At 38.3% G+C, this 72,089-nt stretch overlaps 3 protein-coding genes across 4 annotated transcripts; all 3 read left to right on the top strand.

Annotated features, from left to right (window-relative positions):
- The first annotated feature begins 22,037 nt into the window (after positions 1 to 22,037).
- Positions 22,038 to 22,733, top strand: LOC127802127 (uncharacterized). Its single transcript, XM_052337821.1, has one exon. It carries the CDS (start codon positions 22,038 to 22,040, stop codon positions 22,731 to 22,733), a length of 696 nt encoding a protein of 231 aa, XP_052193781.1.
- Positions 22,734 to 22,919: 186 nt separating this feature from the next.
- Positions 22,920 to 23,684, top strand: LOC127802126 (uncharacterized). Its single transcript, XM_052337820.1, has one exon. The coding sequence runs from the start codon at positions 22,920 to 22,922 to the stop codon at positions 23,682 to 23,684; it is 765 nt and encodes a 254-aa protein (XP_052193780.1).
- Positions 23,685 to 41,390: 17,706 nt separating this feature from the next.
- Positions 41,391 to 46,904, top strand: LOC127802688 (lupeol synthase-like). 2 transcript variants are annotated; one of them, XM_052338645.1, is made up of 14 exons: positions 41,391 to 41,455; positions 41,656 to 41,859; positions 42,446 to 42,631; positions 43,175 to 43,264; positions 43,362 to 43,802; positions 43,883 to 44,185; positions 44,288 to 44,530; positions 44,651 to 44,749; positions 44,833 to 44,889; positions 45,015 to 45,061; positions 45,149 to 45,470; positions 45,805 to 45,885; positions 46,054 to 46,137; positions 46,362 to 46,904. In XM_052338645.1, exons 2-14 carry the CDS (start codon positions 41,665 to 41,667, stop codon positions 46,476 to 46,478), a joined length of 2,265 nt encoding a protein of 754 aa, XP_052194605.1. In that variant the 5' UTR covers positions 41,391 to 41,455; positions 41,656 to 41,664; the 3' UTR covers positions 46,479 to 46,904. The 2 variants fall into 2 exon arrangements, with proteins under 2 accessions (XP_052194605.1, XP_052194606.1); XM_052338646.1 differs by having other exon boundaries at positions 41,397 to 41,455; positions 42,519 to 42,631.
- Positions 46,905 to 72,089: the final 25,185 nt, after the last annotated feature.

Below are 72,089 nucleotides of genomic sequence, written 5' to 3'. Positions count from 1 at the left end.
TAAAATTAAAATAAAAACATAATTTTTCACTGCTAATATAATAATTATAAAGTTTTATTTGAATTAATAATGAAATAAAATTAAAATTAATTAAAATTAATATAAGTCCCTTTACTAACATTAATATTAAAATTAATATTATTAAATAAATTTAAGAAATTTTGGTGTATAAATATAATTCTGAAATATTTGAAAGAAAATAGTATAAATATATTTTATGTATAACAATAAACAAGAAGGCTTCCAGATCAGCTGGCTCGCGCGCGAAACTTGATTATGAGAGGTTGGGGGTTCGAATCCGATAGAAAACTTGAGAATAATAGCTGAGGGAGTAATATCCAGCGTTGCCACGTGGCGCACAGAGGCGAAGTCAAGGCCTGGCGTGTGTTGAATTTTGGGATTGAATTTAGCGACGGAATTAGCAACGGGTCAGTCCTGTCACTAAAAAATAAAAAAATTTAAATTTAACGACGGGCTCACACTCGTCACTAAAAAATAAAAAAATAAAAAATTTAAATTTAGCGACAAGCTAAACTCCATCGCTAAAAAATAAAAAAAATTAAATAAAAAATTAAAATTTAGCAACGGGCTCAACCCTGTCGCTAAAAAATAAAAAAAATTAAATAAAATAATTCAAATTTAGCGACGGGTCAACCCCGTCGCTAAAACCATCGCTAATCAGCGACGGGTACAACCCCAGTCACTGATTCCGTCACTAAATAATATCCCTCACTAATCCCGTTGCTAAGTTTCAGCGACACCACTTTTAGCAACGGAAAGGTACCCATCACTAAATCTATCACTAAAAAATTTAGCGACGGATTTTGATGTTTTAGCGACGAAATTTTTCGTCGCTAAAACGCTGATTTTTTGTAGTGCTAGTATGTAGCAGGGTACCATTCCGGTCACCTCTTCTCGTGCTAGACATAGAGGATCTTTGTATCACCGGGGTCTATGTCTCAAAATTATATGCATAACATTTCCACGTATAATTTCAATGATATTTTCAGAAGAAGATAGCAGCGTGTGTGTGAGGGAGAGTGAGAGAAAAAAGAGAGACAGAGAAAAGGTAAAGGCCTTGCCTTTGCCTTATTTAAACCATTTTCTCTCCCCTTCTCTTTTTTTTTTCTTCTCCCTATTTGATTTCTTCTCACGTCTGCCACCCCACTATCCCCATAATTCAATTCAATCAACCAATTTTACTATGCACTATGCACTATTCACTATTACCATACACTATCTACTATGCATTGTTACTATGCACTACGCACTATTGGCAGGAGGGCCAAGGGTCAACTATTGACCAACCATTTCCAGAGACATTTTGGCCACACGATGTTGATACCAAACCCAACACTATATGGTGTGTGACTTTCTAGCTTTACTACTTGCCAAAAATCAGATAATACCGAAACCCTTTTCGATATCGATCAACCCCTTAACCCATCACCAAAACTTCTCCAAATCCAAATGATATTCTGAGAGTTCCTGAATAGCTCCTAATAATGGATCAAGATAGTATCGATGGAAATGAAGTCTCACTTCAAGTAAATCTGTTACAGTTGACGATTATTGTGTGTTATAATTCTTCCATCGCCTAACCTCTCGACAGAGTGAAAGCCATAGAGCGACAAACTCATAAACTCAATAACTATGTGTTAGACCTCATTAATGTGACTAGATGACACCTTAGAAAATAATTTTCCTAACTTCCAATTTTCCGTGGCCAAGGACTATCCCATAATTTCAATAGTAGATCACATAAGACGTTCACCCCATCAATTACCAATGAGGGCAGCAAAATCTATTCCCAACACTTGTCTCCATATACCAATAATACATGTAAGGCCCCTACCCTAGTCCCCAAAGAACCAGAGCGGGTGCCCTACAAAAGCAAAGACAACCTGGATCTTGGGTGAACCTGACATGCATGCACTGATAATCACAGAATAACCTGTTAACAAAAACATGCCTACCTGGCATGAACAACAAGTACACAGACTGCTAAACAACACCGAACTCTAGGCATACATAGCCCGGCATGCAAAACATACAGTACTGGCATACAAGCCATAACAATACATCAATCCATACAAACCCGAGGGAAACTAAGGAAAGTACACGCTGGAAGCGACAAAATACAAAAGAACTCCCAGGCTGATGATTTTAGGTTTGCATGGCCCTGTACACCACCTACCTTAGATGTCGGGAACCACTAGACTTGCCCATAACTGGATCCTCGCTTTTACTTGGAATGAAGAGGAAACAAGATGAGTCTAAGCGACTCAGCAAGCCCATAACGAAAGAAAAGGACAGATAAATGAGGCTCTAAGAGTAAACCTACACCTTAAGTGCATAATAAAACGAACTCATGTATAACATGCCATGTAATCACGTAAACTGCTACAAGTACCAATAGCATAAATAACAATGCACATATACAGGATCTTGGGGCCCAAATAAGAGAATACATTGACACCTAAGTCCTTATAACAAACCTACTACTGCCCTGAAGGTAAACTGTACCTGTACTATGAGCCGAAGCTCTCTAGCCCGAAGACAATCTGGACCCGAAGGCTAACTGTAGCTAATAAAACTACAGTTGAAGCTCACTGGCCCGAAGGCAAACTGGACCCGAAGGCCAATTGTAACTCAAAGACTGGCGCCGAGACTCATGCATATGCAACAGATAAGGGTGGTGTAGTAGACCAGACAAGATACAAGGCCCCCATAAGCCAAGCATCCCGCCAAGCCTCTCCCAAGTAGTAAAACACACACCAAATGCAAATGCTCGTGTCTGCTAACAATAAGTAACTATATCATGAACGTGTGACAAGCACTCAAGACCAAATGTGAACCACACGAATGCATAACCCGTCCCGGGTGTATGCTTAGCACTTTGACGTGTTGTATGAGTTTAATTGGTTGGAACACGAAAAGCAGTGTTACAAGACAAACACCCGTTCTCTAGGGGTATTAGCTAACACCTAACCCGAATATACCTATCTTCATTCCATTTAAAAGGTAGAGAGTGAACAAAATCTCTGGAGTTACAATCAAGATACGCTGGATTCATTTACCGCTTCTATTGACTTGTTAAACTTTACCTTTACATTATAAGAACTCAATGAGCTATTACTAACAATAGACACCTATTAGTAACATATTATAATACCTTAATTAATTAGGACTTATAATACATATTATTTACCAATATTGTTACTAAGAGAGAGATAATAAAATAATAACCATACATATATTTATATCTTTTAATAACAAACCATAATAATATTCATATACATACCTTATTAAATATATATAAATTTATTATTCATATGCATACAACTTCTAAAGTTTAATTAAATTATACTTTTATCATGCAATGAATATAGCTTAATATATTAGTTCAACATGTTCATCTCACGAGGGGAGCCTTAACCATTTATACATATATAATTATGTGAGCGTGTTATAAGGCATCTGGCAGGTAATTTATCAACAAATGAGAGATAACTAAAGTGAATTCCAATCACTTCTTAGACGTGCACACGGACCCACAAGAGGCTTCCCAGACACCAACCCAACCTCCATTGGGAACAGTTATCCAAGAGTGTATATACAACTTGATGTATAATTATAAATATATATATATATATATATATATACTCACGAACATTGGAGGAGCAACAAGGAAGGAATAAGGGACCTGCTTACTCTCAGCCAAAGACCTCCGTTTTGGCTTTGAACACACTGTACACACACACACAGCACTGCACTCACGGCCCAAATGCCAAATACACACACTCACGGCGTACTCACTGTGCTCAATATATATATATATATATATATCACTATCTACACGGCCATGGCAGCCACTCAAACCTACCAAAACTTCCATTCCCAACCTTTAAACACCTCAGTACCCCTCACGATCACATGCAAGAAGGACGTAAAAATCGGATATGCATACAAATATGGCCACCGGAACCCACTGCCACTTCATATATATATATATATATATCCCCATTACCAGGGGTGGATGTAGGGGGGGCTGGCACGGGCTGAAGCCCGTGCCAGCCCCAAGTAAATAGTAATATATATTCTATATATATATATATATATGTAAAAGTCTAGGCAGAACCCTAACTAATTATTTATATAGCCCAGCCCCAGAACTCCCCCTACATCCGCCCTTACCCGTTACATATATAAACAGACCGTAACCCACTTGGACTGCTCAAAGCACACACTCACAATCAGACATTCGAGACCCAAGGAGAAGAAAAGAGAGAAGTGAAGCTTACCTGAGAAAGCTCGCTGGAATCAACAAGCAGCCGCGATTCCCCTGCTTTTCCTTCTTCTTCTTTACTGCTGCAACTTCCTCTGCTTCCTCTATTCTTCGCTGGCTCCTTCTTCTACACAATGGCCGAGCTCTAATCTCTCTCTCTCTCTCTCTTCCCACTCAAACCTCCACTAACCCACCGCCTCAATCGGCTTCACGAAGTGGCTTGGGAACTTGGAGGCAAATGATGCATTCGGCCACGTTTGGGAGCTTTGGACATACACACACGAGCTCTCTGCCTCTTATTTAAAGCTCTTACACATAATACATAATAATAATAATAATAATAATAATAATAATAATAATAATAATAGCAATTTAAATATTAACAGCAGCAAGGTTAATAATAATATTAACAATAATAATAGGAACAATAATAGTATGCATATAAAACTTAAATAAAAACCCACTAACCCATGATAAATTTTCAAGTAATAACGCTAACACATCAAATTATCAAAGTATGATCAACGAATTAAAAATGATAATTTTGGGCTATTACAATACAGAACCACATAGCTGAATGTTCTCACCTCCCAATTTGATGGTTTAGCTCCTTAGTAAATCTTGCACACCAATATACAAAACAATCGTGTCAATTCAAGTATAAGGATCAACACACCATCGCAATCTGATGACTCGACCATTAGCCACCATTCTATGTGGTCACTCATCAGTGTTACATTCGGCTAATCATTCCCCAACAACCACCCAAAGATTTATTAGCGACATCTCATGTCATATGACATGTAACACACCATCCTCCCATTTGTATTCCCATACCGAACAATGTACTAATCCATGTGCTAGTCCATACTCGATTAATCGGAGTCTCCATCCAAAGAATCTAAGAACTAGAAATAGTTTAAGAAGTTATGTTACTAGAGAATCCTATCACACAGTCTCAACATCTTAAAAATAAGATTCTCACATAAAATATCTAGGGACTCATTCATATAAATGATTGGAGAAAATATAAATGAAGAAAACCTTGAATTTTATAGATTTATACAAAAATACAATAAATTCATTAAAACAATCCCATTAGATGTCATCCAAATCTAACATAAGGACACACAACACTAACAGTTATCACCAACATGTTAGAAAGCTCGTGGGGATTTCTTGCCTGCGATGACCCTCCGATGCTTAAGTCAAATCGAATGTAGATAATTCAAGATGAATAACAGTAGGAATGCAATAAGTGTCTTGATTTTACTAAAATGTCGAAGTCCTTTTGTAACGCCCCACTTTCCTGAAACACGCGTTAACTCGAAATTTCGGGGACACATTTTTTTTCCTCAACAAATCCAACATACGCTTAGCCTAAATTAAACCCCGACAATCTCGATCCACTATCTTAGCATATTAACTTAAGAATAAGCTAAGACTAGTCATAACATCACATCAGCGGAATCAGAATCGAAACCTCAAAATTACATAACCGAATTCACTTCATTTATAATATAGAATTGTTTGATAAGACATTTCAAAACAAAATACATCGAGTCTCATCTCTCAACAATAACTACTAACACCTTGAGCATAGACTAAATATATGATAACGATTACTGACAGAGCCAACGACTACATCTCGAGAACCCCCTTTCCTTTAGCGCCACTGCTTTCACCTGGAACGTTTGAATATTCCAGGGACATAGTTCAAATTAGATGCTGAATTATCTAAGTAAGAGTTCAAAAATATTTTCATGAATATATACAAACCATGAAACAAAATCGACATATCCCAACATGCACTAGCCCAAGAGAATCCCACATAGCACTTAACCCTTAACCAGGGAAAATGCGATCTCTCTAAAGGCAACACAACCTCATCGACACATTGGCATAACACAATCCTACTTAAGAGGGACAACCTTAACACATGAACTCGGGTATCACCCCCATATCATGTCTAAGCATTACTCTCACACTCAAAAACATCCAGATCCCAACACAACCCTAGCCACAAAATGATTAACTCTATCCTTGGGAATCCATGTCTATCTCGGGAACAATACTACCTCTCAGTGGTCCCGGGGTGGTGTCCACTCGCAGCCCCACCACTTGTCGACTCGCAAGGGTGAAGTCCGGTCTTAACCCCAGTCACAATGGGTATTTTCCCTTAGCTCGCTTCCCTAGTGCTATCACTCAAGTACCTCACACAAGTTAACAACACACATCCCAAATGGACCTCACACAAACATGCCAATGCCAATATCATCAACTATGCAATTTTGGAAACTAGAATTACCTTAAATATAAGTTGTACATTTATATAGTAAGGGAGGTGGCTAGAGCAAGTGGTTGAGTGTGCGTGTGTGTAGGTGGGGGGCGGGGGTCCGAGCCTTGGCTGGAGAAAAGGAAACAAATTGGAATTTTTATTCCCAGCAAGCCAGGCGCTAATGACTCCGTTTCAAGGTGCCCGCGCGTGGCCCTGCGAGGGCCCATAAGCAAGCAGGAGTGTGGCCACATGACTTGCATGCGAGCGGCTACATAGGGCCCTGCGTGGCCCTTCCACGCTGCTGGTACTCCCAACCACTCGTCCAACCCCTTTTGCCACCAAAAAAATTGATTTTTTTATGCACCCACTAACCCCTACATTGTTCCTTCCTCTTGGATTATAAATAAGTTGTGGCATTTGAGGGAGATGGGGGTTTGGGAAGGTTTTGGGGAAAATTAGGGAGAATTTTGGAGAAATTAAGAGAAATTCTGGTTGTGTGAGATTGGGCTGTGACATACGCAACCCTGGTTCATAATAAAGGTTAAAAAATAGTATCTAAGGCAAGTTATCTTCCTATTGTTTGCAAGTTTCTTTCTCTTATTCTTGTTAATGCAAGTTATCTTATCTCCTTAATTTATTTTGGGGGCAAGCCTTTAAACATAAATACAAGTTCTTATTTCTTAATTGCGAGCCCCTATTGCTTAATTTCCTAAATTGCAAGTTTAAACTGCCATTTTAGCAAGTCATTTTGCAAGTTATTCCTCTTTTCTAGTAAATTATTTTATGGTTCTCATTATACGTCCTAAATCTCAAATAGAGCTTTGAATCACCCTATCTTTCTTTGAAAATGATGCTTTATTGAGGACATGCAAGTGTTTGATGTTGTCTTGCATGAATGTTGCCCCATTGTGTATGTTCTTTCAAAAAGTAATGTTAAATATGCATGTTATGATGATGCATGAAGCATGTGCATGAAAAGAGTTTTAAAATGTTAAAGGCTTCCTGATGCGTGCAGTGGACAAGTCCGCAGGATATATCCGTAGAGAAAACTTCAGCTCAGAGATAGACTTCGGTCCCATGTTTATGATGTGGACTTCAGTCCCAAGATTTCGGACTTCGGTCCCATGGTTTTGGACTTTGGTCCCATGATTATGATTACATATGAGCTTGGATGCATGTGCCATCATATTACCATGTGAAAGTACCTTAAATGGCATTCATGGCTCTTTTGCCTCTCGATTCCCATGACTCTCATGCTCGCATTCTTCCAGTTATACTTGCTAAACTTTGTGGTTCACATTTGCTTGCATCATTCCAGGTAAGGGTAAGGTTAAAAAAGTGGGCGAGTCAAGTGGAATTGGAGCTGTGGTGTAAAAGTGTGTACAAAGTTGTCTCAACCAAAAGGTCCTTGGGGGGTGTTTTGTGATGTGTAATATTAAGTTATGCTTATTTATGTTTTAGGTTGTACCCCTGCGTGGATATGGTGGGTTTGTGGACCCTAATGTAGTGTGTAATATTAAGTTATGTTTGTTTATGTGGGTATGTGGACCCTAATGTATATGTCTATGAGTAAGAATGTATGAGTGTGGCTTCTGTTATTAATAACAAGGAGGATTTGTAATGCTTTTAATTGGTTTTGGCATATATATCATCTTTTTATGGGTCCCTAATTTAGGGGCACCTACATATAGAATATATAATATTAGAACAAATACCTTAAAAGAATCCATACATGTATAATTCAATGAGACCCCTAAGTCAAATATAAGAATCGAAGATGAAGAGGAGACAACAATAAATCCATCCAAGAAGATTGAGAAACTAAGAATTCAAGAAGAATATCTAAATGAACCATCAAGTTCTTAATAACAAAATCAAGAGAAACTATTAGATGAGGATGATTTAGGTAAGCTTCTCAAGAATTATAGATTTGTACAAGATCATCCAATAGAGCAAATAATTGGAGAACCAAGTCAAGGTGTAATTAAGGAATAGAGCATCCTTGCATCAATATTGCAACAATGTAGCCTTCATATCTATAGTTGAGCCAACTTGCATAGATCAAGCTTTAGAAGATGAATTTTGGATCAAGGCTATGCAAGAAGAATTAGATCAATTCAAAAGAAATGAAGTATGGGAATTAGTTCTTAGACCCAGGGATAAATCTATAATAGGAACTAAGTGGGTTTTCAAGAATAAATTAGATGAAAATGGAAATATAATAAGAAACAAGGCAAGGCTTGTAGCCAAAAGATACTACCAAGAGAAAGGTATCCATTTTGAAGAATCATATGCCCCCGTAGCTAGGTTAGAAGCAATTAGGATGCTTTAAGCCTTTGCCTCTCACATGAATTTCATGTTATATCAAATGAATGTGAAGAGCTTATTTCTAAATGGTTATATAAATGAAGAAGTGTATGCAATTCAACCCCCTGGGTTTGAGGACCCTCTCCTAAGGGACCATGTTCAAAATCAAGAAATATCTCTTTAATTTGTCCCAACTGATTTGCAATTAGTCGACATTTTTTTACAAAACCTATTCCGAATGATCAATTTAATTATATTAGAAGGGAATTAGGGATAATAAATCCCTTTGGGTAGCTTAGAATATTGAAATGAAAAAATTTCTTATGCAAATTTCGTTTCTATTTAAAAAAAAAAAAAAAAGACTGACCCAAATGAGGTCGACCCTTCCTTCTCACTTCTTTCTCAAACACTCTCAGCACCCCTCCTCAAATCTCTTCATCTCCTGCAACCCTTCCTCCCCACTTCTCTCTCATTCGAACACTTTCAACACCCATCTCCCTCAAATCTTTTCATCTCCAGCATCTCTCTCGTTCGCCGCTGCCTCTCCATCATCCCGCCAATCGAATCCATGGTGAGTTTCTATTTTTTTATTTTTTCAGTTATTTGTTTGTTTGCTTTTTCAATGTCCTGATTGGACGTTTGTTTGCTTTATCTCATATCTAACCCTCTTCCAATCAAATGCCTGTTTGCTTTGAAACCCAATCTTGTTCAAAGTTGGTCATTTGTTCATTTGTTTGATTCCCCCTGTGAGCTTTCCCCTTCTTCCCTATCGTGACCAGATATGCCCAAATTTAGCCAAATCTACCCAGCTTCGGCCTTCAAATCTATGGCCTATAGCCATCTATCACATCTACATCCATCTGCATACTTGCTGCTATCGCTGCTACCCACGGCCTGCTCACAAGCCCCCAAATCCCCTACCTCTCGTTGATTCGCTCATTGCCCTCACCCTCACCCTCGCTCTCACCTCTTGCTGCTCTATCGCTCGTTGCCTCTCATTGCTTTGTCATCCTTCACCTCCGCCATCTTCCTTTCACCCTCGCCCTCTTGTTCTCCCCCTCGCCCTCTCACCTCTATTGATCAAAACCCTGTTAATGACAAGTCACTGATTAAAAAAAAAATTCAAAACAACTAGAAGATCATGTCAAGAAGTAGTTCTCTGTACGGTACCTGGAAAATCTTAAGAAGAAAATGTACCCAATCATGCGTCTTTGCCCCTTCTTTCATGAAGAAAGACCTACTCATTTTGTAGCCATCCACAAAGTTTTTGGTGTCAGTAATGCTTCCAAGCTCCTAGCCTAGCTTCCGATAAGTGATCGTTATGGGGCTGTCGTTACACTCTTGTATGAAGCTCAAGGTAGGATTCAAGATCTCATTTACTATTGTGTATCTTATATTTTTTCCCTTTAACAGCATGTTATCGATCTGCAATTCATCTAGCTTTATTGGAGGAATTATTATTTGCAAACTCTTATGCAAACCCTCAAAATATGCAAAATTGGTTTCACTCAGAAACTGATTCAAACCCATATTATGAAAATGGATCATTACTTGTGGATGATCCAAACCCTATCTGAAATTTTGAAAACCCAGTCATCCTAGAAGAAAATGTATCGTTTCCTTGTTTCTAAGAAGTTAGTTTGCAACATTGCCCAGTTGAACCTAGCAGCAGCCAGTGGCCATTCCCAGGTAATGTCAATGAACTTGGATCCGTCGTGTTCGGTAACCATCATCAACATAGAGCATCGGCGAAATCCAAATTTATCAAAGTGGGTGAATTAGATTATTACTTTATGAATTATGTAATGATATTGTACACCTTGAATATTCTATGAATATTTTCTTAGATGTTGTGTAACTTGAATCTGTGGTTGGAATGGTTAGCACGTAATTCTCTGACTAATGAGCCGTAATCATTGTTTCTTTATCATTCTAGCTAAACTGATCTTTCATATATTTATCATACTGTTTATGCGGATTATGCTTAGTAAATGTCTCTCATGGACTATATTGTTTAAATCTGTCTTCTCTTCACTAATAATGCCTTTTTGATTATGACAAAAGGGAGAGAAAAATGAGATGTTATGAGATGAGAGATTGTATGTACGAGAGTGTGTTATAATTTTTTTTTTTTTTTTGTATGGGGGAGAAGAATGTATGATAATTTTTTTTCTTGAATAATTTTGTATGTGATGAAATTGTATATCTGAGAGATAGAAAATCAATCTAGGTATTCAAGGCAAGCAGGTGCAATCAAGGCAATGAGATTTAACAATTAGGTTTGATCTTTAAAACTTTTAAAAATATTTTATCTATTAAACTATATCCAAAACACTTTCATGCTATTAGTATTTTTGAAAGGGGGAGCTTCTAGTATAAAATTAAGGGGGAGTTTTAAAATAGTTTATCAAATTAATAATCTCATAAATCATGTTTTTTTCATCATCAAAAAAGGGGAGAATGTTGAGCCAACTTGCTCATATTAATTAAGTTTTGATGATTAACAAAAAGAGAATTTTCAATATACAAATTATAGTATTTTTAGTGATAAACAAAAAGAGTATTTTTATTAAATATATTAATTATAGTATCAAATTATTTTTAAATTAATTTATAAAATATGTTTCATAGAATATGTATTACCAAAAATATTATTTTTTATTAAAAATATATTTTTTAAAATTAATTTTTTAAATATTTTTTATAGTGTATTTATTTTTAATAGTGTTATTTTTCATTAAAATTATTTTTCAAAGTATTTTCAAAATGTATAAAAAAAATAATTTTATAAAATTCGGATAAAAAAAATCAAATTTTTACTATTGCTACAGTACCACTATAGTGACGCTACAGTGCCCCCAACGGTCAGAATTTTTACCGTTGCTAAAAAACACACTATTGTTGCTACAATGAACTTCATCGTTGTTACAGTGAATTTGACGGTTGCTATAGTGTTGCTACAATAATTTTTAGAATGCTTAAAAATAGCTCCAAATTCATTTTGGAGAGCACATTCATTGCTCATATTGCCTATCTAAAGTACTCAAAAGCTCCTAAAAACGCTCAAGCTAATTTCCAAGCAATTCAAGACTCTCGAAACATTATTTCATATCCACCGAAGAGTCATAAGGCAAAAGGAGAAACGTTCTTCAAGTCTTCTACGACAAATCTGAACTTCTCCATTTGAGGTTATAAATTTATTTATTTATTTAAATATTATTGCTTTGTATAATTTGTTCTTAATTGCTTATTTGTATCCAAGTGTGGATAAATTATTTATAACAATTAAATTATCATTGTGAATTGTATAGGTTTTGTAGAACCGTTAAAATTTAGGTGAATCTAGTTTTCAAGGTAAGTTAGGAAGAAAACCTTGGTGTTGGTGATTTTCTTACAACCCGTTATAATCTAAGAGTGTATCTAATTTCTAAGGTGAGATAGTATGGAAACCTTGGTGTGATTAGTGAAACCCCAAGAGTGGTTGAGACCTTGAGAGAGTGGAGTAGGTGTGTGTGTGTGTATGTAGACACCAAACTACTATAAATTGTCTTATGCCTCATTTATTTATTCTTGCTATATCTTGTGGCTTGAAATTTATTAATCTCAAACTCACATATACATAGTTATAAAATCTTATTTTGTTTAAAATTAAATAATAAGAATTTAATTAAAAATAATAATTTATATATTCTTAAAAAAAATAATTAATCAATAATATTTTAAACACTCAATTCACCCCCCTCTTTAGTGACCATACCTTAAGTGACCAACAATCCCATTCCCGCGATAACCTTTCTTCCTCTGGAGAGACTTGTTCCCTTCCTATAAAGACTTTTTCTCTTTCCGGAGTAACATTTCCCCTCTCTGGAAAAACTAATTTGTTCCAAGGTAGGTTTTCTTTCTTTCTGGAAGAAGCTTTCTCTCTCTGGAAAGACTCTTTCATCTCTCTGGGAAAGACTCATTCGTCTCTTCGGAATGGATCTTTTTCTCTCTGGAGAGAAACCTTCGTCTCTCCGAAAGCTCATTCGTCCTTCTCCTTTTCTTCTCAAGCTTTTGCCATTTCTGTCATGGCAGGTAGAAAAGTCTACTTCTGCACATACTATAATACCTAAGAAATTGGGATTACTTGAGAATAAATCTTTTATTAGAAAAATAAAATTTCGAGAAAGATTGATATCTAAATAGCCCAAAAAATTGACCAAATTGACTGTAGGGAGTGCCCTAGAGCTGAGACATCTAAGGAAAATGATACGACATTGACGATGATCCTGAGATAGGATTTATGGAATTGAAAGAAATTGGATCAGAAACGATTTTCGGTACAGTTAAAATACAACTATGATTTAAGCTAAAAAATCAAATTGTTGTAGGGGACTACCGGGAAGTCAATGGAACCTTGAGAGGGCTTCGATTTTTCATAATGATCAACCCTGTGGTTGTTCCAAGATGAAACAAAGGTCCTGTGAGGGCACAAAGATGAAATTGTCCTTATAGAGTAAGTTTGAAGTTATTAATCTTGCATTTTAAGTATTGTAATAAAAATTAATTTGATGTTTGATGATGTAAATGCAATTACAGAATTTGCCTAAGTGAAATAGAAATGAAATATGGAGATTAATGAGTAAATTTCTCATATATATATTAGTGTAATATATATATATATATAGTGAGACAGAGGGCAAATTTGCAGCATTCGAGGGTATGCCGAGGGAGAAAGTGATGGCCAACTATAAATGGTGCAAGTGGATTGCTAGAAGTGATGGCTGGCAAGAGCTTGTGATTAAGTTTTGGATGCAAGTGAATATATATATAAGAATGGAAATGGAAGAAGCTAAGAGCAAATGATCGAGAGGTTTGAAGCAGAGAATTGACGAATGAGAAAAGAGAGACTGAGAGCGAGAGATCGAGATAGAGGCTGGTGCTGGCTGGATTTGCGGCGGCTATGGAAGCTAAAACGCAGCGAAGCAGCCAGCAGCCATGGCTGACCGCAATGGAAGCTATGCAAAGAAATGGTGAATGGCGGTAGCTGCGCGGGTTGCGGTGGAGGCCAGTGCGGCGAAAGCAGAGGTCGAAGGCAGCCAGAGTTGGTCGCACGGCAAGCAACAGCCATGGCAGCAAGCTTCAAGCGGCCATGGCAGCCTACTGCAAGATGGTCGCTCGTAGGGAGACTGGCCGCGGTGGAGCTAGCTATGACCGGCAATGCTGGCCGTGAGGACGACGACAGTCGGCGTGAGTAGCGGCAAGGCTGGCTAGCTCACGGGCAGCGGCAGGCATAAAGCTAGTTCGCGCCCAGGGAGGAACAGGGAAGGAAGAAGAAGAAGAAGAAGAAAAAAAAAAAAAAAAGAAGGGAAAAGAAAAAAAAAGAAAATAGAAACAAATGGAGAAAAATCCCAGAAAAAATCTCTAAATATTCTAGGAATTAATTTGGAGCTAGAAGAGCACGCCTGGAACCAGAAATTGACCAGGCATACATTTAGAGATCAAAGCACGCATACCGAGAAAGCCTGAGAGGCTAAGTCAAGGTGAGTAAACTTTTCTAGAAAATTTTAGAAATTTAGGAAAGTTATTTTATGAATTGATATAGAGAAATATTTGAGAAATATTTAGTTTGAATTTATTGAGAAAAAATAGGAAGAAATAGAAAGAAAAATAAAGAAAATACAAGAAATTATGAAAAAATATGTTTTAATGTTTATTTAAATAAATATGATGATTATGGTGCTTTGAGTCTTAAGTTGAAGTGAGTCGTACAAAAATCAAGGTCGGGCACACAAACCAAGGTAATGCACGTTTTTCGAGGAGTACTAAAATTTGGGCATTGGGTGAGTAGTTTTATCCTAAATTTGGTTTTGTGAGTGGTTTTTCCCAAAAACTCATATTTGTTATGTTGAGCATGATAGTCACAAAATTTATGATCATTTTGTCATATTTGTTCATATACTATTGCATGGAAAGTCATTATTTTCATATGGCATGATGTTATTAGCATATTGATATTTGTGCATTGGGATGGGATGTCACTCTAATAGTGTAGTTGTAATTCCCTAAGGGCAATTGATGAAACAACGTTAGGATTATCTTGAAAGCATGTTAGGATTTTGCCTATGCTTTCTTACCGGGCAAGAGGGCCAGGGAAGTTACACTAGGGCATACGGTTGTTCATGTTTTTGCATCATGCATTCATATATCATATTATTAAACCTTCACTAGAAAATTCATCTTCTAATTAAGTTATGCCCCTAGAACATTCAAATGTTCCAGTTGAGACTTGCAATTAGGGCAAGGAAGTGGTTGAGATGTGACAACACGTGGTCACGTGTCCGATGGACTTGGCAGGACGATTCCAGTATTTGGCTTCTTTAGGAAGATTCGGTTATGTTTTAATCATGTTGAGAGATTTATGATCCATCGATAAGTTGTCTTGTTAAACGTAAGAATGTACATATTACGAATAAGGTTTTGAGAAATCGATCATGCAATATTGTTTAATGTTGTTTAAGGTATTTATTGGTTATCTTGAGATATCATTTGACTGTATTAGAGGTGCTTAATTGTTATGGTTCAATGTATATTTGAGGTATTTAGTTGTTATCTCTTGATGATAAGTCTCCATGTATTTAGTTTTGAAGGGGTACTATGGTACGGATTCTTATGTTATAATTTAAGTGAATTCGGTTATGTACCATATTAGGTTTCGATTTTAGCTTCCACATTTGTAATGAGTACCTGTCTTAGTTTATTGATTCTTATTTTGGTATGCTAAGAAGGTAGAGTGGGATTGTTAGGGAATGATTTATATTGAGTTTATGTAAAATATATATATATATATTCCCAAAATTCCTAAGTCATTTAACGCTCGAAAAAAGCGGGGCGTTACAGTTGGTATCAAAACTTAATTTTATTTGGAGACTTAGATAAGTCTGACTTTGAGAAGAACTGTTATTTCAGTTGAGGATTCTCATAGGTTAACCCTATTTTGAGAGTTAGGGAATAGCAACTTGGAGATTTAAGAGGTATGATATAGTTAGAACCAATTATTAGAAACCCAAGTGGAGACTTAAGAGGAAAAGAGACTAATGGTTCATAAAATGAAATCCCTATTTGGAGATTCGGGGATTGACGATTGAAGTCCTATAGGTTATTGATTTGAGGATCTAACTTTGTTAAGTGATAGAACAACTAGTCAGATGGACTTAGTTATTGAAGTTAGGATCTGATGATTTGATTCGAATGTAAGGTTGAGTCGGTAACCATGATTATGGATTCAAGAGATTTAGATACTGTTGATTTGAGGTCATTAGTTGAAATCCTTACGATGAATGATATAACTGGTGGTTATCGGGGATGATCGAATCCTTCAGTCTAATGTGACATAGACTAACCATTGAGTTAGGATCAGATAGTGAATATTTTCGAGGTCCATTTATTGACGTTGAAAATGAGATGCATAGATCGAGGATATAAGGGATTGGGTTAAGCAAGAGACCGAATGTGGTCAAACGATGGCGTATGAGTTATGTTAGTTGATGAGGCGATAGTGGTGCAACCAAAATGACTTGTATATATAGGAACAAAGACCCTAATAACGTGACAACACTATTGGTTTAGTTGCAGTAACAGGTCTGGATCTAGGGACCCATGTGTAGAGGGCTGAGGGATGGCTTGCGATAAAGTACATGAGACCTATCAACCGAGACATCATAGTAGACTGCATGAGAGACGATCAGATGCTAAAGATCTGGGGCAGCACAGTAGGGTTTGTACCTTGTATGGGGTCTATAACGCCCCACTTTTTCAAATACGCAATAACTTGAAATATAATTAAGACATCACCTACGGGCGTTATGGAAACCCTTACTAACGGAAGCATTGGATCGAACCTGCGAGCTTAACCAAAGCTAAATAAAGGGGTTTCCACTAGATTCCTTTATACGAACAGGAAACGCATACAACTTTCAATAAACCCAAACGACACAACTCACTACTTGAAGTTATAACTGCAATACATGCCCAAGCTAGCGAATAAACTCTCATCATGGCAACTTCCCCATACAACATTTGAAGTGTGTCATGACCACCACAACAGTACCGCATATCCCGTATACCCACTAATCTATGGTATTACAAAAGTACATCTTACTGTACATATACATAAGAGCAACCGTAGGACACCCACACACACCTTTTACAACCTTGAGCATCCTAGTTTCTATTACAATACATCACTTGGTTACAAGGGTACATAATAATGAAATAAAACCTAAATCTAGACAAGCACCACCTCTTTGCCCTTGCTTGAATTAGAACCTGGATCACCTGGCACATCTGATATACTTGGGATGTTGAATGTCCCAGGGGTATGAAAAACCTGAGTTAGATAATAACATCTAAGTGAGTGACTCAGAAAAGGAGAGTACATGCGTGCAAATGCAATAATGCTATTATGAAATCCACTCTTGTGGTAGCAATGCCAAAGTGTTGAAATCACCCTTGCGGTCATCATAGTCACCCCTGGCTCATCGTAAGAGCATGAGATCTTCCATAATGTCTCAACAACTAGCCACAGTCTTCAACATGAACATGATATATGACAAAGTAGAAGAAATATGCATAACCAAGGGAAAATATGACATGTAAGCCATAAAGGCATGATATGCAAGCCAACATCCACACACAAGTGAAGCAACAAATGCTCAAAGTATCACAAAACATGCAGGAATCACTCACCTTGACCAATTACCTTAGGAAGCACAGTTCACAACGAGTGGGATGGGTTTTCTCACAGTTTTTCTTACTGCTTTGCACGAACTTCGAGAAGGACCCGAAAACTCCGTCAAGGCCCATTCTCCCTCATTTCTCCCCTGATTTTCTCCCTTCTTTTTGGTAGCATTTCCTCTCTCAAACTCCCTTCCTTTTCCTCCTTTCTTGGTGCCCAAAATGAATAACCCCAAAGCCCTTATTTATAGGAAACTTCGACGAACCAAATCGCGCCATGTGTCGCGTCATCATTCCATCCATGAGCATCCAATTAAAATATGCCATGTGTCCCTAGGGATTTGTGCTTCCACATGTTTAATTAGATTTTCAAGATTCCCCATCATTACATCCCACATGGTAAATTACCTTTTCTACATTTCCCATCATTACAACTACATCCCACACAGTTAATTGCATTTTCCACATTTCTCATCATTACACTTCAAATCCTATCTCTAGGTGGCCAATGAATGCTTGCCACACATATCCTTAGGGATAAAGTTTGGAGACTTTTGTAAACTTGAAAGCTAAGTAAGCTTTTCCTTAGCCAATCATGCAATGCCACCTCAAAGGGTCATTATGAGCCATCATGTGACCTTATCTTATCTTCCAAGTGGCCAATGGTTGATTGCCATGTGTCCTTGAGGATAAGGTTTGAAGACTTTTGGAAGCTAAGTCTTGAATTTCAAAATGATCCAACGATGGATTAAATGTTATTTGAGATCCGCAATCATGACTTAACTATATTGGAATAAGTTTGAAATCCGCAATCATTACTCCCAAATGATTTAGTTGGCCTAGTTCATTATTCCAATGATCTAGCTAGAGGTTTCAAGAACTACACATTAGCCCAAACTTTTTGGGTAATTTACACTTAGGCCCTTGCAACATGGTCCCTGGACCATTTTTAATTGCACTTTTGTAATACCCGGTATTAAATAATAAGAGAATTTTTGAATATACGGGTTAAAATGATATTTAGCAAAGTTTTGGGCCTAAGTGCAATATTCAAAACTTAAACGAAAGACGAATGACTAGGTTAAGATGAGCCAATTGAGGAGAAATGGCACAATTGGGCGATATTTACTAAAAAATCAAGAGATCTCGAAGGGTTGAAGTCAAAAGCACGCAATTAGGAGAGTTCGGGCAAAAGTGAAGATTTTGCAAAATATCAGTGGGAGGTCGAATCGACGAATTTTTCAAAAATTCCAAAAGGAAATGGAAAATATAGAACTTGAGGGTCGTTGTGGTATATTTAGAAAGATCAGGGACTCAAAGGAAAGGGCCGAAATGTCAAATGAAGAAAATAGGGGGTGAAAATGCAATTTTGTAAAACTTGCATAGTGGGAACGCGACCACCGCACATGGCCGCCGGCAGCCACCTCTGGAGGCATCGGGAAGGTCGCCTAAAGGGTGCTAGGGTAGCTTCAGGTGATGATGAAGCTGCTAAGGCTTGCCATTGGCCAGAAATAGCCTTGATGCGATCGGATTTAATGGCGGAAGTGACCGCCGATTCGGCCAAAATTTTTAAGGTCCAAATCTCATGATTTAGGGCTATTTGATCGATTTAGAAGCTAGATTTTGGGATAAGGAGATAAGATCAAGCAAGATTTGGTGGGTTTTGGCGTCGAAAACGGGTATAAATAGCCAACCAAGGCCGAGGGTTTCAAAAAGAATCGAGAGAAATTCAGGGCGTTTGGGCTTGAATCGAGGCGCAAGGATAAGGGGCTTTTGTTCTTAGTGTTCTAAGGATTGATTCTGGAAAATTTGGGAGCGTTTGGTATAGATTTGGAGGGATTTTGGAAGCTTGGCCGGAAAGTTAAACCGCCGCCGCCGCGACGTGCAACTGGGTTTTAAACCCACATCCGGCCACTTTTTCCGACGATTGAAGGTTCCATTGGGGTAGCCTTGAAGAGCACTACAAGCCCCTATAAGAAGTTAGGGCATTGGACGTCGCCGAAATCGGGGAAGACGACCGGAGAAGACAACTAGACGGCGGCGCGTGGCTCCCACTCGTAGGACCTCTGGGTGGCGCGTGAGGGCGCGTGAGGTAGGGTTTTTGTGTGTTTTTAATTTCAGAATTTAGGTAGAAATATTTTAGGAATTATCATGGAAGAATATTTTGTAAAAATTGATGTTTGGTATTTTTAATGAATTTCTGAAGGTATAGATGTTTGAAAAATAAATAAAAATAGAAAAAATTATGGAAAAATAGAAACGTTGATTCCAAAGTTCTTAAATGGTGAAATAGGAGTCAATTGGGTCGTTGGAAGAAGGATTACGCAATTTTCAAGGAGTGGCACGTTTTTCGAGGCAAAATTCAGACTTTTCCGAATTGAGGTGAGTGGTTTGATTCTAGCTTTACCTTGTCTTGAAAGTGTTTTTAAGTGCATTTGGTGAGTTCTAGTGAGCAATTATACCCTCCTAGACTTAGCTTATATTACAAGGTTTTTGCTTATGGTCATGGTGTCGATATTCGCTACATTGCATTAACTGGTTTACTTTAAAATGTTAGTGCATGGCGTGTGAATTTTCATATCATTTGGGGTCTAGTTTCATTACATCGTTGGGTTCATATGGGGCAGGACGGGGTCTTCTTGAAAATGGGACACGGTTAATCCTGGCGATCGGGTGACACGGTAGGGCACCTGGGGCCGGTACTGGTGATCGGGTGACACGGTAGGGCATCCGGGACTGGTAACCGAGTGACACGGTAGGGCACACGGGGATTAAGTATGTTAGGGAAATTTCTCAAGTTTGACGTGTCTTGCATATTGTCGTTTAGTATGCCATGCTCATGTGTCTTTCATGCATTATATAAACTGTTTCATGCCTTCACTTAGATGTTTCATCATCTAACCTGGGTTATGCCCCTAGAACATTCAACGTTCTAGTTAGGGACAGCTGCGAGGTCAAGGACGAGGTCGGAGAGCCAACAGTGTTTATGTGATAGTCATTGTATCATTTGATAGCATAGGAACTTATTTTGCTATATGTATGAACAATCGTACGTCGGTGTTGTAAACATTTAGTAACGATGTTATATGTATGTTGGTAGGGAACATCTTGTGTAACATGTGGCAGGCCACATTATTTTGATGGTTAAGTATTCCGCTGTATTTGAAATGTTTCGTTTAGTTGTGATTATGCTAATGTTAATTAAACGAGTAAGACTGGAACTCTCGGGGTATATATCTGCATGTGGAGATTGTTCTTGAGATCACAGCGGGTGCCGGCTGTAGTTTTGCGACGAGTGTTTCATCTGCATGTGAAGATTGTGCTCACAGGCACCGCGAGTAACAGACTTGGAGAAATAAAAAAAAAAAAAAACCCCGGGAATTTCCTTATAGTGACACGCCTGTATAGGGCGGGGTGTTACAATTGGTATCAGAGCCCTAGGTTAAAACCCTAGGATGGTTAGGCTAGGTTATTGAACTTAACACAGCTAGAATTGATAACTTAGAATAAGATTATAGATTCTAGGTGTTATAAGAGAACTTTAGGAGACACTTGTTTGAGATTTCTAAGAAAATCTATATGTATTGTTAGTAAGCAATGGTGGACCAAGTGCTGTTGTCGCATTGGGCAAATAGGATCGAAGCTCGAGGAAACCCGCAAAATGAGGACATGAATGTGTTTCTACTTGCAATGGAGGAAATTATTGATGATGTGCCCCCCAGCTACCAACAGATGGTAGATTTATCAGAGTTTCAAATCGGTTTTCTTATTGATCAGCTGGAGGGGGAATGGAAGACTTTTGCGCAATGCTTGTGGCAAGACTGGGAAGACGACTCTCTACGTGAATTCTGCGCAAGAATGCGGAACGAACATCAGGATCTACTCGGGGACGTTATGGATGAGGAAGAACAGGCAGAGATTGCTGCAAATCTCGCGAATGAGGTCATATATATTAGCTCTGATGAGGAATCAGATGAGGAATCTCAGGAGGTCCAAGATGATGACGAAGGACCCCTGGTAGCATCCGACAGTGACGAGGACCACAAGGAGTCATGGATTTGGAGGCCGAAGAACTACTGAGCAAGGCCGAAGAAATAGCTGATGGATGAAGTGATATGTAAATATAAAATAAAATAAGATGTTATGTCTATTTTCCTTTACAGTTGTACTAAGTTGTTCTGTTTTGTGGGATATTATAAAGAAATAAAACTGTCCCCTTTGTATAGAAACAATCTTGTCTTGAGTATAATTTATTTCCGTGATTCACTTCAGATGGTGGATACACGAAGGCTACGGGACGCAGCTCATGACGAAAGTGGGAGAAGAGAAGGAAATAATCCCGAAGATCAGGATGATCGTAGGAATCACCTAAGAGGGAACAGAAGATACGTCAGGGAATCGAGCTTCAGTGATGACCGGTTTGAGTGAACGGAGCGATTTTTAGAAAATATGCTGACATACGTGAGTCAGGAGGAGCCTACTCGGCACACGACCACGGCATTGGAGCGGTATCGACACTTGAGACCCCCTGTGTTCAAAGGAAGGATTGGCGATGATCCTAGCTCAGCCGAGTATTGGCTAGAGCAAACCGAGAAACTACTTCAACATCTCCAGTGTAGTGAAGAGGAGAAGGTAAGGTGTGCAACCTACACGTTGGAGGAAGAAGCAGGTCGGTGGTGGCAATCTACCAAGCGTTCAATAATGAGGTCACACAAGGAGCGTGAGGCTAAAGATGAGGATGCACCAATGTATACCTGGGCAGGATTCAAGGCAGAGTTTAACGCCAAGTACTTTTCTAAGAGTTTGAAGGAAGAAAGAATCTGGGAGTTTATGAGGCTCAAGCAGACGGACGAGATGTCTGTGAGCCAATACGATAATCGATTCATTCAACTGATTAGGTACGTGCCCATGTACGAAACTGACGAGAGTCAGAAGGCACAAAAGTTTGTTTCAGGATTACAAGAACATCTCCAGCAAGTTTTAAGTGGATGGGACATTGAAACTTACAAAGAAGCATTGCACCGAGCTTTGACCATTGAGAGAAATCTGACACGAGCCAAGATAATTAAGACAGAGGAAGGAAGTAAGAGCGGTAAACCGGACAGTTCGAAGACTCAACCAAGGGATGACGGGAAGTGCCCTTGATGTAAGAGGAAACACTTTGGAAAAAGATGTGTTGTAAAATGCTACGGATGCGGTGAAGAAGGCCACATTGGAAGAAACTACCCAAAGAACAAAGCAACGCCCCAGGTTGGGTATCAGGGAAAAGTGGTGTGTTACAACTGTGGTCAACCAGGGCATATCTCGCAAGATTGCTCAAAAAGGCAAAAGATGGAACCATCGAGTGGAAGTGCACAAAATGTTCGTCCAAGTCGAGTGTACAATCTGACTTGTGAGGACGCTGAGGCCGATCCTGCAGTTATTGAAGGTACACTGTTCTTTTCGAATATTCCAGTTCATGCTTTAATAGATCCAGGTGCTACGCATTCATTCGTGTCGCATGCATCAGTAGAAGGATTACAGTTAGAACCTAGGGAATTGGGTTATCAAATGGTAATAGCCACTCCTATGGGTTCAACTCTAAGAACTGCGGTAGGATGCCGCGAGTGTAATTTTAATATGGGATCGAAAAGTTTCAAGATTGATTTAGTGGTGTTAGACATTCAAGATTTCGACATAATTATCGGTATGGATTTCCTATCGCTACATGAGGCTAAAATAGATTGTAAGAGTAAGACCGTGAGCTTACCCAAGCTTAACGGAGAGTGGATTGTGTTCCAAGGTCAAAATAGGAAGATTAAGAGAGAAAATGGCATGACTTTGCACACGTTACAGACAACCAAACCCAAATCAGGAAAGAAAAGTCTCGAGTTGGAATCAGTGAGGGTCGTGAATGAGTATCCTGAGGTATTTCCCGAGGAATTACCAGGATTACCTCCCCAAAGAGAAATTGAATTTTTGATAGATCTTGTACCAGGTACACAGCCAATATCCATACCTCCGTACAAGATGGCCTCTGCTGAGATGAGGGAATTGAAGGAGCAATTACAAGACTTGACTAACAAAGGATTTATCAGACCAAGTGTGTCACCCTAGGGAGCTCCGATATTGTTCGTGAAAAAGAAAGATGGTACCTTACGTATGTGTACTGACTACTGACAGTTAAACAAGGTAACCATAAAGAATAAGTACCCGTTGCCTAGGATTGAAGAGTTGTTTGACCAACTTCAAAGAGCTAGAGTATTTTCTAAGATAGATCTTCGGTCAGGGTACTATCAAATGAAGATCAAACCGGAAGATGTACCCAGACTGCATTTCGGTCACGGTATGGTCACTACAAATATCTAGTGATGCCGTTTGGATTGACTAATGCACCTGCTGCATTTATGGATTTAATGAACCGAACTTTTAGACCTTACCTGGACAAGTTTGTAATAGTGTTCATAGATGACATTTTGATATACTCTGCAAGTGAGAGTGATCATGAAGAACATTTAAGGATAGTCTTGCAGACTTTAAAGGACCATAAGTTGTACGCCAAGTTCTCGAAGTGTGAATTTTGGCTTACTCGAGTAGCATTTCTTGGACATATAATTTCTGCAGACGGTATAGCTGTCGATCCAGCAAAGATAGAAGCGGTTCAAAAGTGGCAAGCACCTAAGACCATTGGGGAAATCCGAAGTTTTCTTGGACTAGCAGGATACTACAGAAGATTTGTAGAAGGATTTTCAAAGATATCTGCTCCACTTACTCGATTAACGCAGAAAGAAGTTAAATTTGAATGGGATGATAAATGTGAACAAAGTTTTCAAGAACTTAAGGCGCGATTAACTACGGCACCGATTTTAGCAATGCCAACGGAGTCAGGAAAGTTTATGGTGTATAGTGATGCTTCGGGAATAGGGTTGGGATGTGTTCTAATGCAAGATGAGAAAGTAATCACTTACGGATCTCGGCAACTGAAAAGACACGAGCAGAACTATCCAACTCATGACTTGGAATTAGCAGCTATAATATATGCCTTGAAGTTGTGGAGACATTATCTCTACAGGGTACAATTTGGGATTTTTACGGATCATAAGAGTTTGAAGTACATATTTTCTCAGAAGGAGTTAAACATGAGACAAAGAAGATGGATGGAGTATTTAAAAGATTATGATTGTACCATTTCCTATCATCCAGGAAAGGCGAACATAGTTGCAGACGCTCTTAGCTGAAGAAGCTCCGAGATTGTGGCTAACATGATGATCGAGGAATTTAGCCACCTGACAGTAAGTGCTAAGCCTAAACCAAACAAGGGATATTTGGCAAATCTGACAATTCAACCTGATGTGATAAATCAAATCAGATCAGCTCTTCAAACAAACACAAGAAGAAGTCAGTGGATAGACGAGAACGATCAAGTTAAGGCACCTGAATTCAGTTACCGTGATGGTATACTTTGATTTCAAGGAAGAACATACGTGCCAAGAAATCAAGGTCTAAGACAAGTTATCTTGGGAGAAGCTCATCGGGCAAGATACACAGTACATCCAGGATCCACAAAAATGTATAAGGATCTTAGGGAAATTTATTGGTGGCCAGGAATGAAAAAGGACGTGGCACAATGTGATACCTGTCAACGTATCAAAATTGAGCATCAGCGTCCGAGAGGAAAGTTACAACCATTGGATATTCCCGAGTGGAAATGGGACCACGTCACTATGGATTTTGTGACCAATCTACCTCGAAGTCCCAAAGGAAACGATGCTATTTGGGTAAAAGTGGATCGACTGACCAAGTCGGCACATTTCTTGCCTATTAAGATAGGGCAACCGACTCACGCTCTAGCTCAGCTGTACATTGAGGAAATAGTACGATTACATGGAATACCTGTAAGTATAGTGTCAGATCGAGACCCACGATTTACGTCAAGATTTTGGGAAAGTTTCCATAAGTGTATGAGAACACAGTTGAAGCTCAGCACAGCTTATCACCCTCAGACTGACGGACAGTCTGAGCGGACAATTCAAACGCTCGAAGACATGTTGAGGGCATGCATTTTGGAATTCTCGGGAAGTTGGGAGAAACATCTACCATTGGTAGAATTTGCCTACAACAACGGGCACCACAGCAGCATTGGAATGGCTCCCTACGAGGCATTATATGGGCGAAAATACAGAACACCACTCTGTTGGGTAGAAACTGGAGAAGTAGGATTAGTTGGACCCGAGATTGTTCAGACTACTACTGAGAAGATTAAGCAAATACAAGAGAAAATGAGGATAAGTCAAAGTCATCAGAAATCGTATGCTGATCAACGAAGGCGAAACCTGGAATTTTTGGTCGGTGACAAGGTATACTTGAAAGTTTCTCCATTTAAATCCGTGATTCGAGGGAAAAGGAAAGGGAAATTAAGCCCAAGATACATAGGACCCTATGAGATTTTGGAGAAAATTGGATTAGTGGCTTACAGATTAGCTTTACCTGTGGCATTATCAAACATTCACAACGTGTTTCATATGTCTCAACTACGAAAACATGAGCCAGACCCTACGCAGGTACTTCGGAATGAGACCATTGAGATACGAAATGATCTAACGTACCCTGAGGAACCAGTTCGAATCCTAGATCAAAGGGATCAAGTCTTAAGGAACAAGGTTATTCCTTTGGTAAAGGTACTATGGGGCAATCATGACGAAGAAGAGGCAACTTGGGAACGCGAAGAAGAGATGAAGATTTCTTATCCGCATTTATTTTGATACTGTAAGTTAGTAATTTCGAGGACTAAATTTCTTTTAGAGGGGGAGGATGTAATACCCGGTATTAAATAATAAGAGAATTTTTGAAGATACGGGTCAAAATGATATTTAGCAAAGTTTCGGGCCTAAGTGCAATATTCAAAACTTAAACGAAAGACGAATGACTAGGTTAAGATGAGCCAATTGAGTAGAAATGGCACAATTGGGCGATATTTACTAAAAAATCAAGAGATCTCGAAGGGTTGAAGTCAAAAGCACGCAATTAGGAGAGTTCGGGCAAAAGTACAGATTTTGTAAAATATCAGTAGGAGGTCGAATCGACGAATTTTCAGAAATTCCAAAAGGAAATGGAAAATATAGAACTTGAGGGTCGTTGTGGTATATTTAGAAAGATCAGGGACTCAAAGGAAAGGGCCGAAATGTCAAATGAAGAAAATAGGGGGGTAAAAATGCAATTTTGTAAAACTTGCATAGTGGAAACGCGACCACCGCACATGGCCGCCGGCAGCTGCCTCTGGAGGCGTCGGGAAGGTCGCCTGAAGGGTGCTAGGGATTTGCGACGAGTGTTTCATCTACATGTGAAGATTGTGCTCACAGGCACCGCGAGTAACAAACTTGGAGAAAAAAAAAAAAAAAAAACCCGGGAATTTCCTTATAGTGACACGCTTGTATAGGGCAGGGTGTTACAACTTTTTTGTCCCTAAAAAATGGATAAATTATGCTAATACCCCAAGATTTTTAGGTAAATTACACTTTTACCTGAACTTCAGTATTTACAATTTTACCACTGGCTCAAAAATTGAACCTTTGTCTCAAGGCTTCTATAATTCCTTGAAACGACCTATTTCCTCAAGTATTAAAACCTAACAATCTCAAGTATTACCTCATTTTTTATTTTGAAAGTCTGGGGTGTTATAGGGTCCAAGTTCCAATGGTCTAGGTGCAAGGTGTGCCATTAGCTTGTTGATCGAGGCCAGAAGCCTAGGGAATCGACCCAAAATTATATGGATATTGTGGAGACACGATCTAAGGAAGAAGAAGCAAGTAATGTCTTGAATGTGGACCATGTGTCCTATTTAAAGAATCACATTAAGGTTCGTGGTTATGAGATGAACATTATGAGGCTCGAGGGATAGACCTCGGTGTCTAGTGTGGCAATGCTAAGTGAGATCGTGAGCGGGTCATGGATATGGTTGGGTTGCATAGTAAAATCTATCCAACAAGTCAAATGGATATGGTAGATCTGATGAATGCTTGTGAGTCGTGTAGGCATTACCCCATGTGGTGACGTGATCACCAGCCTTGATGAGGGCCTAAGATGGACGTTCTTGCAGAAGGAGTTAGACTTAGGGCAACGATAGTGAATGATAGTTCTTAAAGGACTACGACGAGACCGCCTAGTATCACCCGAGGCATGCCAGTGTGAGGGTGGGAGTAAGCCTGCTATGTGATCGAGGTGATGGTGACAGCTTGTGTGCTGACTGACGATAAGTGTAGTGTCTAGGAAGAACTAATTTAATGGTCGCGTGCCGATAGTCAGTTGAATCTGAAGAAGGAAACACATGAGGCAGTGGAATCTTGGTGAGCGAGATTTCGGGTAGTAAAGCATGGTCAGTCAAAATGTAACGCCCCGTATTCCCAGAACGCGCATTACCTCGAGATTTCGGGAATATTTTTTTTTTCCACGTCATACACACAACATAAGCCTCTCAATATACATACCTTCATCATAATCATTTCCCGACAATCCTGATTGTACCTTCTCAGCATATCAAAATTTAAAAATTAATAGACTAAGACAGGTATTATCAATCACATCAGCGGAAACAAGATCGAAACCTCAATGATATATAACCAACAAATTCCTTTTACAGTAAATAACGAAATCGATGTTTCACATGAGAATGTCAAAATAATACATAACCTTTGAACATCATAATCATAGACAAAAATCTAGGAAAACTAAACATAGCAGCTACATCCCGACGACATCATTTCCCTTGGCGCCACTACTTTCACCTGGAACGTTTGAATATTCCAGGGACATAGTCCAAATTAGATGCTGAATCATCTAAGTGAGAGTTCAAAAACATTTTCATGAAGATATATAAAATCATATATAAAATTGACAAATCCTGACATGCCCCAGCCTAAGAGAATCCCACATAGCACTTAGCCCTAATCGGGGAAAATGCAATCTCTCTAAAGGCGACACGACCACATTGACCCATTGACAAAGACAATCCTGCTTAAAAGGGACAACCTCGACATATGAACCCGGGAATCACCCCATTGTCATTGTTAGGCATTACGCTCCTACTCAAAAGCATTCCAAAACCTAACGCAACCCTAGCCCCAAGAGTATCATATCAGCACTATCCCCGAAATCAACGACACCTTAGTATTAATGCTATTGCTCAAAGGAACCTGGGGTGGTGTCCACTCTCAACCCTGCCACTTGAGCCAACAACTAGGGTGGTGTCCACTCTCAGCCCCGCCACTTGAGTACAGTAGGGTGAAGTCCGTCTCAGTTCTGTCCCAAGTGGGTCACATAGCATTAATCATTGGCACGCATCTCAAGTGCTGTCACTCAAGGGCCATGTCACAGGTTAACCTCCCGCGTCCCACATGGACAATACATAACATGCCAATGCCGAAAATCATAACATGCATAACATAAAATCAACATTTTTACGTATGCAATTTACCATACGAAATTCAATGCATGCGTAAATAATCGTTTGGACAAACCAACCACTCACGATAAATCAAAAGTGATTAAAAGTAACAAGAATATGCACAGGAATTGGATTGAACAACTCACAGGAAACCATTCACATGCCACAAACAGGTTTTTCTAATAGAACCACTCACATTGGGCTAAATTCAAGATTCCTCGAAATGCGTGCCCGACCTCGATTCTCATGCTAGACACCCTATAGTTCAACCTCGAGCTTCAACGATACCCTAGACATCATATGCATTCAAAGGAAAATAAATATGTATTTTTCCAATTTTTCTTCTTATTTCCTCTATATTTCTCTTCAAAAATTCAAATAAATACCTACTCAAGGTTTTTCCTCGATTTTTCTTCACAATAATTCATAAATCAATATTCCCTGACTTCTAAAATTTTCTGAAAATTTTCCTATACTTCTTCCTATTTTTCATAAGCCTTATTTCCCTTGAAAATTACAAAATGACCATTTCCTCCAACATTTTTCAAAATTTTCTTCCACCATAATTTCTAATTTATTTTTCTCAAAATAATAAAAAAAATTCCAAAAAATACCTAAGCCTTCACGCACCCTCACGCACGGGCGAATAGTGCTGCGCATGGCAGCCGTGCGTGTATTGCACGCGCTCTTTCTTCTCCGGCGAGTTGGTCGCCGACCGGCGCCGGAATCCTCCCCCAATCACACCAGCTGGAAGCTCTCTCCTAGTCGATCATGAGGGTACACTTGGCTGCCCGAAATGACCACTAGAGGGCCTCCAAATCCCACAAAATCAGTCCCGATCTGGCCACCACGCCCGAGTTTCCAACCACCCTTGAAACACTCTCAAATCACCTCGAAAACTCACGAAACTTTCCAGAAACGGTCCTCTCGCCTCAAGGATCAAAAGCCTCTTATTGGCTTCCTTCGATTTGGCCTCAAGCTCGAGCAATTTGATGCTTCAAAATCGACCAAAACCCCTTACTATTTATAAGCCAAAATCGACCCCCACGTGGCAAATTTTCGGCCATAGCTTCTCCCACACGCCTCCTAGACCATCCTTGGCCATGCCCTGATGAGATTGGGCTACCAAATCTTTGGATTTTTTGGCCAAAAATCGTGGCCAAATCTACCGTGCTTGAGCAGATTTTTGAAAATTGCATTTTGGCCCCCTTGAAACTATCTTTTGCATTTTGGCCCTTATCCTCAAGTCCTTGACTTATCTAATAATTCCATCAAGTCCCTTAAGTTCTAAAATCTTCATTTCGCCCCTGAAAATTCAGAAAAACCATTGTTTCGACCTCTCTCGGACAAAATCAATAAATTACACTTAGGCCCGATTATACACTAGATCTTATGCTGATCGAAAAATCCTTATGTTTCTTCTCGAAACCACTTAAGGGTTGTTCCTTATATTTAATATGGCCCTACTCGGGGTCCTGTTGACTTCCTGGGAATCCCTTACTATCATTCGATTCCTCAGCCTGAATCCTAGCTGTACCGAAAACTGTTTCAAATCTGATTTCTTTCTATGCCATAAATCTTACACTAAAGCCTTGACGATGAGTTGTGAGATGGCAATCTCAGTTCAAGGTAGAGTTCGGGTACCTGAAAGGCAAGAGTTGTTTGATAAGTCGTAGAACCGTAAAATGAATGATAAAGAGACCTAGTTAATAGAGGTTGTGACTACGTTTCAGTATACCAAATGGACCTACAAAATCAGGTAAAGTTATCGATGGTCAACCTGACGAGGAGAACTTGAAAGCACCATGATGAATGGTGGATTGAGAGCCATAGTTGCAAAGAAATCAAGTTCACGAAAGATGAATGGAACCAGATATCGTGATCTGATTCAGCATCTTCGTAGATAAATCAGGTTAGGATTCCTAAGGAATTTCCTAAAGGTGATTTCAAGGGCCATTGAGGATCTAAGGATTCATGATGAAACTTTAGAGTTTTCAAAAAGAAATCCAGCGAGGATTGGAGTACCGTAGGTGACATAAGTACCTACTTGCTCTAGCTGGTAGTATAGTTATGGATTATCGTCGTGAAGATTGTGTGAATCTTTGACGTGATTGAGAGGATCAAGTAATGACAGATGTGCCAAGATGACGGGTTGTAGTAGGAGAAGTTGCATACCTAAATCAATTAGAGATCCGAGATTTTTGATTTTAGAGAATGTAACTCTTATATGGATAGACGGTTAGTCTAGGTAGCCTGGTAGGCAAATTGAGAGATGTATAGCTAGACAATAATTAAAGTGATGTCAGGAAGTTATGATTATAAGGAGCCTATTGATATGTGGCACAGGCACTTGCGGTTAGTGAAAAGCCGTAAAGAAATTGAGGTAATGAGGAAAATACCAAGAGGCATTCTCGAAAGATTTATCGGGATTATTTCTTAATAATGAAATCAAAATTTTCCAATGACAGCTTGAGGATATTGGATGCTTGAAAGAGGTGATAATTAAGAGTCGATATTTTTACCTTAATTTGATGAATTATTAAACAACTGCAAGAGGCTGAAATATTTTATGATTGATATGCGATTTAGGGTAAGACAAGGGAATGAGATATTAAATACCCAAAACATAACATTCATTTCATATGTTCAATACAATTACACGAGATCAAACCATGAGGTAATACAAAAAAAAAAAAAAAAAGTCAAACCATAGAAATTGATTCACCCACTTTAATAGCTTGAAATGTTGCTGATGCTCAGTGCCGATGATAATTTCTGAATACGACGGGTCCAAACTCATCGACGTCATCTCGGAGTGGCCACTAGCTACTACTAGTATCAACGGGGTAAGGTAAAGAAGTAGCCTCTAGGAAACTAGGAAGTGGGGCATTTTCTGGACTAGGATCTGGATTGGGTTGTGGGTGATTTGGAACAAGTTGATGATACGCAGAATGGTTTGCTTGCAAATAGTAAATCTTGCAAAAAAAACTCGATAAGCTTACAGATCACTAACCTGTTGTTGGAGGGCAAGAATATGGGATACACAACCGTAAACAGGATCTTGAAGCCGAGCTAGAGTTTCAATAGTGAGTGTAACGGTTGCCTCATATCGTTCCCTTTCTGAAAGCTAAGCTAGGATGATGGAGACATTTCTGGTACTAAAAACTCTGTGGATAGCAGAAAAATCAATAGCTCATTCCTCATGGCTGAAGTAAGGGGTAAACAACCACCATAGGGTGCAGTGTGCATGCAAGACTATGTAGGCACCACATCGAGATCGAGGTCTTGGCATGATGGACTGGGTACTGGCTAAGATCTAATAAGAACGGGTATGGGTCGAATCTAGTCAAATGGGTTGGATCTAATCGGATCTAGTTGGATCTAGACGGATCAAGTATGGGTCGAACGAGGCAGATCTAATCGAGCCGGGTCTGGTTGGATCTAATTAGGTCAGGTTATACATAATCGGGTCGGGTCAACTCGGATCTGATTTCAGATCTAGCAGCAACGAGAAGTGTGGCCAGATCTGGAGGCCGGCGAAGCAACCACTGGTTATGTGGCAGCAGGAAGCAGCTGATGGTGGCACTAGTAAGAGACGTGGCCGACAATTGGTGAAGGCGGCGGCTGTAGCTACAGGCAGCGGCGATGGCAGATCGAGCAAGCAACACTCGATGGAGGGTCAGATCCAGGAACGGCAGGCCCGATCTGGTGACCGCGACAGATGGTGACGCCGATCTGAGTGGCAAAGGCGGCTGGAGGTGGCTACGACCGGTTGCAGCGATAGGGGCGCTGCACGTGCATGTAATGCCCCACTTTTTGGAGCGTAAAATAACTTAGGAATTTCAGGATTTTTTTTAAAACATAAACTCAATATAAATATTTCCCGACAATCCTGTTCTACCTTTTCAGCATACTAAAATAAGAATCAATAAGTTGAGACAGGTAATCATCATAAATGCGGAAGCAATAATCGAAACCTAATATGGTACATAACTGGATTTATTTTAATCATAACACAAGAATTTGTACCATCGTATCATCAAATACTTAAATATATGGAGACTTATCATCAAGAGATAACAATTGAGCACCTTAGATACAATCTGACGATTCCTCAAAAATACATTAAATCGTAACAATTATACATGATCTTCAATATAGTATAATTTTCTAACTATGACTAAAAACATATCTTGAATCCTCACGAATAAACATATACCGGAGCAACTCGATGAACCCATTGGCCATATCATCAATCATTCCTTTGCCATAGCTGCAAATCCTAACTGGAACATTTGAATGTTCCAGGGGCATAACCCAATTAGAAGATGAATCTTCTAGTGAGGGTTTAGAAATGTGATACATAAATATATGATACAATAACATAAACAATCATATGCCCTAGTGCAACTTCCCTAGCCCACTAGCTCGATACGGAACTCTAGGCAAAATCCCGACCTACTTTCAGGATAATCCTAACGGTGTTTCATCATTTGCCCTTAGAGAATTATGGCTACACTATCAGGACGACATCTCAATCCCATGCACGAGTATATATGCCAATAATATCTTGTCATGCAAAAACTATAATCCATCGATGAAACAATACATATATAAGTATGATATGATACTCATATAATACATATAATTTAGTCACTTTCATGAGTATCATGCATAACATAGGCAAAATACAACATGTATAAGCTTTTGGAGAAAAATACTCACATTTAGCACGAAGTTCGAAATACCTCGAAAAATGCGCATCGCCTCGATTTGCGTACACCCCTAAAAAATAACCCAAATCGTCAAGATTCTTGGCCAAATCACTTCCTAGCCAAGCATTTCCAAGGAAAATCAATAATCTAATTTTTTTTCAAACTTTTTCTTATTTTTCTCTATTTTTCATTGTCATAAATTCTTTCAAAATTCAAAATAAATACCTAATTAAGTAATTTCTTGAATTTTTCTTCATAAAAATTCCTAAAATAATATTTCTAATCTCTATACATTTTCTGGGAATTTTCCAAAATCTCTTCCTATTTTTTTTCTAATTAAGTTTTATTTTATAAATTCAAAATAATTATTTCCACATGAAATTTACCAAATAGAAATTCATAAAAGTAAACTATTCATTTTTCCTGTATTTCTGGATATTTTTATAGAATTTTATCCCTCTGATTTCTATTTTTAATCTATTTTTTATTTTTAACATTTAAAAATAATAAAAATTACCTCCAGTCATCTTCTCTGGTGTTGGCACACTGGAAAATCAAACGGCCTATATCAAAAGATATCCCACCTTGATTTGATCATGCTAACCAAATTTGAGCTTGAAATAACACCCCGAAAACTTCCTTCCAAGCAAAAATTAGTCCGTCTCCAAGGAGATTTAATTTTTCCGGCGTAGCTCCAATCACCCCTCAAATGAACTTCAAAATTTCTCAAAATTTTTAGAAATGCTCCTCACTTCATGATCAACAAAAGCCCTATGGTTTGGTGCCTCAATTTGTTTAAAAACGAGATCGATTTGAAGCTCAAATCTTGCAAAATTCTCGACCACTATATCCTCTATTTATAGTCAAATTTGAACCCCAAAACAACAGATCTCAAGCAACCCAAGGCCTCTAATGTCTCCTCTTGCCCTTAATGAGTTCAAAACCCACCAAAAGTTACCTCAGAAATTGATTTACAGTGGGTAAAAATATGGTTTCTTTCGACCGAAAGTTTGGCCATTTTTTACCAAATCAAGGCTGATTGCTGGCCTAGGCTTGACCCAAGAGCATCCTAGACTACTTTTCTTGAGTCTTTTGCCACTGAATTCGGTGATGGGAGGTGGTAGAGGAAGTTTGGTCGGCCATGGCAGATTGGTCTTTGTGCAATTTTGTAAAATTGCACTTTGACCCTAGATTCTTTCCATTTAGCACTTTTGGTCATGTTTTTGAAGCTTCTGAGCTTCTCAATAGTGCTATTGTGACCTATACTTTCCATTGCATCCCTAAAGATTCCGAAAAAACTTCATTTCGACCTCCTTCTAGCAAAATTAAGAAATTACACTTAGGCTGAATCTTTATTTTGGCAGTAAACCCTTTTGTTTCTTCCTAAAAGGATGGAAGGGTTATTCTAAATACTAAATATGAACCTCCTTGGAGTTCAGTTGACTTCTTGAAAGTCTCATGCGATAATTCGATTTTTCAGCCTAAATCATAGTTGTATTTTAGCTATATTGAAAATCGTTCTTGATTCAATTTTTTTTTATGCCATAAATCATGTCTCGAAATGCTCGTCAATGTCATATTATTTTCCTTAGATATCTCGGTTCCAGGGCACTCCCTATAGTCGATTCGGTCAATTTTTTGGGCTATTTAGATATCAATATTCCCCAAAATTTTATTTTTCTAATAAAACACTTATTTTCAAATAATCCCAATTTCTTGGGTATTACAATGTAGGCTTACACGCGGGAGGTCGTGGCGGAGATCGCGAAGGCGTCGATCGATGGCGGTGATCGTGGGGCCGGTGGTGTCGGCCGAAGGCAGTGCAACGGCGGCAATGGAAGCCAAGGGTGGCCGGGGCTATGAGCAGGCAGTGGCTACTTCGTGTAGGCATTCGTAGAGAAAAATGATGAAGAAAGAAGAAAAAGGAAAAAGAAAATAAGGAAAAATATATAGCATTTTTTTTTCCTGGAAAAGCATGTTTTATTAATATTCTGAAGATCTTGGCAAGAAAATTATCCGGACACGCGAAAGTTGAGGTCAGGGCTTTTCAGGTATTTATAGTTCCAACCCTATGCTACGAAACATAGAGCAACATAGGTTTCGAAATAAAATTCTCTGGAAATCAAGTTTCGAAATAGAATGTTATGGTGTTTTGAAATAAGATGGTTGGCAAATTGTTGTCAGAGGGTCGTGATGGGACACTCCAGAATAGTTGGTGTCCATAATAGGCTGTGTGTGGCGGTGCTAGCCACGAGGGTGGCGACAGCCGATATGAGCAGTGGCAAGGCCGGCTAGCGTGCGGGCGGCGACGAGTGTGAAGCTGGTTCGCGCGCAGGGAGGAACATGGGAGGAAGAAGAAGAAGAAGAAGAAGAATGGAAAAGAAAAGGAGAAAAAGAAAAAGAAAAGAAAAATAAAATAGAAAAAAGATGGAGAAAAATCTCAAAAAAAAATCTCTGAATATTGTAGGAATTAATTTGGAGCTAGAGAAGCATGCTCAGAACCAGGAAATTGATCGGGCACGTGTTTCGAGGTTAGAACACTCATACAAAGGAAGCCTGAGAGGCTAAGTCAAGGTGAGTAAAATTTTCTAAAAAATTTCAAAAATTCAGAAAAGTTATTTTATGAATTTCTATAGAGAAATATTTAGTTTGGATTTATTGAGAAAAAGTAGGAAGAAATATAGAGAAAAATAAAGAAAATGTAAGAAATTATGAAAAAATAGGTTTTAATTCCTATTTAAATAAATATGATGATTAGGGTGCTTTGAGACTTAAGTTGAAGTGACTCGTGCAAAAATCAAGATTGGGCACGCAAATCGAGGTAATGCGCATTTTTGAGGAGTACTAAAATTTTGGCATCAAGTGAATAATTTTATCCTAAACTTGGTTTTGTGAGTGATTTTTTTCCAAAACTCATATGTGTTATGTTGAGTATGATAGTCATGAAATTTATGATTATTTTGTCATATTTGTTCATATATTATTGCATGAAAAATTGTGATTTTCATATGGCATGATGTTGTTGGCATATTGATACTTGTGCATTGGGATGAGATGTCTCCCTGATAGTGTAGTCGTAATTTCCTAAGGGCAATTGATGGAACAACGTTAGGATTTCCTGAAAGTAGGTCAGGATTCTGTATAGGGTTCCGTGCTGGGCAAGAGGGCAGGGAAAGTTAGACTAGGGCATACGGTTGTTCATGTTTTTGCATCATACATTCACATATCATATTATTAAACCCTCACTAAAAGATTCATCTTCTAATTGGGTTATACCCTTGAAACATTCAAATGTTCCAATTAAGACTTACAGTTAGAGCAAGGAAATGGTCGAGATGTGACGACACGTGGTGATGTGTCCAACGGACTTGTTAGGACGATTTCGGTATTTGGCTTCTTTAGGAAGATTCGATTATGTTTTAATCATGTTGAGAGATTTATGATCCATTGATAAGTTATCTTACATTTACTTATTAAATGTAAGAATATATGTATTACGAATAATGTTTTGAGAAATCGATCATGTAATATTGTTTAAGGTATTTATTGGTTATGTTGAGGTATAATTTGACTGTATCAGAGGTGTTTAATTGTTATGGTTCAATTATATTTGAGATATTTAATTTTTATCTCTTGATGATGAGTCTCAAATATTTAGTTTTGAAGGGGTATTATGGTACGAATTCTTATGTTATAATTTAAGTGAATTCGATTATGTATTATATCAGGTTTTGATTTTAGTTTCCGTATTTGTAATGATTATCTGTCTTAGTTTATTGATTCTTATTTTGGTATGCTTAAAAGACAAAGTGAGATTGTCGAGAAATGATTTATATTGAGTTTATATAAAAAAAAAAAATATTCCTAAATTCTTAAGTCATTTAACGCTCAAGAAAAGCGAGACATTACATGTACACCCCTAACGGTAGCTACAACCATTTCTTGATGTTCCAAATGCTAATTTTGTCACACACAAAAAAAAAAAAAAAAGGTTGCTTAGCTGTCCCAAAACGATCACCTCTCTTCCACTTACCGTGCGAGGGTGCCCGGTCAAGATGATAAATGCGTCGTGAATGTGCGCGAAGAGGAGATTGGTGTCCATGAAGCGAGCTTTCGCCTTGGGTTTCATCTCCTCCTCCACTCATTTGGTGTGGAATTTCTGTGCAAAAGTGGAATTTCTGCGCATAAGGGTTACAATAGTGAGATTCAAAACAAAGATCAGTTGATGAAAGTGTAAAAAATTATTTATGAGGTTTATATATATTTTATTTTATAATTAGAAGAATACTGTGAGTGTGAAAAAATAATTGTGTCACCCATTCGATGAAATGAGTGAACTTTCAATTTATTTTCTGATAAAAAAGTTTTACATCATTTTAATAGAATTCTATTTCTTTATACCAATTAAATGAAAGATTGAGGAAATTTCCTTTTCCTTTCTTCCCATCTTATCTGATACTAAACTAAGCCTAAATAGTTGAGGTGGTTGGAAAGTGAGATGATAGGTAGGAAGTCCTCGTCTTTGTTAGTGCCTATCACATAATTTACAGATATGAGAGCGTCTCTAACCCTTTGCCCCAAATTTGGGGTAACCCAATTTTGGGGTAATTGACCCCAATTTACCCCAAAAAAAAATTACCCCAAAAAAATTTGGGTCAATTACCCCAAAAAAAAATTGGGGTCAATTACCCCAAAATTGGGTTACCCCAAATTTGGGGCAAAGGGTTAGAGGGGATTTGCCCCAAATTTGGGTTACCTAATTTGGGGTAAGGATAAATTTTTTTTCAACCCTTTAAGAATTAATATTTGTTTTATTTTGTTATTATAAATATTTATTTTATTTTCAAAAATATTTACTTATTTATTATGTATTAACTTAAATTATTATCTAAAAATTACGTAATTAATTAAAAAATTAATTATTTTTATCTGTAACTTTTATTTAATAATTCTTAATTTAGTACATTTAATAAATATTATTAATTAATTAATTATAATTTATTGATATTATTTAAACTAATAATAAGTAAATAAAAAGATATAAAAAAGATACAAAAAAAATTAAAATTTATTATACTTAAAATGAAAGGGCAAAATGGGGATAAACACATTACCCCAAATTTGGGGTAATACTATTTCACCACCCAAATTTAGGGTGGGATTCGGGGCTGGGTTCGATGCCATTTCACCTTAAATTTGGGGTTTTGAGGATGGGTTAGAGATGGCCTAAGACGGACTCCAACAGGTTGCTAAATCCATCATCAAATCTAAATTTGGCAAACAAACCCAAAAATCCCAACTCCAACAACCCTCACTATCGCCAAATTGATTCGCTAAATTTTTGGTGAAGCTCATTTGGGTCGCCAGCTATGGCGATCGATTTCTTTAAGGACAACATTGCCATCTCCTCCCCCCCTCCCCCAATGGCCATCAGCGTCTGAAGAGGATGACATCGGCAGGAAAAAAGAGGTGCATGCACTGCGGAAGACAAATCGATTATCAGATCTGATGGTTGCAGTAACCAACCGAGGTTGCACCGACTAATGACAACTTCATGATCGGCTACAACAAGATCAAGCAGAACGAAGAAGTAGTTTGTGATTTTTTCTGAATTTTTTATTGATTATTTTGTGTATGTGTGTATCTGATTTATTGTTTTTTTAATTATTTTTATGAATTTTATTAATAAATAAATTAAATAGTGAGTTAAAAAGATAAAAGAATATAGAGTATTGTTGGAACAAATACGAATTTTTTAGATAAAATCAGAATAAAAATTAAATTATTTATAATATAATAGAGAACGAAATTAAAAAAAAAGCTATTAAAGTCAGTCTAAAGATGTAAAATAGTACCTAGAGGCTAGAGCCGTGTATTTATAATATATAAAAATAGAGAACAAAGAGAGAGATATCTTTAAAATAAGTTTAAAGTATAATTTTTTTTTCAAGTTTAATGCATTTTATTTGTAAGTATAATAATTATATATTATTTTTAATGTTTAAATAATTATATTAATAAAAATATAAAATATGATATATTTATTATTAAGTAATGAAAATATTAAACTATTAAAAATAACAACATTCAATTATTACATCTTATTTAACATAAAATATATTAAAAGATGGTAATAAGGACTAACCCGTCTCTTATATTTCCATTTATTTATAGTTGAGAGCCTCCTGAGACCCAATGCCATGTTCCCACACATGTAGCTTGATCTCTTTGTTTGATTGAACATATTTTTTATAATAAATAATTATTTTTCACTCAAATTCTAGGTTTTGAGGTATTTGATTAACTAATATTTTTCAAGTAAATTAATTTTTTACTTTGGGTAACGTGATAATCTTTTCTCACTTTTACTAGGAAAAAAATTCTCAAGGGAGGCTAGAACAATTTTTTCAGAGAATTGAAAAGCCCACGTCTCCATCCCTTCTCTACAAATCATTCGAAGACTAGCAAAAGTAAGGGGAAGCGTGAAGAAAAAGAAGAGCTGCCAACGATCAGGGAAGTTGAGGGGAAGGATGTCCGGCGATCGCGAGGAACAAGAAGCAGTGACGGACTGAGTGAGAGAGAGGGCGAGTGAGAGTGACGGTGAGCAGTTGAGGAGTGAACGTCGATGGCGGCAACAACGATCAATAATGATAGCGATAGACTGAGTGAGAGAGAGGGCGAGTGAACGAGAAGGCAAGCAAGAGTGACAGTGAGCAGCAGATGAGTGAACGGCGATGTCGGCAACAACGATGGAAGCAATGGCTAGTAACGGTAAAGATGGTAGCGGCGACCAGTAATGACGGCTCCTTCATCATTTTGCTGGGTGTATATATATTTATGTATGTATATTTAATTTATTTTTTAAATATTTTTTGCATGTATATTTGATTTATTTTTTGAATATTTTTTGTGTGTATATTTGATTTATTTTTAGGCAATTTTTTAAAATTCAATGACAATCAAATACCAAAAGTTGAAAAAATATTACAACTTCTATGTAAAAAATTAAGTCAATCAAACACTTTAATTAATATTTTTTTTATAATTTAATTATAAAAAATTCAATTACCTATAAAATATCTTTTTTCCATGCTTTCAATTGAGCGTATCATAATATCTACAAAAAGGCCAAAAACATCAAAGTGTCACGTCATATCTAAAAAAACAATAATAATAATTAAGTTTAATAGCCACGTGCCCATTCAATAATAAAAATATAACATTTAGTTTTTTATGTGTAAATATTAAAATTCAATATTTCAATTATTAAAAATTATTATTTTAAATTTTTATCATGATGGAATATTAGTACGTGTATAAATATATTCGTTTTTACAAGTAACACGTGACATAAATGACTAGTTAAAATTATTTGAATAAGCTGACTACTTTGTTGTATCCTTTTAACAATTCAAAAATATAATATTTAATATTTAATGCATAAAAATGTTAAAATTTTATATGTTAACTATTAAAATAACAATTTAAATGTCAAGATTTCGTCTCTTAAGCTAAAGATTTAAAATAATAATTTTTAATAATTAAAATATAAATTTTAATATTTTTTATTAATAATTAAATATTATTTTTTTAATTATTGAGAGAAAACAAGAAACCTGCTTCTCTGGTCTATATAAAGACAAGCCTGCTTCTCCAAGAGCTACCCCTATTTCACTGCTTTTTGCTCTCTCGAATCAATTCATATTCGTATTCGCTCCTTCCTTCCTTCCAAGGTGAGTATGTATGTATATATTATGTAATTCCTCATCGTTTAATCTCAATCAGACATATATATATATATATGTACACGCACACTTCATTTTGGTTTCAACATCGGTACGTAACATACATGCGTATATATGCATATACACACACATGCACAATTGTCCCATATGTATATTATATGTTTGATGATGATGATGATGATGATCAGGAATAAAATATGTGGAAGCTGAAGATCGCAGAGGGGGGAGAATGGTTGACGAGCTGCAACAATCATGTGGGACGACAGCACTGGGAGTTCGATCCCCAGGCTGGCACTGCCGAGGAGAGAGCTCTTGTCCAACGGCTTCGCCACGAATTTACCCTCAATCGCCACCGCTTCAAGCAAAGCTCCGATCTCCTCATGCGGATGCAAGTAAGTAGTAGTCTTTACCCCTTCCCCCCCCCCCCACCCAATCTAATCCCGTTTTGTCTTCGTCTTGTCTTACATTTGATTTATATGTAATATTAACTGAGTACTGTTTTATATGTGATATACATTTGATTTGAAGATGAAACATATTTTTTAAATTCTATTTTTAATTTTGGTGATGATTAAAATATTTTAAACGTAATATTAACTGACTAAGACCTGTTTTGTTGAGACTTGACGAGATTGAGAGCCAATATTTATTGGTTCTCAATCTCATTATTGGTTAATTCATTGACTTCCACATTAGTGTTAATTACTTACGTACGTACTTGACCAGAGAATTAATAATTAATGACCCAACTAGTGATGGAACTGAACCAGTTTCTGAAGAAAATAATTAATTAGTATGTATATATATATATAATAATTTATTAAGAAAAGACCTTCTGAATTTGGCTTTTATGGTAGAACTATATTTTAAATTAATAAAGTATAATAAATAAATTAGAGAAAATCTAATCAATAATATAATAAGTTTAGCTTTTGGTGTGATGATGATGATGATGATGATGATGATGATGATGAATAGCTTAAAAAAGAAAATTCTCGTGAGAAAATCCCATTGAGCGTGAAAGTTAAAGACATGGAAGAAAAAAGTGCAGATGCAGTAACAAGGACGCTGCAAAGGGGGCTCTCTTTCTTCTCAAGCATTCAGGTCAACGACGGTCACTGGCCTTGTGACTCTTCCGGCCCACTCTATTTTCTTCCCTTCCTGGTATGTCTCTCAAATATTTAATATTTTTATTAAATATTTTTTTTATTTAATCACAATTAGTGAATGACACGTTGATGATAAATGATGTTATGAATATTACCCAGTCAGGAGGGTATTTCATGAAAAAAAAAAAAAAAGCAAAAATGAACCCAAGGTTTAGATCTTAATAGAAGAACATTTAATGAAAATAATGAATACACTTTCCAAACATAAAAAAAAAGTATTGGAAGGTTACAATTTTACTAAAAATATAATTTATTCAAATGACTTTTTAAAATTTCACCCCCCCCCCCCCCCAAAATGATTGTCTTTTTTATTTAGAGGTTGATCAATACTTTTTTTAAAAGTATTTTAAGTAGATTTATATTATATATAACGGAAATGAATATTAATATTACAAACTTCAGATAGACTCACGTGATTATCATTATATTTAATATCTCCTTTGAATAAGAAATTATCTTATTTAATAATTAATTCTTATTCTAAATACAATTAATAACTAAGAGTGATACTCATAACAATTAGTGATGTTTTGGTTAGCTCATAGCTGTGTATGCAACGGGAGACGTGAATGTCGTCTGGTCATCAGAGCATCAGAAGGAGATCATTCGCTATATATACAACCATCAAGTATATATGAAAACAACATTAATTACTTTTCTTTCAAATAATGTTAATTTGAAAAATAAAATTAACCCATTTTGGTGTGTGTGTGTGTGTGTTATAGAATGAAGATGGAGGGTGGGGATTTCACATTGAGGGGCATAGCAGCTTATTCGGGTCATGCCTGAACTACATCTGTTTGAGGGTGCTGGGAGAAGGAGGCGATGAAGATGGTGTATCTAGAGGGCGCAAATGGATCCTTGAGCACGGCGGTGCCCTGGCCATCTCCTCCTGGGGGAAGTTCTGGCTCGCCGTACTTGGTGCCTACGAGTGGGGCGGCTGCAACCCCATACCGCCTGAGTCCTGGTTGCTCCCCAAGCTCTCTCCCATCCATCCAGCTAAAATGATCTGCTATTGTCGCTTGGTTTACATGCCCATGTCCTACTTGTATGGCAAGCGATACGTCGGCCCTATAACGTGCCTGGTTCGATCCTTACGGCAAGAGCTCTACAATCAGCCCTATCATCTGATTGACTGGAACAAAGCTCGAAATACCTGCTCAAAGGTCAGTTCAATTGTTAGTTCATTAATTAATTAATGATGAGTTTCGATTAATCTAATGCCAAGGCATGCCTTGCCTTGCAGGAAGATCTCTACTACCCGCATCCTTTAGTGCAAGATATCATTTGGGGATTCCTTCACCATGTCGCGGAGCCGGTTCTAATTCGTTGGCCTTTCTCATCGCTGAGGGAGAAGGCTCTGAGAGTCGTCATGGAACACATACACTATGAAGATGAAAACAGTAGATACTTTTCCATTGGATGTGTGGAGAAGGCGCTATGCCTTCTTGCTTGCTACGTGGAAGATCCTAATTCAGAAGCATACAAGCGTCATCTAGCCCGAATCCCCGATTACCTTTGGGTGGCTGAAGATGGCATGAAAATGCAGGTTGATGGCTCATCAAAATTAGACTTCACCACACCCACCCACCCACACACACACACATGAAGTTCATAATCGATACATATGATACTCACGTCACGCGTGCAGAGTTTTGGGAGTCAAATGTGGGATGCGGCATTTGCTATTCAAGCAATTCTGTCCAGTAATCTTGCTGAAGAGTATGCGACAACCCTTAGAAAAGCGCATGAGTTTGTGAAAGCCTCACAAGTTAGGGATAACCCTTCAGGGAACTATGCCAAAATGTATCGGCACACTTCTAAGGGTGCATGGACATTTTCAATCCAAGATCATGGTTGGCAAGTTTCAGATTGCACTGCTGAAGGATTAAAGGTACACACAAACACACACAGAGCCAGCTAGCAATTGACAAGTTAGTCACTTGAATTTGCAACAACTGGATGCATTTCATAAATGACATTTATGATTTGATCGTTTTCTTTTTTATTTCAGGTTTCACTTTTGTTTTCACAAATGTCACCAGAACTCGTTGGGGAAAAGATTGAAACAGAACGCTTGTATGATGCTGTCAATGTTCTTCTTAGCCTACAGGTACACAATTAAGTAAAAACATTTTATTTAACTTGCTAATCGTGCTCGTCGCGACCAACCCTTTTCTTAAAATTTTCAAACAGGGTAGCAATGGTGGTTTTACAGCTTGGGAGCCTCGAAGAGCATTCTACTGGCTTGAGGTAAAAGCTGTTAGTTACTTCGATCAAGTGCATTGCCTTGTTCGGTTTTGACCCACCATTGCATGGTATATATAGTTACACTTGGTAATTAAAAACAAATGATCATTTTTGCGAATCTATTTCAGAAGCTCAACCCTGTAGAGATATTCCAAGATGTTATCGTCGAGCACGAGTGAGATTTGATTTTTGTTCTCTCTTTTTCAATGAAATATATGTCTCTTAATTAGCTGCAGTGATGGCTGAACGGATGGTGTTTCAGGTACGTGGAATGCACTTCATCAGCAATTCAGGGTTTGGCACTATTTAGAAAGTTGCATCCAAGACATCGGAGAAATGAGATAGAAGAGTGCATTTCAAAGGCAATAAGATACATTGAAAAAACACAAAATGCTGATGGTTCGTGGTATGGTTCTTGGGGGATTTGCTACACCTATGGCACATGGTTTGCAGTAGAGGGCTTGGTTGCTTGTGGCCAAAACTACCACAATAGTCCCACATTGCGTAAAGCTTGTTACTTCTTATTGTCAAAGCAACTGCCTGACGGTGGATGGGGAGAGAGTTTCCTTTCGAGCTTAAACAAGGCATGCATATACACTCATCACCAACGTTGCAGTAACATTTCTATTTATTACACTTTATTTTGAGTTTTAAAATAATTTTATTAATTAATAAAATATTATAAAATACACATGCATTCAACGTCAACCAATAAAAGTGGTTTAAATTAGAAACAAGATTAATAAATGCATTTTTCATAAATATAAAATGTATTTACTTCGCTTTTAATCATTGCCCTAATTAATTAATAATTAGGCTTACTCTCTCTATATAAATATATATGCTAAGATATATATCTTATATTGCATGCATGAAATCTTATTAATTATAAGGTTGTGCGTTATGTATAAAAAATAGGTATACACAAATCTAGGAGACAATCGATCAAACTTGGTACAAACGTCATGGGCATTGTTGTCACTAATTGATGCTGGACAGGTAATTAATTAGTTTTCTTGTTTGCCCTCCAATTAATGCTATTTTATTGTAAATAATTAATGTTCGTAGGGTTAGTTTTTTTATCTTCTGTGAATAAATAAGTGCTTTCATATATATATATATATATATATATATATAGTCAATCTAAATCTGTATTGTTGAGTTTAGGGTGAAGTAGATCGGAACCCCATAGACCGTGGAATAAGGCTGTTGATAAATTCACAAATGGAAGATGGTGATTTTCCTCAACAGGTAATTAATTAACATTCGATTCTCTTTCTTAAAAAGTTTTCTTCTTTCGAAAATATGATTTAAATGGTCTATTGCAATGTTCTTAGTGGCACTCATTAAGTTGATGTGTTAGTCATCAAATAGTATTTCAGTTTTAATTCTTTTCCCCTTTCAAGTGGGATTTTGAGTATGAAAAAATGCTGCTTGTTGTAGATGCGTGTCTAATTACTTCATATTGATTGTAGGAAATCACGGGCGTGTTCTTTAAAACTTCTATCCTGAATTACGGGGTATTTCGAAATACTTTTCCCATTTGGGCTCTGGCGGAATATCGACGCTGTGTTGGTGTTGTACGTGCGTAACTAAGTGAACAACAATATATAGACTCTGGAGAGATACATGCGCTATATATGTACATGTGTCTTATATTTGTTCTACCATTATATTATATGTTTTTGGAAACTTGTAAGGTGCCAGTAAGTGTTCCCATGTACGTGTCATCTTCTTGGCTAATTTGTGTGGACACGTGGAGGCTGTTTTGGAGACCCAAATTGAGGCAGAAACGGGAAAGAAATTGGCTGGGAAGAATTCTACCTGCTTCATCTTGGCTTGCTCTGTTCTTCTCTACTCCTACTTTTATATCTCGCTGCAAGTAGTTCATGTTAGTGATATATTCTAATGTTAGATTTAGATGATGTTTGGTATGTTTATAATAAATACGTTTAATGTGTCCTTATATATAGTAATAAAAGATAAGTTTATCATCATTTCTTAAATTCTCCCATTTGTTGTATGAATGAGCCTTTATATTTCCTATGTGAGAGTTTTATTCTTAAAGTGTTAAGAATATATGACGAAATTATCTAATAATGGATTTTTTTTAATATTCTTGATCCTTAGATTAATCAGATGGGAACTCTGATTAATTAATTATGGACTACCATGAAAATTATTATCTTGATTAGTATGAAATACTAATTGTTAAGAGTGGTGAGTCGCATACCATATGATATAGAGATATCTCTAGTAAATTTATGAGTGATTATTGGAGAACAAAACACTGAATGTGACACCGATTGATGACTGATCACATGGCGTTGTGGATAATGATCTTGTTATCGGGTTGCAATTGTATAACTGATCCTCAGATTTGAACTAATATAGTTCTCTTGTGTATTAGTGTGTGGGATTTGCTAATGCATCGAACCATCCAATTGCGAGCTGAGGATGTTCATCTATGTGATTTCGTATTGCTGATGCATAGAGGTAGGTGCTCAAGAATAGGATATATCACCCTTATTTTAGTGTAGGGAACGTCCTATGTGGTCTACTGTTAGTGTGACGGAAAATTCCTTAGCTAAGGCTAACTCTAATAGGTTGCTAAATCCATTATCAAATCCAAATTTGACAAACAAATCCTCGTCATTGCCAAATTGCTGGCGAAGCTTATTTGGGTCGCCAGTTGTGGTGATTTATTTTTTCAATGACAACATTGCCATCTCCCCCCTCCTCCAATGGCCATCAACGTCAAAAAATGATGACACATCGACAGGAGAAGAGATGTGCTGGCATTACAGAAGACAAATCGACTGCCAGATCTGGCGATTGTAGTAACCAATAGAGGCTGCGGCGACTAGCAACGAGCAGTGGTGACCAATGGCAACTCCACGATCAGCTACAATAAGAACAAGCAGAACAAACAAGTAGTTTGTGATTTTTTTTGAATTTTTTATTGATTATTTTGTGTATGTATGTATCTGATTTATTATTTTGTGAAGTTTATTAATAAATAAATTAAATAGTGAGTCAAATAGATAAGAGAATATAAAGTATTGTTGGAATAGATATGTTTTTTTAGGCAAAATTATAATAGAAATTGAATTGTTTATAATATAATAGGAAGCGACAAGAGTCAATCTAAAGATGTAAAATGACGATAAACGTGTATTTATAATATATGAAAATGGAATATAAAGTGAGAGATATTTTTAAAGCAAGTCTAAAGTACAAAAATCTTTTCTTCGAGTTTAATGCATTTTATTTGTAAGTATAATAATTATATATTATTTTTAATATTATATTATTTTTATAATTACATTAATTAAATTATCAAAATATGATATATTTATTATTAAGTAATAAAAATATTAAACTATTAAAAATAACAACATTTAATTATTACATCTTATTTAAAATAAAATATATTAAAAGACGATAATAAGTACTAACCATATATATTCCCACGTGGCATGTAGCTTTGGGAACCAAACTCTAATATCTAAAAAATGATTAAGTTACTTGTACATAAGCGTTTACTGAAACCCTTACCGAAATAAATAATTTAATTATTTATTTATTTTTTTAACTTTTGTATGCCCGCCCATTTCCTTTCTCTCTCTCTCCCCCCCCCCCTCCCCCCCTCCTTTTGCACTGCTCTTTCTTTCACTCTGTCTCTTTCACCGTCTCTCCCTCAAACCCACACGCTCTCTCCCTCAAACCCACCGCAGCTAAGAGAATTGACCGTCGGCCCCCCCGCTTGCCCAGCCAGTGCCGCGAGCACCACTCCCCCACCGCCACGACCACCTTCCGCCATCGTCTCCCCCATCGCAGCAAGCACTTCCCGCCATCGCCCCCCTCCCCGCCCCGCCGCGAGCACTATTTGCCATCGCCTCTCCCTCTACTGCTCGCACTATCCAACCCCACTCGTCGTCGCCAGCCCCCACACTGCCTCTCAGATTGCCATGAAAATACAGAACAAAAGAAAAGAAAGTTTAAGTCTACATCCTCTTTTGCTTTCATCAGTGATCAGTGGATGAAAAATCTCTACTTAACCAGGTAAAATTATTCACTAGTCTTTAGGTGTTTACTGTTCTGGTTGAACAAATACTTCAAGGTCCCAAGTTGATTAGCTAGAGTATCAAGTTCTTGCTTGATTACATGGATTTAGATTCAATCTAAATTTGTGATTCAGTTGAATTAAATAACGTTACTTTAACTTAGAAATTATTTGTTGAAGTCTCTTTATGGTTGTGCAACTGGAACTTATTGTTTGTTTGTGCTTGATATATGAAAGTTTTGAGTGTTCCTAGTGATGTAACTCTATTACCGTATTTTCATTTGCAGGCCACGATCAAAAACAGACAATGAAAAAGGACTATAATTATTGTGTCTATGACTTGGATATTGTCACCGGGTATGGTGTTGATGCGTTCATATTCCTCATGGTAAGTTAAGTCCTTGTAATGATGGCAGGCAAATGCTTCTGCTATGGGAAGGCTTTGAGACCGTAGGCGTAAGGGCATGGGCAATTCTTCTCTTCATAATCTGCTAGTACGTTCCCACATTGAAATGGATACCTAGGATATGAACTACACAGCACTTCAATAGGTTTCTATATGTAAGAGTTGAATCTCTTATGTGAAGGCTAGAATTGCTTTGAAAGAAACCTACATTTTGGAAAATTATGTTTGAAATGTGGGTTCAATATATATCTACCTGAAAACAATTCTTAAATGTACAATGTACCGAACGCAAGTTGTTCTTCCTAATTGCGGAGGCATTCTTGCTTGCTGGTTCAATGAGGAATGCTCATCTTACTAGGTACCGTGAAGCTTTTGGGGGAGACCTTCTCTCTTGCAATAAGTTGAGGAAAAAAGTTTTTGCAGCCGAGGCAGCCTTCATTTTCTTGAATTGCATAGTCTCGGAGCTCTACTACGTTTGCTATTCTAAGGTCCGAGAAAGCTTCCAACCATATGGTGGGGGTGGGGGAGAAGCTGTTGTTGGTATGAGAACCTACAAATATAAATTAATAAGTTGATGACTATTTCTGTCATAGCTTTTTGAGTCTCTGGAATATCAGCATCATCACCATCTTGTTGTATGTCCCGTTTATGTTGGTTTGGGTTTCTTCACTTCTAAAGAGCTCAATTTAGTTTAGTTTAAGACAACTTGTACGTACCCACTTGTGTAGTAATTGTGTTTTACGTATATTTCATTCCTTTCTTGCTATTGAAAATTACGTTGTATGTGAGATGTATATCATCGATGGGAACTTAATAATTGTTATCTGTTCGTTTATATGAAATTGTGAGCACCATTTAACATACATGGGAATGAGTATCAATGTGTGTGTGTGTGTGTGAGAGAGAGAGAGAGAGAGAGGCTTCTTCTCTTAATCACTGCAATTTAATATACTTCCACAATGTACAAGTTTTTTGTTTCTTTCAGGTTTCATCCACCCTCTGTGCTCTCTCTTCTTCCATCAATTCCATATTAATTCTCATCATCTTAAATACATGCAATGCAACCCCTTTGACCTTGAGTTTCATATTCATATCTCCCGCAATACTCATGTGCAGTGAGCAAAGATGGGTGCCAAATGGGCGCTAATAGTATATTCCTTGGCCGCAAAGCTCAAGTAAAAGGTGGATGATGAGATCTCCATGGCTTGGAATTCTTCCGCACGGCCGCCCAACTTCATAATCCATTCCGTAGTCATGATCACTTCTGCAAGAACTATTGGGACTGTTTGTTCAAGACGGTAGGATCTGTGTGCATTTTTTTCATCCAAATGAACTTTTTCTCCCATGTAGTCTGGCTTGATTGGTCAAGTGCTTTATCTATTATCTACTATTTTCATCAGTTAAGTGAAAATTTAGCTAAAATGCTTTCTGAATCATGACCCAGAAACAAAAATAAGAGACAATTACCATAGTCAAATATTAAAGCATAGATAGTTGCAAACACTTTATGCCATCGTATGATCTTAAGAGGCATTTGCTCCACTCTCTATTCAATTCAATGTCTTGGAATCTCCCCTCAATGTTTGTTTTTGGCATTAGCTACCAGTAGAGCAATCATCATATAGAAAAAATAGAAATTTCCTCATAATAGAACGAAATCCAATTCCAAAATGCAACGAGATAAAATGGACATTTGACACACACCTAAATGCTCCAACCATCATTTACATGAATAAAGGTTTTACACAAACAAAAAATAATAGTAATAAACAATGATAACAACATCAAAAAAGGTATATAATACAACCCTTTGGTATTACCCTGTACATATCCTACTTTCTGATCCATACATTCCAGATTCTAAGGTAATATATATAGGAATTATAGTTCAAATACTACTGATGATCAATTGGAAATATTCTAGAAATCATTGCACAATGAACATTTGGAAAAGATATATTAATCTAATCAAGCAATTGCATGGTGCTGACAATGTTTCAGTGAAGGAATATCTTAAGAATGTGAGTCTAAATAAGAGAAATTGGGGTTTAACCTCAGACCATTTAAGAAACAAAATTCTTAATGAAAATCAGTTTGATTGTTGAGCACACAACTTCCAAAATAAAAAATACAATAATAGAATCTCCAAGGTGACTAAAATGTTAGATCTTTCACTTTGCACTTGGTTTAACAGTGAGATTTATAAAACTCATGCTCTCGGTCAACCCTGCAAGTATTGATTAACATACTGTACTGCGTTACATGCATACAAGAAAAACAATTTAATGGACAACTCTCTGTAACATTGAAACAACATATTTTTGAAATTAGTGTTGGAATACCTGAACCATTAAATACAATATTGGAAAATATAGTAGGCCTCAAGGGTGATGGTGATAGCTATTGAATATATTGTACATGCTGATCCATGTAAGGTGCTCCAGATGGTTGGAAACTGCTTCTTGTATACTCTTGAGTTTGCACATGCAACTGGAAAAAAAAATCCATAAAATGTGCATTTTCATAGGCCTCTGATTTCATAACTCTAGATTAATAAATTTCATTGCAATTATCATATTTATGTAAAAATGTTGATAATGATTGAGAATTTACCAGTGACTGATCAAATGTTTTTATGGGATTCTGAGGTGACGGTGAATGTGAGGCTTGTGATGGTTGTGCATCTTCACCGATCAGTAAACTATGTTGTGTGTTGCTTTGAACCCTTAATTTGCCTTTATATCTCCTTGGAACTGCCTGTACGTCAACCAATGGTTGCTATTAAATTTACCATTTATCAACAACAAACATAATCAGAGTTGAACTATTTAAATCAAATCACAAATCCAATTGGTTTGCATACCTTGGATTTCTTAGAAGTATTTTCTAATGAACCTTTTTTTTGCAATTTCTTCGAAGCTCCTTTAGTTCTCGAGCATTTCGGATCCAACATGTTCCCACTTCCTACGGGTTCTATTGCTTGAGAATCAGGGGCCACCTATGCACTTGATTGTGAATGGAGATTATTTCCACTGCTATGTATGGATTGTGAAATGGAAAGCTGAGCTGTTTGAAATTTGATCCACTCCATGATCCCACAAACTTTGTCTTCATCATCGACCGCCAGGTCTGCTACCTTAGCAAAGGCAGCGCACATTTTGTCAAATCTTACTTGAGCAAGAGTACTGATCAAACCATCATAATTAACTGCAACTCTCGTATGTCGTCTAGTCACATCTCTCCTCCACCTCCTGAGGATATACCTCTTTGGAAATGCAGTAACGTCATTACGGAGCAAAACTGATATCACATGCCTCCACACTATTCCCCTGAATTCAAATAAGTGACAACTACAAACAAATTTAGAAGTCTCTTTTTGAAATAAAACAGTAAACATTTTTTTTCTCACTCCCTCGTCGAGCATGACATCTTCTCATACATCGTACCTTGGCACTGGACAACCTACATCAAAAGATATAACTTCACAGTACACTTTCCCAGTAAATTCCTCTTGAAATTTCCTAAATTTTGATATTGTGTATACTTCTTGAAATTGTTTTTCAACTGGATACTTAGTAGCACATGGGACCTATAATGGCCTAAATCTAATTATTTATTGTTGTATCATGCCTTGAGGTTGTGTGGGTTAGTTGTGAGGTGTATATGTTTTTTTTTTTTTTTGTGATTATTAAGTGTTGAGTTCATGTTTGGAATATTCGGATGAGTTTATTTTATATTCAAATAGGAGCTTGGGATATCCGGATGTGGTGGTGAGGCATCTAGATATAGGCAGTAAGAATCCGGATGGTTATAGGCGTATTCAGATGTCTCTTTAAATTTTTGTGAGTGATATCTGAATGGATAGAGGTATATCTGGATGTTTCTATGAGTTTTTGTGAGTAATATCCGGATAGGGGGCTGTAACATCTGGATATGATTTGTTAATATTCGGATATAAGCTTTTGCATTCGGATACCCCATGTTTTAGAATTTTGATTTTCCCTTGTAGCTCGATTTTGACCTTGATTCAGTCTGAATCTCTGAAAAATAAAAACATGAAAGTTGTAGATCTTTCTCTTTTCTTTTCATATCATCTTAAATCAACTCAATTGGAGCTTGAACAAGAAATTTTTTCCCAAAATTCAGAAGGGTGTTGAATTTGCCAGAATTTCCATTTTTACCTCTCATATCTGGATATCCCTCGCCATATCCAAATATCCTCCACTTTCAGTGAAATTCCAGAGCATTATCTTGGTGAAATTGAGCTTAGGCGGTGGAGAATCATCTTTAAAATTTGACGCGTGTCCCACTCGTGTCCTAAGCGTTCTTATGGTATATATATAGCCGAAAAAGAGAGCCCATTATAGTTCGGTTAAAAGACAAAGGAAGAAGAACAGTTTGTGGAAGAAGTGCATTGAAAAAGAAAAAGAAGAAGAAGAAGAAATTCTCAGGCAAGCTCTCTTCTCATCTTCCCTCTTCTTTGATTTTCCATCAAGATTAGGCATGAAATGTGGTTGGATCATTTCCAATTGTTGTGGTTATGAGTTGTTAAATTCATGGGTTATACTAGTTTATATATATATATATAAGTATACAAGCGTATGTATATATATATCGTGGCTTGCTAGCGGCTGTTTGTTGAGGCCCTATTTAAACCCCCATTTGGTTTCCTTGTTTCTCGATTCGGTGGTTTTAGTGTTTGCCTTAACCCATGCCATAGTCTCCCTAATCAAGTGATTTGGGGATGTGAGTTGCAGTGGAGGAACACAAATTTGTTAAGCTTGCTGTGGCCAAACCTATGGTTTGTTAAGCATTGAAGTTTGAGGCCCAACTGTGTTTGACGCGTATACATACATATAAATATATATATATATATACTTATGTGAGGGTAAGTAAATAATATGTAAGGTTATTATCTTTCTTTATTATTATTATCTTTCTTAAACAATATGTATTATATGTCATAGTTCATCAAAATTTATATTACAAAGTGAAAGTATAATTTAGTAATACGATAGAAGCTGTAAACGTACCAATGTTTCTTGGTTGTATTTCAAAGAGTTTGTTCACTCTCTACCTTCTAAAAGGAATGAAGATAGGTACCTTCGGGATGGAAGCCAGCTAGTGTCCATAGGGGATAGTTGTATGTTTTACAACACTACCTTCCCTGTTTCAACCAGTTAAACACAAACGGTATTTTCAAACGTATGTCTTGTATGCTCGAGACGAGTTTATGCATTTTGGGGTTGTTCATTTAATCTTGAGTGCTTGTCACACGACCATGATATTTATTTATTAGTTGTTAAGCACGAGCATTTACATTTGGCGTGTGTTGTACTAGTTGGGCGAGGCTTGGCGAGATGCTTGGCTTATGGGAGCTTTGTATCTTGTTTGGTCTACTATGCCACCCTTTATTTGTTGCATTTGCACAGTCTTAGCGCCAGTTCTTGAGATACAACTGCATGGTGTCAGGTTTCCTGAACCAAGTTATCTAAAGACGCTTCGGCTTGCCTAGTTTTTATCTTGGACACTTATGCGTGACAATGGGTGTTGGCCACTCCCACCCGAGCGAATTTTAACTTGAGTGACAGGTACCGCTTGTCTTTAAGGCAACAGCAGGTTTGTGGTATGGACTTGGGTGCTAGTGCATATCTTATTTGATGTAATACCCAGGAATGATTTGAGGCTATAAATAGTATTTGATGAAGGGTATAAGTGAAATTTTTGAAAGAACTGTAGGGTACACTATTGCAGTCTTAAGTGACAGAATCAGTCGGAGGGAGTACCCCAAACCCTAGATGATTAAGGAAAATGGTATAGCAAAGATGAGTGATTCGAGTTATGATTTTAGGTGATAAAAGAAATTGGATGGGGAACAGTTTTTACTACAACTGTCGACCGGGCTGAGAAAGCCGAATCAACATAGGGATCATCCGAAAAGTCAACGGAGTGTCTTGAAAACTTAGATTTTGTATATGAAACATTCGTTGAGTGATTTCAGGTTGAAACTAACAGATTTAAGGTCAAATCGAGCAACCGGGCCAAAGTGCAATTTTCTAATTTTGCCCGAAGAAGGCTAAAACGATAGATTTTTTGGAATCTCAAGGATGAAAAGAATAGTACAAATTTTGTGGGCCTTAGTGATAGTGTTGGAAAGATCAGGGGTATTATGGAAAGGGTCAAAATGAGATTGGATGAAATCAGGGGGTGGAAATGTAATAAACTAAAGTCTAGCAGTGTGAACACAAAGGGAAAATGGCCGTCACAAATCCATTGCACGTGGAGGTCGATCTCGGTGATGGGACGGCCGGGGAAGAGCTGAGGGAGGTTGTATACGGCGTGGGCTGGCTTGGGGGCCAAGCCTTGGCCGCTGATTGGTCAAATTTTGACCGAATTTTGGCTATAAAAGGGCAAAGGTTTCAGCCGAAAATGAAGACACAAATTGGCCGCGATTTTGAATATGTCGATTTTGGATGTGTTTGAGGGATTTGATAAGGGGGTTTTGATCCTTGCAACAAGGAGAGAAATTCTGGAGAATTTGGAGCGGGTTGGAACACGTTTGAAGGCTATTCGTGTATCGCCGGAAAACTCAAGGAGATTCGCCTCACCGCGCCAGCAACAGCCATTTTGGAGGCCTTTCCGATGGTGGTTTGGCCTAAAATCGGTGCCATTGTGATCGACACATCAAGGGCTTCAAGAGGGTGTCATTGTTTTAGCCATTGGAGCCGTTGGCGGCAGCCGAAAAATTGGAGAAGACAGTGGCGCGTGAGCTACACGCGCCACACACCATTCACACCCACCCGCCAGACATATAAGGACACGTGACAAGGGCATTTTCAGTAATTCTAATTCCAGTATTTTTCTTGATTTATTTTAGGATTTATCATGTTGAAATATTTGGAAAAATTGTTGAGGAAATAATTATTTTCGAATTATCGAGGTGAAAATTGGGAGAAAATAGAGAAAATTATGAAAAAAATGAGAAAAATATATTTTAATGCTTTCTTAATTAAATATTGTGTTTAGGGAATATTGTGGCTCGAGGTTGAGTGTTTGTGATTTGGCACTCAAATCGAGGTCATGCACAAGAATCGAGGCGATCCGAATATGTCGAGGTGAGTTATTTGCTATCAAAACTTGATTTACTATGGGTGTTTCTACCCTAAAAACTTGGTATTCGTTCTATCTAAACGTGTTGAGAATTCATGCGAAATGGTTTTGTTGCATGCAAACGGTAACCGGTAACGGTTGGTTTTATGAGGGAGGTTCGTCCCTAAACATTTTGTACTTGTGCATTGCATTTTATAAACTGTTGTTTATATGATGCATGGAACTGTGAAATGTGGCATTGTCTTGGGTTTTGTGTGTTCGTATTGAATGTCAGGCTAAAATGTTGTCTGGATAGTGTAGCCATAATTCTCTAAGGGCGTGATGGAATAATAGGGATATATGATGCTAGTGTGCATGTTAGGATAGCCGCCTTGGTTTCTATGCCGGACCGTTTGGTTAGGGAAGTTGCACTAGGATGACTAGGTGGTTCATATTATGTTGTTCATGTGGGATGTCAGCTTAGGATGTTGTCTGGACAGTGTAGCCATAATTCTCCAAAGGCGTGACGGAATAATAGGGGTATCTTGTGCCAGTGAGTATGCCGAGATAGCTGCCTTGGTTTTCGTGTCAAGCCGTTTGGCTAGGAAAGTTGCACTAGGATAACTAGGTGGTCCATGTGAAATTATGGAGTTGAGATTGTATGGTGGTTCCTGAATGCTTAAACTGGGAACGTAATGTCCAACATAAATGTGGTGAGCCGGGTTCCTGCGTTGATGTGACCCTCCTGAGACGGGAGTTGGTAACGATTATTCCCGAGATGTTAGAGAGATGCATTGGCTTACCCCTCTTAAGCTAGAATCACGTGGTGTCATCGAGTCGATATGGTGGCATAGCTTTTAAGAGAGATTGCTCTTTTCTCGTGGTAGGGTTAAGCATTAGGGATTCTCTTGGGCTAAGGCTTATCGGGTGTATTGATTTATTTCATATCTTGCATTCATTCATGAAAACGTGTTTTTGAACTCTCACTTAGATGATTCATCATCTAATATGGACTTTGTCCCTGGAATATTCAAACGTTCCAGGTGAAGGTAGCGGTGCGAAAGGGAAAGGGATCGCCGAGGAGTGACGGCGATTAGTGGATAGTTTACTTTATGTCGTTTTCAATTATGTTGTTAATTTTGATGACGTTATGTAAACGTTGGTTTGACTTTATATTATGAATAAAGTGGGTTCGATTATGGTTTATTAAGGTTTCGATCTAACTTCTGCATTTGAGATGATGTACCTGTCTTAGTTTATTGATGGTTCATAGTTGATATTCTGAGAAGGTGTAATGGGATCTTCGGGGAATGGTTTTGTGTTGAATTTCCATTGAATAGAAAAAAATTATCTCCTAAATCTTACGTTACCTAACGCCTTGGGAGAGCGGGGTGTTACAATTGGTATCAGATGGAGGTTTGAAATTTAAGGGACTTTGATTAGGGTTTGAAACTTAAGGGACTCTGATTAGAGCAATGGTTATTTGAGGATTATAGATTTCGTTGGAAATTTAGGAACTATCGATTTGAGGTCAATAGTTGAAATCCTTACGTGGAGAAATGGGATAACTAGTAGTTATCGAGAATGATTGAGTTAGGAATAATTTGGTTTGGATTGGGGATCCTAGGGATATTGAACTTAGGATGATTCGTTAAGTGCTGTAGAAAATCGAGTTTAAGGATTCTGAGGATCGATTTTGAGAATAGGGATCTCGAGATGGGTGTTGTGAGGATCAAGGTAGGGTTACCTCAAGGAAACGACTCATGGGAACGAGTCGAGTGTGTTTAGTGCAAAGGTTGACTTAGAGAATGAAATGGCCGGGATATAGGATTGAATCTCGTAAAGGTTATTGGAGATTAGAAATTATGACTATTCATGATTTGGGATTCGGACAGGGTATCCTTGATGGTTGTGGGACCCGAAATATAGGTTAGCAAGATAGAGATTATCTTTAAGTAAGGTTAGCACTGATTAAGAAAGTGTGTTCTTTTTCAAATGGTGAAGACTCGGAGAGTTACGAATCTCAACGAACTAGATGAGAGTGACAATAGTAACAGTCATCGTAGTCGTTCTGCGAATCATGTTACGAGCGATGGACGACAAGATGAGCAATCAGGTCCTAGTGAAAATAGAATTGATCGAATGGAAAGAATCTTGGATGGCATGTTGACACATGTAACGAGGAATGAGTTTTCAAGGCATACTATTCATGTGTTGGATCAATATCGCCGACAAAGACCCCTGGTGTTCAAGGGAAAAGCAAAAGATAACCCTTGTATGGCTGAATTTTGGATGGAGCAAATCAAGAAGCTGCTCCAACATTTGCAGTGCAGTGACAAGAAGAAGGTTAACTGTGTTACATTCATGCTAGAGGAAGAAGCTACACGATGGTGGCAATCAGCCCAATGAGCTTTGCAAATGATACCCAGGCAAGTAGAGCAAGATCCAAGGCTGAGACAAGCTCAACCCGTGACTTGGGCAAGATTCGAGGAAGCGTTTGACGCAAAATATTTTCCTCGAAGCTGGAGAGAAGAAAAGACTTGGGAGTTCATGAAGTTGAAACAGACTAACGAGATGTCAATAACTCAATATGACGTCAAGTTTACTCAACTGATCAGGTATGTGCCTATGTACGAATCCAATGAGTGGCAGAAGGCACAGAAGTTTGTGAGTAGACTGAAAGTGGGACTGCAGCAAGCTCTTAGCTCGTGGACTTTGGACACCTACAACAAGGCGCTGGACAGAGCCTTATCCACTGAGACTAATCTACTACGAGTTGGATTGATTAGATCGGACGAAAAGAAGAAAGATCCGAAAGGTGGGGAACATAAATCAGATGGAAGGAACTCCAAAAATAATTAGCCTTGTCCCCGAAGTAACAAGATACACTTAGGGAGACAATGTTTCCAAAGACATGTTCGCTGTTTTTCATGCGACGAAGAAGGACACGAGGAAAAGGACTGCCCTAAGAATAAAAAGGCACCTCCTACCGAGAATCAAATAAGGATAACATGTTTTACATGTCAACAACCCGATCACTACTCGAGCGAATGTCCAAAGAGGAAAAAGGTGGAGCAATTAGGAAAAGCAAATGAGGCACAAAAACCTCGCCCTGGATGAGTTTTATATCTGTCAAAGGATGATGAAGATATCTACTCGACAAAGGAGAAAGGTACGTCGAGTTAGTTCAATGTTATCAATTTATGTGTAATCATGACAACTGAGTTAGTTCAATGTTATCAATTTTTGTGTGATCATATCATATGCATGAGCATCAGAGTGGGTTGGGAGAGTTAGGAGTCAAATAAAATGAGTTTTGAGGACACGATTGGAAATAATATTAGGTGTTATAAATTATTTTATGCATGCAACCGCCTATGAAGAGCTACAATGGGATATTCTAGAGAATAAGAAACATGTCTGGTAAGCTTGGACCGTATAGAAATGTAAGTTAAGAATGATTGCCAAGGATTAGGAATGATATATTTAGGACATTTCAAATTGGGAGTCATTAGCAATGACAGTGATTCAATTATCATAGACCAAATTTCGTGGACGAAATTTATTAAGGGGGGAGAATATAATACCCGGGAATGATTTGAGGCTATAAATAGTATTTCATGAAGGGTTCAATTCGAATTTTCGAAAGAAAAAGGTTGTAGGGTACACTATTGCAGTCTTAAGTGATCGAGTCAGTCGGAGGGCGTACCCCAGATCTTAGATGATTAAGGAAAATGGTATAACAAGGACGAGTGATTTGAGTTATGATTTTAGGTGATAAAAGAAATTGGATAGGGTACAATTTTCGGTATAGCTGTCGACCAGGCTGAGAAAATCGAATTGACGTAGGGATCATCCGAAAAGTCAACAGAGTATCTTGAGGACTTAGATTTTGTATATGAAACATCCCTTGAGTGATTTTAGGTTGAAACTAACGGATTTAAGGTCAAATAGAGCAATCGAGCCAAAGTGTAATTTTCTAATTTTGCCCGATGGAGGTTAAAACGATAGATTTTCGAGAATCTCAAGGATGAAATTAATAGTACAAATTTTATGTCCCTTAGTGGTGGTGTTGGAAAGATCAAGGGTATCATGGAAGGGGCTAAAATGAGATTGGATGAAATTAGGGGGTTAAAGTGTAATAAACTAAAGTCTGGTAGTGTGAACACAAAGGGAAAATGGCCGCCACAAATCCATCGCACGTGGAGGCCGATCTCGGCGATGGGACGGCTGAGGAGGAGCTGAGGGAGGTTGTATACGGCGTGGGTTGGCTTGGGGGCCAAGCCTTGGCCGCTGATTGGTCGGATTTTAGCCAGATTTTGGCTATAAAAAGGTAAGGATTTTGGCCAAAAATGAAGATGCAAATTGGCCGTGATTTTGAATGAGTTTGAGGGATTTAATAAGGGGGTTTTGATCCTTGCAACAAGGAGAGAAATTCTGGAGAATTTGGAGCGGGTTGGAGCACGTTTGAATCCTATTCGTGTGTCGCCGGAAAACTCGAGGCGGTCCGCCTCGCCGCGCCTGTAACAGCTATTTTGGAGGCCTTTCCGGTGATGGTTCGGCCTAAAATCGGTGCCATTGTGATCAACACATCAAGGGCTTCAAGAGGATGTCATCGTTTTAGCCATCGGAGCCGTCGACGGCGACTGAAAAATTGGAGAAGATGGTGGTGCGTGAGCTGCACGCGCCACACACCATTCGCACCCACGCGCCAGGCGTGTGACAGAGGCATTTTCAGTAATTCTGATTCCAGTATTTTTCTTGATTTATTTTAGGATTTATCATGTTGAAATATTTGGGAAAATGGTTGAGAAAATAATTATTTTGGAATTATCGAGGTGAAAATTGAGAGAAAATAGAGGAAATTATGGAAAAATTGAGAAAAATAGATTTTAATGCTTCCTTAATTAAATATGGTGTTTAGGGAATATTGTGGCTCGAGGTTGAGTGTAAGTTCAAGTGTTTGTGATTTGGCACTCAAATCGAGGTCGTGCACAAGGATCGAGGCGATCCGAATACGTCAAGGTAAGTTGTTCGCTATCAAAACTTGATTTACTGTGAGTGTTTCTATCTTAAAAACTTGGCATTCGTTCTATCTAAACGTGTTGAGAATTCATGCGAAATGGTTTTGTTGCATGCAAACGGTAACCGGTAACGGTTGGTTTTATGAGGGAGGTTCGTCCCTAAATGTTTTATACTTGTGCATTGCATTTTATAAATTGTTGTTTATATGATGCATGGAACTGTGAAATGTGGCATTGTCTTGCATTTTGTGTGTTCGTATGGAATGTCAACCTAAGATGTTGTCTGGATAGTGTAGCCATAATTCTCCAAAGGCGTGACAGAATAATAGGGGTATCTGATGCTGGTGTGCATGTCAGAATAGCCACCTTGGTTTCCGTGCTAGACCATTTGGTCAGGGAAGTTGCACTAGGATGACTAGGTGGTTTATATTATGTTGTCATCTGGGATGTCAACCTAGGATGTTGTCTGGATAGTGTAGCCATAATTCTCCAAGGGCGTGACAGAATAATAGGGGTATCTTGTGCTGGTGAGAATGCCGGGATAGCTGCCTTGGTTTCTGTGCCAGGCCATTTTGAAACACCCCGTTTTTCTCTTACCGAGCGTGTCACTATGCTGGGACCCAAAATATACATAAATTAGTTTTTTCTTTCTTTCTCAGTACATAATTTAAACCTTAAGTATCGAATTTCAAACAAAACCCCCAGTAAATCATTCACAATATGCGGAAGCAATAATCGAAACCTGATATGGTATATAGTCAATTCATTTTATAACATCATAAGAATCCTTACCATATATTAACATCATACCTCAATACTGAAATACATAAATACATTGCTATATCTCAACTCATTAAAGCACACACTAAAACGTATCCAGATAAACAAATTTTCAAGACCTCCTGTTGAATCCATCGGCCACGCCATCACATGCCGTCATGTCTCAATCATCTCCCTGCCATATTGCAAGTCCTAACTAGAACGTTTTGAATGTTCCAGGGCCATAACTCGATTAGAAGATGAATCTTCTAGTGAGGGTTTAAAAACATGATACCTGGATGCATGATGCAAATACATGAACAAACATTGTCCTAGTGTAACTTTCTAAGCCCAGCCTGGCACGAAACCCTAGGTAGAATCCCGAACCTTCGTAGGATAAGTCTAACGTTGTTCCATCAATTGCCCTTGAGGAATTACGACTACACTCTTAGGGTGACATCCCAATCCCATGCACCAATATCAATATGCCAATAATATCGTGCCATGCAACATCACGACTTTCCATGCAATGTGCCAAAATGATCATAGCATTCATAAATATCATTCATATATAAGCAATCATATCATAAATATAAGATCTTGAGATAAAACCACTCACTTTTGCCCAAAGATCAAGACACCTCCAAAAGCGCGCATTGCCTTGATATGCATGTTCGACCTTGATTCTCGTGCTAACTCTCCAAAGTTGCACCAATCACATCATCTCGATCACCTCAATCATAAAAATGATATTTAATCACTAAATATCCTCAATATTCTATTTATTTCATTTTTCCTTCTAAAAATCTCAATAAATACCATCGAGACTTTTTTCTCAAATCTAATTCCACAACAATTCATCATAGGCTATGACCTTCAAGAAAGAAATATTGGACTTACTCGGATGGTGCATTTTCACGCAAAACGAGGCTCTTCGATGCGAAACCCGAGACATCGAAAAGCCCAAACCCAAATCTTTTTGCACGAACTTCCATAAAATATTTTTCTCTATTTTTGAAAAAAATTTCCACATTTTTTGAACCAGCCACACGCCCGGACGCGCTGGCGCGCGGGCTGCCCATGCTGACCAGCGCGTGTGGCCCACTTGCCGGTCATCTTCTCCGGCGTCGGCCTTACTAACGATGCTGGAAACCGATGCCATTCGATCCCTCTCTACCATTCGATCAGCATGGTACATTTGGATACTTGAAAGGATGGCCGGAAGGCCTCCGATTTGCCGGCCAAAGGCTCGGCCAGGCGGACCATCTATTTTCTTCGACGACGCTCGAACAACCATCAAACCTCCATGAAAATCCTTCAAACTCTCCAGAATTAATCCTTAGGCTATGGGCAACAAAAGCCCCTTATTTTGGAGCTCCAATTCGTTCAATATTACAGCCGATTTGAAGCTCATTTCTCCTCCATTTTTGGCCAAACCCTAACCCTATTTATAGGTAAAATCGAGCGATGAAACGCTCTTGGCCGCCTTACCCGACCCCTTAGGAGGCACTACCTCCCCTAGATCGACCTTCAAGCAGTCTCAACCGACCAAAATCTTGAGTTGAAGGTTTCGACCCAGATGACCAAACTTTTGATCGTTTTTTTCCCACTTTTCGGCCACCCCGATGGCCTTTGTCGGATCTGCCTTTACAAAAAGCTTCCCTTGACCATGCCTCGTGCAACCCCGTGGCCGACCGACAAGATGTTGGTCGGTTTCCCTATGCTGCCATTTTTGAGTTTTAGCACTTTTACCCCACTGATTTTGATTTTCTCATTTTGGCCCCCTTTCACCAAGCCCCTCAACTTTTGATAATTGCCTATAAGTCCCTCAAGTCCTAAAACATCTATTTGACCCTGAAGATTCCGAAAAAATATTGTTTTGACCTCCCTCTGATAATTTCAGAATACTGCACTTAGGCCTGAATCTTCGTTTTGGCCCTAAATGTTTTTGTTTCTTCCTGAAACCACTGAAGGGTTGTTACTTATGAAAAATTGAAGCCCCTCAAGCTTCCATTGACTTTCCAGAAGTCGTCTATAACAATTCGGTGTTGCAACCTAATTGGCAGCTGCATTTTAGCTGTACTAAAAACTATTCTCGATCTCATTTCTTTCGATGCCGTAAATTATGCCTCGAAATACTCATCATGGCCATATCATTTTCCTTTGACATCTCGACTCCAGGGCACTCCCTATAGTCGATTCGGTCAATTTTTTGGGCTATTTAGATACCAATCTTCCCCGAAATTTTGTTTTTCTAATAAAACGCTTATTTTTAACTAATCCAAATTTCTTGGGTATTACATTCACCCCTCCTTAAAGAAATTTCGTCCTCAAAATTTTCATCTGATTGTTCAGGTAACTAAGATAATACACAGCTTATTACCCGAATACTTCAAATCAAATGTCCATGTGGTCTTTGACAAATACTTCAGTTTGCATTCTTTACACATTCGATGCCTACAAGTATGTCGTGTCATTTACATAATTTCCTGCTATGTTTCTTTACAAACGACCACACATCTTCCAACATCCTAGGCACACACATTCTACGCCAAAACTTTTAAGAATGCCATCTTGAATCTCAAAAATCATAACCCTTGGTCTGACCACAATCATCAATTATAGACAATAACACTCATCAATCACACATGCTTTTCGTATCTCGTTCACCAGATCCAGCTAAACCTTTAAGTCGGTGATAAAGACAAACAATCCATTTGGAACTACGCTCATAGCCAGCAGGCCAACAAGCCTCTAACATCTAACACTCACAACTATCCACCCAGGTCATGCGTCGGCACCTCACGGCCATGCCCCGGGTGATACGAAGTAGTGCAATCGTAATCCTCAAGAAACTCTATCCACCACCGCTACCACTCGTTTAGCTCCTTCTACGAGAACCCGTACCTTAGGCTCCTCATGGTTTATGAGCACATCAAATGTCTCATCATTTTGGTAGTGTCTCCATAACCTTAAGAGCATATACCTTAGCTGTCAGTTCCAAGTCATATATCGAGTAGTTTTCTTTATGCCTTGGTGTAATCTACACGTAATCATTTGGTCATGTTGCACTAACACGTAATCCGATTCTTTGAGCTATCATAAACTCTCACTGGACCCGGCAGATTATTCTTATTAGACTTTTCTCATGAGTCCTATTATAGGCATAACTATTCCAAAGTGTCCCATCACAACCTTCTAACAACAACTTGCCAAAACATCTTAGCATTTTGTTTCGAAACCTGATTCGCAAAGATTTCATCTTGAACCCTACGTTACTCCATGTTTCGAAATATAGGGTCGGGACTATAAATACCTGAAAAGCCTCGAACTCAATTGTTCGAATAATTTTTTTTCTCCTCGCCAAAATCTCCAGAATAATAAAACACGTTTTTCCCATAAAGAGGAGAAAATTATTTTTCTTCTCCCCCCCTCCCTTTTTTTTTTTTTTTCCTTCTTTCTTCTTTCTTCTTCTTCTTCTTCTTCTTCTTCTTCTTCTTCCTTCCCTCCTCTGCAGACCCTGCGTGCAAATAGCTACCAGCCACCGTTGCCTTTCAGCTTCGCCACCACCTCCGACGGTCACCGCCGCCTCCTCTACAACCGCCTCTAGCGTCTACTCCGCACCAACCGCGAGCCATAGCGTGGCTTCCCTGTGCCCTAGCCGTCGATCACAGCTCATCCTAGCCATCATCGCCGGCCCAATCGGCCCTCGCTTCAGCCAGATCCAGCATATCGCCACTACTGCCTACTCCCTCACGCAGCCATCGGCCACCGTACAGCTTCCCTCGGCCGCCACCGCCACCGTCGCCGTCCCTGTCGTTGCTACCAAATCTGGATCGATCCGACCCGACCAAGTCCGACCCGACCTGATTCTAGTTCGACCCATCCTTGATTCGACCCTTTAGATCTAACCCATATCTTATTAGACCCACCCATTTAGATCTGACCTATATCTGATTTGTTTAGATTTAGCCAGATCTAGATATATCATACCAAGGCGCAACATACCAAGACCCCGGTCTCGATGCAGTACCTACGTAGTATTAAATAGAGGATGCAATCCACAGTGCCTCTTTGCTCCTTACTTCCGTAGTGAGGATGGTATTACTCGTTTTGTCATCATCCGTGATGTTTTTACTATCAGAATTGTCGTCAGCCTCCTAGCTCCACTTTCGGTCAATAACCGATTTTGGGTTTCCGATACACTTCTCTTTGAACCTCAAGCCCGACTTCAAGATCTCGTCTATGGATGTGTATCCCACATTCTATCCCTTCAGTAGGTTAGTGATCTGCAAGCTTATCAAGTTCATTTGCAGAATTTATTATTCGCATATTATTCTTCACACCCCCAGTTTGTTCCCCAACCTGATCAATACCCAAGTTGGAATTTCGATCTTTCTATCATCCCAGAGGACGCCTCTCATCCTAGTTTCCTAGAGGCTACTCTTCCACCTTACCTTAGCGAAGGAAGCAGCAGCCAGATGCCACCCCTAGATGACCTCGATGAGCTAGGACCTGTCTTGTTTGGCAACCATCGTCGTCATTGAGCATCAACACATTATCAGTTATATGGTTTGCCTTTTTCTTTTCTTTTCTTTTTGAGTAACTGTATGGCTTGATCTCCTATAACTATATTTGAACGTATGGAATGAATATTATGTTTTCGGTACTTCAACGTCTCATTTGCTTGCCTTACCCTCGATTGTATATTAATCATAAAATATCTCAGCCTCTTGCAGCCATTTATTAATTCATCAAATCAAGGTAAAAATATCGGCTCTTAATTATCACCTGATAATTCACGTCTTTAATCAAGTCACACATAGCTAAGCATCCAATAACCTCAAGCTATCATTGGCAATTTCATCATTAAGAAATAATCCCGTTAAATCTTCCGAGAATATATCCTGGTTATTTTCCATATCTCTTACAGTTTTTCACTGACTACAGGTGCCTATACCTCATAACAATAAGCCCCTTATTTTCATAACTTGTTGATATCATTTTAATGATTGTCCAGCTATATATCTCTCAATTTGCCTATTGGGCTACCTAGACCAGTCGTCTAACCATACGAGAGTTTCATTCTTTAAAATCGAAAATCTCTAATCTTTAATCGATTTGGGTCTGCAATTCCTTCTACTACGACCCGTCATTCTGGCACATCTGCCATTACCCAATTCTCTCAATTACGCCAAAGATTTGCACAATCTTCAAGATGACAATTCATAACTATACTACCAGCTAGAGCCTGTAGGTACTTATGTCACCTACGGTACTCTAATCCTCGCTAGATTTCTTCCTAAAAACTCTAAAGTTTAATCACGAATCCCTAGATCCTCAATCAGTTATTTCAAGAAATTCCTCAAGAATCTCAAACTGATTTATCTTCGAAAATCCCAAATTAGATTACGATATCTAGTTCCAATCATCTTTCGTGAACTCGATTTCCTTACAATTATGACTCTCAATCCACCATTCATCATGGTGCTTTCTAGTTCTCCTCGTCGGTTTGACTACCGACAACTCTTCCTGATTCCGCAGGTCTAGTAGACACATTGAACCATAGTCACAACCTCTGTTGACTAGGTCTCCTCATTATTCATTTAGGGTCGATACGACCTATCAATCAATTCTTTCCTTTTTAGTACCCGATCTCTACCTTGAGTCGAGACTTCCATCTCACAACTCATCGTCAAGGTTTTAGACTAGCCATGCTCCACTACCTGAAATCTTATTTACCGAGAATCCACTAACTCTCTCATTTCGTTCCTCAGATCTAGTTGGTTATTAGTATACGACCATTAAATTAGTTCTTCCTATGCACTACATTTATTGCCAGCCAGCACACAAGCTGTCATCATCACCCTGATCACATAAAAGGCTTACTCCTACATCATACGTTGGCCCTCACATGGGTAAGTCCCAGGTGAAAATTGCACAGTCTCGTCATAGTTCTCCTAGAACTATCATTCCTTGCTACCATGAGTCTAACTCCTTTTGCAAGAACATTCATTCCGGGCCCTCGAGTCTCCCACTGCTCGTCGCGTCACCAATCCCAAAGATGACCACGAACCTTGATGCAATTCTTTCAGTAGGACACACGATCCACATTTAATCCATCTCATTTCGGGTTGATTCCCTAGGCTTCTAGCCTCGCTCAACAATAACTAGCAGCAAACCTCGCATCCTATACCATTGGAACTTGGATTCTCTATAAGGTACAGACCCTACTGTGTTACCCTAGATTTTCAGCATCTGATCGCCTCCTCGGCAGTTCACTAAGAAACTTAGACCCTGGGTCTCAAACCCATACCGCGAGATAGTTTACAAGCTTTCCTGGTATGTTGATCATAAGCTCATTACAAGCCTTCTACCTTGGTCCCTAGATCTAGATCTGTCATTGCGAACACCGACCAATAGTGTCGTCACACTGCTAGGGTTTCTTTATCCCGTCTTTATGAGTCACATTGGTTGCACCACTTTCAGCTCATCAATTGACGCACTCAAGAGCCATCATTTGGCCATCTTTGGCCTCTCGTTCGATCCAATCTGATGGATCCCTTATCTTTACATCATATTTTCGAAATACTAAATGATCCTCGAAAATCCTTATCCTTCAATCCTTAACTTGACAGCTAGGCCATTAGACTAAGCTTGCGCTAGCTTCTATCAGGCATTCTACTATTCGCTGAGAATAGTAGTCGTCTACTGAAATAGTGTCTGCTCGTGAATAGTACATTAGGTAAGTTCCCAGGAAAAAGAGGTGGGTCACAATGGACACACTTAAATACCAAGTCTTTCCTTAGCCAGAACTTTCCTAGACATGGACTTCCACTACACCACACTTACCCAGTAACCGTTAATACCCAAATCTTACGATGGCTTTGCTTATCTAGCCACATGCGACCTTTTCCTTAGATTCACTCTAATATCGATTATACTAGAGTCACTTAAGGCTCAAACATTTCCTATGTCTTCAACAATTCCGCTCTGATACCAAATGTAACACCCCACTTTTCTCTTACTGAGCGTGTCACTATGCTGGGGCCCAAAATATACATAAATTAGTTTTTTCTTTCTTTCTCGATACATAACTTAAACCTTAAGTACCGAATTCCAAACAAAACCCCCAGCAAATCATTCACAATATGCAGAAGCGATAATCGAAACCTGATATGGTACATAGTCAATTCATTTTATAACATCATAAGAATCCATACCATATATTAACATCATATCCTCAATACTGAAATATATAAATACATTGCTATATCTCAACTCATTAAAGCATACGCTAAAACGTATCTAGACAGACAAATTTTCGGGACCTCCTGCTGAATCCATCGGCCATGCCATCACGTGCCGTCATGTCTCAATCATCTCCTTCCAAGTCCATCACGTGCGGTGCCATAAAAACAATCTTTACATGCAGATAACACGCCTGATACATACAATAGCCGACACCCTCGATGATTCCTAGAACAATCTTCACATGCAAATATGATCTTGAGAACCCTAGTTTTGTTCGTTTAACTAATAAGTTCAACAATCTTAAACAAAACAAGACATTATAACGCAGCGGAATAAATATCATCAAAATGTCGTGGCCTACCACGAGTTTCATATATAGTGTTCCCACACCAGAATACGTATTACAACACTACCAAATGATAACAACATTAACATACAGCCATACATATATATATCAAAGTAGATACTATTGCCTCAAAATGCTACAACAACTATCATACTAAGCACCGTTGGCCTTCAACCGGCCACGTCCTTCCTTCGTAGTAGTCCCTAGCTGGAACGTTGAACGTTCCAGGGGCATAACCCAGGTTAGATGATAAAACATCTAAGTGATGGCATGAGGCAGTTTACAGAATGCATGAAAGACATACGAGCATGGCATAACAGACAACAACAACATGCAACATGTCTAACTTGAGAAATCTCCCTGACATACTCAACCTCCTATGGAAAATCCATTCCACACACATTTGGGGTTGACCTTACTGCGACATACTTAATCCCTCGAGTGCCCTACCGTGTCACTCGTTCACCTGGATTAACCTTGCCCCATTCTCAAGAAGACCTCATCCTGTCCCCCATGGACATAACACCGACACGAAGAACCAATACCCTGATGATATGAAAATCACACGCCATGCACAGACTCTTTTTGCAAGTAAAAATAGTTGATGCAATATACCACATGTTCAATATGCATACGATGTCATAAGCACGTAAATAAAACGCATATACATAGCACCCCGAGTTCTGGAGGGTATGACCGCTCACTTGAACTAGTTCAATCACATGCAACCTAAGCTCGGGAGGGTAAAAATGCTCACCTGAACTCATTGCACACACACCAACACACTTTCAAAATAAGGGTAAAACTAAAGTCAAACCACTCACCTAGAATGTGTTCAGATCGCCTCGATTCTCGTGCACGATCTCGTTTTGCGTGCTAAATCACAAATACTCGTGTTTATACTCCACCTTGAGCTACGATGCTCCCTAAACATCATATTTAATTGAGGAAGCATCAAAATCCATTTTCCTCAATTTTTCATAATTTCCTCTATTTTTCTCCCAATTTTAACCTCGATAATTCCAAAATAATTTTCTCCTCAAACATTTTTCCAAATTTTTCAACACAATAATTCCTAAAATAAATATAAAAAAATACTGGAAGAAAAATTACCAAAATACCCTTGCTCATGCGCCTAGCACGTGGCTGCGGGCGGTGTGTGGCACGTGCAACTCACGCGCCACCTTCTTCCTCGATTTTCTGACCGACGACAACGACCCCGATGGAAGATCTGAGCACACCCCTTTAAGCCCTCACCTGGTCGATCACGATGGTGCAACTTTTCGGTCGAAAGGACACCGGAAAGGCTTCCAAATCGGCAATTGCAGGTGGCCCTAGGTGGTCCGCCTCGCTTTCCGGCCAAGCCTCGAAACGGCTTAAAATGTGCACCAAAATGCACCAAAAACTCCAGAAACAACCATCAACTTATGGGGAGCAAAAGCCCCCTATCAATGATGCTCGATTCAAGGCAAAACATGAGCAATTTCACTCCATTTTTCTTTGAAACCCTCAGTCCCCAACCCCTCTTTTTATACCCATTTTTTCGGCTAAAAATCACCAAATCTTGGTTGTTCTTATCTCTTAAGCACCAAATCTAGCCTTTAAGGTGCTCGAGTAGCCTTAAATCACGAGGAAGAACCTTTGAAAATCTCGGCCAGATTTTTTGATCACTTCCACATAAAATCTGGTCACATCGCCGCCTCTCTCAACCAATGGCTACCACCCTTTGATCCATCATGACCTGGAGGCTATTTTTGCACTTTAGCCCCTCAATTATTTTCCAACTTCATTTCTCCCTATCCATGATGCCTTTAGACTTTTCGTTAATTCCTCTACAGCCCTCAAGTTCCAAATTATTCATTTCCCTCAAGAATTTCTAAAAAACTCCTCGATTCGACCTCCCTCGGGCAGTTTACAAAATCTATACTTTTTTCTGGTTGATCGTTATGACCTTAAATCCATTCGTTTCAACCCAAAATCGCACAAGGGTTGTTTCATATACAAAATCTAAGTCCTCAAGATGCTCCATTAACTTCCTGGATATTCACTACGTTGATTCAATTTTCTCAGCCTGGTCGACAGTTGTACTGAAAACTGTTTCCCATCCCACTTCTTTTGACACCTAAAATCATAACTCATATTACTCGTCGATACCATTCCATTTCCTTGGCTATCTAGGGTCCGGGTTTACTCCCTTCGATCAATTCGGCTTCTTAAAACTACGATAGTGTACCCTACAACCTCTTTCTTTCGATAATT

This window comes from Diospyros lotus, chromosome 5 (genome assembly GCF_014633365.1).
Source record: "Diospyros lotus cultivar Yz01 chromosome 5, ASM1463336v1, whole genome shotgun sequence".
Classification (NCBI taxonomy): Eukaryota; Viridiplantae; Streptophyta; class Magnoliopsida; order Ericales; family Ebenaceae; genus Diospyros; species Diospyros lotus.
The sequence above is the reverse complement of the archived record's forward strand: the minus strand, read 5'-3'. Positions and strand labels throughout refer to the sequence as shown.

Bases quoted from the DNA above. Each gene is read 5' to 3' on its own strand.
- LOC127802127 (XM_052337821.1), top strand. From the start codon at position 22,038: ATGCTGACATACGTGAGTCAGGAGGAGCCTACTCGGCACACGACCACG.
- LOC127802126 (XM_052337820.1), top strand. From the start codon at position 22,920: ATGGAACCATCGAGTGGAAGTGCACAAAATGTTCGTCCAAGTCGAGTG.
- LOC127802688 (XM_052338645.1), top strand. From the start codon at position 41,665: ATGTGGAAGCTGAAGATCGCAGAGGGGGGAGAATGGTTGACGAGCTGC. The intron at 45,471-45,804 runs GCATGCATATAC...TATAAAAAATAG, and splicing joins TCCTTTCGAGCTTAAACAAG to GTATACACAAATCTAGGAGA. The intron at 45,886-46,053 runs GTAATTAATTAG...TGTTGAGTTTAG, and splicing joins CACTAATTGATGCTGGACAG to GGTGAAGTAGATCGGAACCC.